The 72,089-nt window shown below is 42.7% G+C and overlaps 2 protein-coding genes across 5 annotated transcripts in view; both read right to left on the reverse strand.

Annotated features, from left to right (window-relative positions):
- Nucleotides 1–5,056, reverse strand: part of LOC18425583 (histone-lysine N-methyltransferase) — a 13,798-nt gene extending 8,742 nt beyond the window's left edge. For 2 of the 4 annotated variants that reach the window (XM_088865076.1, XM_011631055.3), the window contains exons 1-2: nt 4,839–5,056; nt 3,836–4,016 (exon numbers count right to left, since the gene is read on the reverse strand). In XM_088865076.1, coding sequence (XP_088721202.1) covers nt 3,836–4,009 — 174 coding nt within the window. In that variant the 5' untranslated portion in view covers nt 4,010–4,016; nt 4,839–5,056. Of the gene's footprint in view, nt 1–3,835; nt 4,622–4,838 lie in introns of those variants that run through there. The other 2 variants (XM_088865075.1, XM_006830129.4) reach the window with 1 other exon arrangement.
- Nucleotides 5,057–17,572: 12,516 nt separating this feature from the next.
- Nucleotides 17,573–25,210, reverse strand: LOC18425597 (serine carboxypeptidase 1). The gene is made up of 8 exons (XM_006830128.4): nt 24,730–25,210; nt 22,276–22,383; nt 21,925–22,187; nt 21,569–21,826; nt 21,381–21,487; nt 21,142–21,237; nt 18,995–19,100; nt 17,573–17,935 (listed from the first exon to the last, which is right to left on the reverse strand). Exons 1-8 carry the CDS (start codon nt 25,115–25,117, stop codon nt 17,792–17,794), a joined length of 1,470 nt encoding a protein of 489 aa, XP_006830191.1. The 5' UTR covers nt 25,118–25,210; the 3' UTR covers nt 17,573–17,791.
- Nucleotides 25,211–72,089: the final 46,879 nt, after the last annotated feature.

The following is a 72,089-nucleotide window of genomic DNA, read 5'->3' on the forward strand; positions in this document are numbered from 1 at the left end:
TGGAGATCACACCACACATATTGTCAAGGGTCAAATTGCTCTTCGGCGTACTAACAAGATCTATCTGGACAATAATGACTGAGGTTCTCATCTACCTCCCTAAGACCCCCGAGACTGTTCCTTGGAGTTGGACTAGTCCAGCACTAGTGAAGTCATAGAAGAGGGAGAGGCAGGAAGTCATTCTATACCAAAAGGTCTTATCTTACAGTCATTCTATACTTCTTGCCAGAAGGGTGCAGCAAGAATACACTTCCATATGACTAACCTTTTGCAGTGAGGTGGAAGTGAAACCATACCAAATAGGAACTTACCAACAGATTGCAGCATGACCCATACTATCCCAAACAACCCTAAAAGGATCCAACCTCAGTGCCAAATCAACAATGGAGCAAGAGATGACCCACTATTTCACCATGATCCTGACACAAGATTCAAACAAGATTCACCAGTAAGAGGGTTACCTAAGAAAGTGAATATTCAAGTGCTAGGACATTATGTGGAGCAAGATTCTAGAATCAACTGAGATAGATGGGAACCAAATGAGGCTCTAAATTACCCTTTGTTATGCAATTGATAAGTTCATCTCAGAAATGAGAAAATGAAAGCCTTTGTTTTTCTCCCTTTCTTTTTTTTCTTTTTTTTTTTTTCCTTTTTTTTTTTTTCTTTTTTTTTTTCTTTTTTTTTTTTCTTTTTTTTTTTTTCTTTTTTTTTTTTCTTTTTTTTTTTTTTTTTTTGTTGGGGAGGGGGGGAACACGTGAGGGGATGGGTGGCTTTTGTCACCATGGGAGTCTACATGGACAAGTGCAAGAGTCAAAATATGTGAATAAAAAAACGAGGGCTTTCTTGCTAGATTATTTTGAAATTTCACAACTTTTATCCAGTGTAACTATGTTCAAATGGACTTGACTGTGAGATGATGTCACTAGCCTTCATAAAACTCTTTCCTTTTGCAACTAGGACCACTCAGGTCTTGCCAGACCAGTTGGGTCAACACAATCTGAAGGCAAATCAGCTAATGCTACACCCCATAGTACAAATTCTTCAAACTGGATCAACATCTCGATATAGAAAATCAAGCGGGTTGTATCAAGTCTTTACGTAGATGAGATCGAGTGACAATACTAGATCACATCCATTAATATTCTTTTCTCAGAGGTTGAAAACTATGTTTTTAAGTTCCAATTGGAGAACCAAAAACCAACTCAGGGTTTTCCACTTTCTTTAAGAAAACTCAAAACAGATAAGCAGCTAAGTTTAATCAGTTCAGCCTTATCTAAGGGAGATAGAGCCCCCATTCCTTTACCCAAACATCATGGGAAAATTTGCCTTTCCATTTTACTTGGATAGAAAAGGAAAAGTTGTGTTACTTATGCTTTGTTATTCCCCAGGGTGTATTGTCGTAGATCAATCAATGTTGAAGTGCACCATTTGCATATCTTTTATAAGATTACTATGAGCAACCCCAACTCTTTCTGGCTGCACCCTTATGTCGCCCCACTCGACCCCCTCCCACCCCGCCCCAAAAATCGTCAATGATTTGGGGATTTTGTCAATGACCCTAACATCTCCCTCCCTCCCTCCTAAACAATCCCTGGCTCCTACCTTCACAAAATTTCTCCATTCCAAGTGCCTTTGATGCATATGTATTAGCACCATTACGCCCTGCGCTCAATAGTATATTGGGGAGAAGAGATCTTAGGAGGAGTAATTCTCTCCAAAGAGAATGATTGGAAGAAGGGTCTCTTGGGGCTGTTTATTCTTATGCACCAGTCCCTAGGAATGTGAATGTGGAGGAGAGGGCTGAGAAGTAAGTAAAGGATTTGAAGAGACACAGGACTTTCAAGAATTTGCATAATTTCATACTGAAGAAGGTAAGATATCTTGTAAGAATCGTTGGGAAACGAAAGAAAAGTTGCATGAAAAATTCTTTTCTAAATGCCAGGAAGTTAGCCTGAGACTTATTTTCTGAAAACTTTTCCAGTGGGAGAATCTGGTTTGTGAAAAGAGAGGGAGGAGGGAGGTCCTGAGAGAGGATGGAGAATTGGCACTTATTTGGCATTTCTCTAAAGCTAAATAACATTTTAGTAAATAATAGGTTAGGAAAGGTGGCGAGGAGGTTATCTATCATTTTCATTCCCTTTTTTTTTTTTTGTCTTTTTCTTTTTCTGGTAGTAGACGGAGGGGTTTGGTCCATGGAGTTTTACATAGGCCCAAGGGTCTATGTGGACAATAATTTCCAGGGAGGGGGGCTGTAAACTCAACATAGCACAGTTTTACATAGGCTCAAGAGTTTTACATATTAACTCACAATGTTGATTCAAGAATTGTCACAGATATTAAACTCAACATAGCACAGTTCTTGGAAATGTCCCATGTTAAGGTACTTTATGCTCTGTGTTACAGTGGGTTGTAATTCCGTATTGATGATGAAATATTGAATCTCTAAGTTCCCCATTGTCTAAAGAAGCCAAAAAAAATTAGTCGTCATAAAACACATAAGGAGCCAGGACCTGATTGTTGAGGAATTATAATGAAGACTGATGCATCATCTCATCAAATCTTACGGTATAATTAACTTTTTGGTTCTCATATGTGTTCAAGCATTTCAACTTTGGATCTTATCTGATTCATGGATTGTACTTTCTCAATCATAACAATAAAGACACATCCTAAATTTGTAACTGTCAAGATTAAATCGTAAAGCATAAACATAAAAATAATGTACTTACTACAAAATCCTAGAGAAACATAACATGAGCTGAACAACACAGACAACAGTGTTAACCAAAAGAGAAATGAAAGGGAGCAAATGGAGCTTTAGTTTGCTCACTACGTTTTATGATTTTGAAATTGAAAATAAACAGCAAAAGATCACAAGTCAAAAGTCCATTACAGGACAAATTATTATCATGGAATGTGACATTTCAGCCATGAACATAACTTTATATTGCAATGACCTAATTCATGCATTATATGATAACATTAATTAAATACACTGGTTGGAAGTAGCCAACCCCAAATAATTGGAAAAAGGTTCTGATGATGATATTAGTTGGAAGTAGTGAAAAAATGTATGGGGATTTATGGCTTCATTGAAGGTGTGGCCCTTGATATTGCAGAATGGCGAACCAGGATTCGCGTAGCCGACCCAAATAGTTGGGAAAATGCTATGACGATCATGATGATGATATTGGTTAATCTTGTTTATTTGAGGCTCCATCTATGAATATCTTCAATCCAGAATTTGATTTACGACAAGCTAAGGGATGTAAATCATTAATATTTGTAAAATTTGTGGTAAATACTTCAGTATTTCGGGTCTTAGATATTCATACTAGAGAAGAACTTAATGGCATCAGGAGACAACTTTAGCCATGATTTTCACGAATGTAATTCAAAAATCTGTCATGTAATTCAAGTCCTGGCCAACGTTGTCGATTATGGACAACAAAAGAAGGACCATTTTCAACCAAAATGATTCATCTGAGAACCTCCTTACACAAATGAAACACATTTGACAACAATTACAAAGAACCCAACACATTTGAAAGCCTCAGAATTCTCAAGAAACAAGGTGAGCAAACATCTTGGACAAGAAATGGGATAGCCACTTTAAGGCATACAGAACCTTTCAAATACCAGCTACTGAAACATCAGAGAAATGCAATAACCTAGAGGATTTGATTGACACTATTTCGAATTTTCGACTTTAAATTACCTAAAGATCATACGCCCATTAAGCTAAAAGAAAAACCAAACCGAACGCTTCGAGGTTAGATAAACTGTCTAAATCACAGGTATACATACATGGAATTAATTATAAAGAAAAACAAACCTCAAATAGGGATTGAAGGTGAAGGGGGCGATGATGATGATGGTCTACTACTTGTGGTTGTTGTTTAGAGGAGAGATCAGGATGAGCGGTGGCGTCCTGATGGTGTTGAGAGAGATCACTCAGCAAGTCCCCTATGGAAAGTAGAGGACCTCCCACACGTCCTCCTGACGTCATCCCTGCTCTGCTTCCCAACAACAAAAAATCTCTCTCATAGTCTTCCCCAGTGTTTCTCTCTCTAAATATCTCCATGTTTTTCACGGCTCTGAACCCCAATAGGGTTGGGTTCATAGATAGCAAATCGCCGTTTAATCGGCGATTCTTTCATAAAATCGGATTTTTTCATAAAATCGGAGTTTTTTCATAAAATCTGCGTTTTTATGGAAACAGTTTTAAATGGCGACTTTTTTACAAGGCCGGCAAAACATCGCGTAGTTTTCATAAAATCGTTTAAAAAGCGCTTTTTTATAATACAATTTAAATCACGCCAAAAAATCGTATCTTTTTTTACCTATAAATTTTTTGAAAGATTTTTTTTTTCTTCTTCATGTTTTGTGTATTGCAGCCTTGCTACTTTCATGTTTTTGAAAAAAAATATTATTTCAATAAAAAACAACCTAAAATAGAAATTTTTATCTCAGTTGTTCTTCAAAGCCACAGTTACAAATTGAGAGGTATGAAAAAAATTTTCCCTTTTTTTAAAAACTTAAAACAAATAGATGCAGATTTCAATTGTTATTATGAAAAATCATTGTGTAAATAAAATATTGTTTATAGCAAATCATTTTGTAAAGTATCATTGTGTAAATAAAATCATATATATGCGGATTTTTGTGATAATTGTTTTTATAAAAATACTGTTTATGGTACAAATTAGAGATCAAAACGTAGTCTTTTACTGATGAATGAGAAACAGAGAGTGTGATTACATGATCAAGTAATCAATATTTTGTTTTTTATTATGTGATAACAAAGATAAACAATATAGTGTAAACTGTAATCTTACTGGAGCAAGCAATTGTATAATCCTTTAGCTCTGCTTGCTGCTTCACCAAAAACAATGAAAAATCCTCTTGCATTTCTCTCTCCAAAAATTAGTTAGGGCCTCTTCACAAATCAGTATAGTTAGGGCCTCTTCACAAATCAGTATAGTTATGGCTTTCCCTCAAACAACATCTCAAATTAGAGAGAAAAACCGCCTTCAAACTATCCCAAATCATCATCCCATCTTCCTTTCCTCTCTCTAAAAAAAAGTTATGGCCTTCCTTCTTCCTCTTCTTCTTCTCTATGTAAACCCTAATCGCTATGAGCCCAACCCTATTTTCTTCTCTTCCTTCTTCCTTCTTCCTTCTTTGAATCGTAAACAACAAATATTAAAAACACCAATTTTCTACGAGCTTCGTTTCAATTAAAGAACTTTAACCATAGTTATGAGTGACCATAGTCACCATACCATAGTTAAATCATTGTCATGAAAAAAACAAAAATCGTATATTTTTTTAGGTACCTGGTGTGATGTTTAAGTGTTCAATCAATAAATTTATAGAGTATATTTGTCACCATACCATAGTTAAAATATTTAATGAATAAATTTATAGTATATTTGTTTTTGGTATGTAATAAGTAGACGTGATGTTTCTTAAAGCATGAAATGGGTTGATTTATATGGTACATTTTTTTTTTTGGGTATATACAAGTTAATTATACATTAATATTGGATGATTGGATAAAAGTTACGAAGCATCTAAATTAATTGACTTAATTATATGGGAAAAGTTTATATAGAGCCAAGGCTCTAAACAATCAAATTTTAACCTACTTCAAAAATTTTATTAGAAAAAATTGTTTTGATGCCCAAAAATCATCAAATTGATCATCTCGACATCAAGATGCATAAACATGAAAAGAAAATGGATTTCAAGTTTTGAAATAGTGCATTTTGTAATGCATTTTTGGACCGTCAATTTTCAAGATTTTCAAATTTTCATTGATTTATCAATCTAAACTATTTTTGAAGCTTTAAACTTTATAAATAAAGATGAAAATATATTTTAAGTCTATCACAAAGATTTTCAGTATTGAAACCGCATTTCTCGACACTACTTGAAGGTAGGCTCTAATTTGATTGTTTAGAGCCCAGGCTCTATACAAACCGCACCCTAATTATATTAGTCTGGTAAAGTTTTTATGGATGAATTAATTATTGATGGCAATGACATAATTTTTATTTCTTAGAATTTCAAAATTTTTAATATTAAAAATTTATCCGATTTTTTTACTCTGATTTTTTGAGCTTAATTCGATATATTAGGGATATCTTTATATGAAGTATTTTTCCTGATCCGTATTTTTTACCTCAATTCCCCCAATCTAAATATTCTAACTGTAAGATTCTTTATCCCTTGTCTTTTCCCTCAATTCCCCCTGTTACTTTCATTTTTTTAAAAAAAAGTTTCTGCTTTTTCATTTGAGTTGGCCCCTAAGAATTTCACTTTTGCATTGTAATCAACTAGAACTTGCTCCTTTGAAATGTACAAGAACTTTCCTTTTTTGTCTTAGATGGTGAGATGTGTGCATACCTATGATGGCAAATGCATCCATATCTCAGAGAATCAGGTGATTGGATCGATTCGTATCAAGTCTGAGAATGTTGCATTACTGTCAATCTGTAATTTGTTTGCGCATTGTTGTCAATCTCAAGTAGTTATGCACCACTTCCAATATATTTTGATTTCCTCTTGGTCTTCTCTTTAGAAGTCCCTCTATGTAGTAACCATAGAGTAATTAATCATTCTTACAGTTGGGAAAATTGTCAGAAATTTCTCCCCTTTCATTAACAAAACTAGGAGAGTGGAATGTCCATTAGGTCATCGAATTTGTTTGAGGAGCATCTCATTGTCAGCTCATAGAACTTCCTTTCTTGTTTTGAGGGTGAGTTATTAAGGTGGCTTTGAAGCTTAGAAGAACTTGCGCCATGGTGGGAACTTTCTCAGGAGTTCAATTCGTCTAAGAGGGGCCATTGTTTAGCAACGTGTTTCTTGACCATTGCCCAGATTGGATACATTTACAGTGATCTTACTTGCCTAAACTCACCCACAATCTTTCAGTCATTGTAGTGTCAATGTTTTGGGAAAATCTTATACTCTCCACGAGTTGGGGTTCAATACTCAGACTGGCCATCCACTGTTAGTACCTATCAATGGACGGTGGAGATGAGCCACTGTCCTAAGTCAAGGTTCCTGTTTACAGCAAAACACAAGTCATCCATGCCATCTATAGATAGTACAAATGGGGTATGCCCAATCTAGGTACCCAAAATTTTGCTCTCAGAGGGTATATAGTTTAGCCTCCCCTTGGTGTGCCCTCTAGCGAAAAGAGCACATTGAAAACAAAGCAAAGTGTGGCTTTTCAGCTTAGTGTTTCAAATTCCTAGAATGGATACAGTTCTACAAATTATAAACTGGACTAATCCATGCTTCTGAACCTCTGTTTTACAGATTGTAAAGGGGTCCACCAAAACCTCTATGTTAGTTTTTTTTCATTTAATCTTTTTGTTGATGATGTTTGTTGTTACATTAGACCTTTTAGGGGATTGGATGTGTTCCTTATATGACTGGCGAACTCATGTTTATTAGATTGTGCATTGACATTTGCTGTGTATGATCGGTTTCATGCACACTTTTAGTTTGGTTTTGCTATGGCATGCAAGCTTCACCAGTACCACAACCATTCTTTTCTAGTACTGTATCAACTGTATGTGTATTTTTACTTCTATAGTCTTTTTCTGCTCTGCACTTCTGGATATTTTGGTGGAACACTGATTTCTACAACCTTGTGGGTACTTCCCTATCCTATCATATAGATCTTGCAGATAAAGATATACCTTTCGATTGGATGGTCCATATTATTCCTTAGGAGAACAAGCACACCCCCTCTTGACCGTTCATTGTGTGATATAGGCCATTGCAAAGTAACACACAACAAAGAAAATGTTTTAGTTTATGAGATGTACTAATAAATTTCTCTTGTACTAATTTTTTATATGATTTGTTTTCTAAGTACTGCTAACCCACTGAACCTTCATCAATTTTAACTCTATGCCTAAGTATCTTGGGTTTTTCCAACTCAACAGGCCTAACACGTCAAGCCTAGTCTGAGTATCGACAAATAATATTTGCCTAGTATGGTCTACAATACTACAATAGGATCACACTCCCATTAAGTTTATGTTTCACTATATAGAATGCTTATACAAGCTCTCATAAAGCCTTTAATGACTATATAAACCCAACAGTATATGTTGAAGATTGATATAAAAATATAGGAATGGGTCACATGTACTTCTCATAGACCTTACAAATGAATACAAATGAAAAATTGAGACTTGAAGATGGGACTCAAGGGGTTGATGCAAAATATTGTAGAAGCCTTGTTGAAGGACTAATATCCTTAACTCACACAATATCTGACATAATGTTTGTTGTATGTCATATGTCAAGGTTTATGCACAATCTCACTGAGTATCATATGGGGGTAGCTAAAAGGATATTGCATTATATTTGTAGAACATCAAGTTATAGACTTTGGATGCTCATGTTAATAATTTTAAATTAAATGAAAATTTAAACAGTAATTGGGCATGGAAAAAGCATTTCTGGATTTGTTTTCATTCTTGGCTCTGGAGTTATTTCATATCAATCTCACTGAGTATCATATAGGGACAGCTAAAGGAATATTCCATTATATTTGTAGAACATCAAGTTACAGACTTTTATATACTCATGTTTATCATTTTGAATAAAATTTCTTGTTAAACAGTGATTGGGAAGGTTCTTTAGATGACAGGAAAAACACTTCTAGCTTTGTTTTCAATCTTTAGCGATTTCATGGTCATCAAAGAAACAAGTAACTACAACATGGTCATCACCAGAGGGTGAATATACAGTTGCCACATCAGCTACATGTCAAGTTATACAAATATATAGTTGATCACTATGGGGGGTGAAAAAAGCGACTAAATGTTTTTGCAACAAAGCAACAATCACCATGAATAAGAATTTAATATTCCATAGGCGAACAAAGCACATCGACACCAAACATTATTCATAAGAGAAATGGTGTTAGACGGCTTGATTGAGATGAAGTATTGTCCACGAAAGAACAAGTGGCTGATGGCTACACAAAGAAATTTTCATTTGAAATTTTTTCATATTTCAGAAAATTACTTGCTGGAAAGGATTTTCCTATCAAGGGGAGTGTCAAAGATCGATGCAAAAATGCAGGAGTAGGTCACATGTAGTTATCTCTCTATCTCTCTCTCTCTCTCTCCATGTATGAGATAGTGGTAGTAGTTATCCACAATTCTCTCTCTTTACATTTTATATAGGTGGTTATCATAAGTGGGGAGTTGCATTCGCAATGGGAGAATAGCTAATCCCAAAGGGGCGGTTATTCCAAAGAAGAGTTATTTAGGGGTGGTTTGTAAATGATTTATAATAGTTTAAGAAAAATTGAGCTGACATGATTAACCAGATATGGGGCTGAAAGTTGTTCAACTGGCCTAACCGGGCAAGTTGTAGGAGGTAAAAAAAATATTAAAAAATACAAAAAAATTTAATAAAATATGAAAAATACTTTTAAGCATGATTAAACAAAAATTATCCAAATAAAATTTAATATTAATGAAAAATGGATTTTAAAGAGTCAATTTGTGCTTAGGAGTATTTTTGAAAATTTCCAAATAAGATTGGAAAAATGTAAAAATAAGTATTCAGAGCCAAAACAATTTTCAATATTTTTCAAAATGATAAAAACATTAAAAAAACATTACAAACAAATTTATTTATTTTTTAGGATTTTATATAATTTTAATATATTTTCGGTTCACCAAAACCGGCCGAAACTGGAATCGGCCAATGGCTGATTCCGATCTAACTGGGCAGTTAGAATATGAACCACCCGATTTTTCTTACATTGGTTATAAAACCTATAAATAGGCACAAGCTAATGCAATAAAAGGGTGTGCATTTAAGTTTGCGTTTATCCCTCCTTAAACTTGTGTTTTGTTAGAGTTTGTTCAAAATGTTATTCAAAAGAGTATTATTACGTTATAGCATAATATTTTCAGAAACTCAACATTATATTCATTGGTGGCCCCTTTGTCAAAGAAATTATGACAAAACACCCATAGCGCCAATATAATTAGCTAGTTATTTCTTTTTTTATCAAATATGACCATGCTTATGGTATACTTGTTGGGATATCCAAACTAAGCCTTGAGTCACTTCTCACAGTGTACATGGCTTTTCTAAGGCATGGACCAATTCATGGATACGGGAAAAGAGGTTTTATACTTCTTTTGAAAAATAAAAATAATTAATGTAAAGATTCCCCTTTTGGAATTTAAAAACAAATTCTTTTTATGTTATACGCATTTGTTTTGTTTTTTTTATTATCTATTATATATCTTTATCCAAAGGAAAAAGTTTATATAAGGTTGCAACTTTAAAATGTAGAATTAAAGGTGCACTTAAAAATTCCATCATAAAATGTTATTTGGATGTTGGAAAACCCTCTAATTGATCATCTAGACATTGAGATGTATGAATATGAAAAGGAAAAAATATTTTGAGAATGTGAAATAGTGTGTCTTGCAACATGTTATCTGAATTGTCAATTTTCAAGATTTTCACATGTTTATAAATCTACTTAATTTGAACTTTTTTTAGAGTTTAAAATTTTATAATTAGAGATGAAAATAGATTGTTAAGTCACCCTAAGAATTTTCTATATTAAAATTACATTTATGATAAAATTTAGAGGTTTGTTTAATGTTGCAACCTTATGCAAACCAGAAGAAAAATTCTTTCACAATAGATCATGCACCATTGGACGTCGTTCACCTTTGGAAACACCTCGTGAAAGAGAGAGAGAGAGAGAGAGAGAGAGAGAGAGCACGCTCATCTCTCCCAAAAATCCTAGGGTTTTTTTAATGGCGATTTTAGATGGTGAATCAATTAGCCATTATTTGAAGGTCAAATTGACGAAAGGAGAATGGTTGAGACTCACTGTGATTGTTCTTGATTTTCTTATGGCATATGCGGGCAACCCTCGCCATGATGATGCCCTCCCCATGGAAACAAATCGTCTGATCCGAGAAAGGCATTGAAACCTTGACATGGTGGGGATATCTTTACTGGTTTGTTAAATGCTATTGGAACTGAATCTAGTGGGGATCGTGATGAAGTTGTTTCGAATAATGATGGTGATGAAGGTTCTCGACAAAATATTTTTATTGATCGTGGCTCTTTTACGGATGGGGTTGGTCTTTCAATGGAGGATACTGCTAGGTATTATGGTAATCCCCTTGATAGTAGTACTATACCTATGTTGCAGAGATGTAGCAGTGATGAATCTGTTACGGTACTCAAATTGCTATTGTGGCTGATCAGGATGAGTATGGCAGTCATCATGGTTGTAAGGGTCATAACGGTGATCATGTTTTTCATGGAGGTGATCATGATGGTAAGGATCATGGCGGTGTTTTTTAGCATGGTTCTAGTATGAATAACGAAGCTCTCATTGTTCGTGCTGCTGGTAAAAGTATTATTCAAGACAAGGATCATTGGATTGATCCTTCAAAAATTTTTATTACTGGTTCTCGGGATCTATTCAATGATTAAGGTGATGCATGTTATGAGGGTTCTTCTAATCACGAATCAGATGTGGAGGCTGATGGAAGTGATGCTTATGCTGCTGATACACGTTATACTGTAGTCATGATTAATGCTGCTGAACGTGATGGGGGTGGTAATGGTGGTCACGGTGTTGCTAAAAGGGTCCCTACTGTTAATGACGAGTCTGATGGTACTGTTTATGATTTACCTAATAAGGGTGCTGTTGAAAAACTTAACAGAGTGAATAATGGGAGACACTATGTATTGGATTTATTTCTGGATCTAAAGTTGTTGTAGAGGGACTGAATGGGAATCACATGGAAGAATTTTCTCCATTATTACCATATTAAAAAATGAAAGATTTGAATATTATTGCTGCTAGTAATGTTTGGGGCTTTGCGAAATTGATGGATCTATTATTAAAAAACAAAGTCATTCAGAATGGGGTCTTTTACTTTGAAGATCTTGAGTTGACCCAACTGAAATCATTAATGGTAGATGCTATGTGAAGATGGAGAAAGAACTGGTGGACTCATGCTTGAGTAGATGGGATAATTGCTTATTGGGATATTTTATGGGGCACATACCTGAATGAACATGCATGAAAAGTATATTGCCGAAGATGTGAAGATTGAAACATGATCTCAAAATTTTTATTGATGACAATTTTCTTGTTTTTCGATTCCATACTAGTGAAGAGATGGAAATAGCCCAGACTGAGGGCCCTTGGTTCATGAGTAAAAAATGCTTAGTCCTTCAGGAGTGGGATCCATCTATTCCACCCTCTTGAAGTAACCGTTAAATAGTCCATGTATGGATCAAGCTCCTGAACTTACCTTTGGTATTCTGGGAGCCTGAAATACTTTTTCGAATTTCATCAAGCGTTGGTAAGCAATCTTTATTGACAAGTCAATGAGATTGAGATCACGAGTTGAACCCGGAGTATGTGTTGCAATGCCTTTGGATAGGTCTTATTTAAATGAATTATGGTTTGAGATAAAAGGTACGGAATATCGTCAAGTATTATTTATGAATTCATTCATTCAACATACTCTAAATGCCATAGGGTAGGCCACAAGGTTGAATTATGCCAATCTAACATTATTCCTAAAGTATCTACAAAGCTTGACGTGTAGTTAGCAACAATAATGACCCCAGTGCTATGTTGCCTTCAAGAGAGAAGGGTTGGAAAGTTGTTAAAGGTGAAAGGAAGTTTGTGTACAAGAAGAAAGATGTGAAACATAGCTCCAATGTTTTTGAAGCTTTAAATGGCATTAACGATGACCAAGTTGTAGCCTAGGTAAAACTATTGCTAAGGAAGTTGTTGTAATTGTTGCACAAGATATTATTGTATTTGATAGTACCTGTGGTGATGGTGAAGATGTGACAAAATCAGTGTTGCCAATTAGTTACGCATTCTCGATTGTTGAATATTTTAATCTTTATCGTAAGATGAATGCTTTGGCTGACACACCACAGATGATCTCTAAACTTGATACACCGGAGATGATCTCCATGGATCTTGAGTCCGATGGGGGTTTGCCAATGATTGACGTTGCTGTGGGTTTACTTCCAATAGTAGCCTCATTTGACGATGTTGTGGGTCTCTTGTGCCTCCAATAGTAGCCCCAAACACTACTGGTCTCTCGTTGCTTCCAACAACAGCTTATAATGGTACTGCTATGAATCTTTCGTTGCTACCAATAGTAGGTTGCAATGACGATGGTGATGGAAGTTTTCTCTCACAGCATTGGTAGTGCCTGATTTTCCTTCTCATAGGAATGTTGATGAGGGTCCATTGTCCTTTACAACAATTCCTATCGATGGTGATGAGGCTGATGGCATTGAGAAAGAGCGCACTTCTAGTCATATGCAAGTACATGTTGTTATTATTGGAATGCATATAGACAAGTTACGTTCTAAAAAGATAGCACATCAGTATCTCTTGGAGAAGGAAAAGTGGCACCCCGTAAGGCACAACGTTTTTCTCAAGATACTCCATTCGCTAACAAATGTACGCTTTCTTCTAGCAAGGCCTCTAATTCCTAGTTTATATATGTCAATGGTAGCATGGATTGTTCACGGCCTCCAAGGGCATCGCAGAGTATCTGATATTGGAGTTCTTAAATATCATGTTGGGCTATTATGTCTTCTAGAGACTAAATTGCCCGTGGATAGGACTAATGTATGGTCCAGGAAATTGGGTTTCTATAATAATGTTGTCGCTAACAATGTAGATGGTAGATCGAGAATTATGTTTCTTTGGAATTCATCCATCTATTCAATCAACATTCTTATTGTTAATGATCAAATGATTACTATTGAGGGCACCTGTTTATGTAATGGTTCGGTTTCGATTATTTCTGGGGTATATGCTTTTAATCTTGTATCTCAGAGGGCTTTACTTTGGGATCATATGAGAAGTATTGGGGATGATAATATATTATCTTGGTTGGTGCTTGGTGACTTTAATACTTTATTGGGTAGTTCAGAACGGATGGGAGGTAGTGGCTACTTACCTCTGGATTCAGGGAATTTTGCACAAGTTATGTCAAACTGTGGATTAACTGATCTTGGTATTGCAAGGGGTTGGTTTTCTTGGTTTAACAATCAGCTTAGTAGGAGATGTATAAGAAGGAGATTGGATCACGCTATGGCAACTGTAGATTGGGTACTGGCTTAGCTAGAGTCCAAAATAGAGTTGCTTCCAAAGGGGAATTTTGACAACTGTCCTTTGCTAGTATTTATGTCAGATTTGGATCTGATTGGGCCAAAACCCTTTAAGTAATTCTTTAGTTGGGAAAAAAACTTTGGATTTTATTGATGTAATTTCAGCGTCTTGGCAAGGCAGAATGGGTGAGGGTACACTTATGTTTCGATTTGTTACAAAGATGAAAAGACTGATAGGGGATTTGCGTGCTTGGAACAAGGAAGTGTTTGGTTATGTGAGTGATTCTATTTTAGTGGTTGGGTAGAAATTATCATCGATACATGATAATCTGTGTAGTAATCCTTCCAATGAAAATTTGATGATTGAGGAGAAGTATACTATGAAATTGCAATAATTGCTAAGACATGAAGATAATATTCAAAGGTAAAAGTCTAGGCATAACTGGTTAAAAGATCGGGATTCTAATACAAGGTTTTTTCAGCTATTTACTGTAATCAGGAGGAGAAGTGATCGCATTATGTTTCTCAAGGATTAGAATGTGATTTCTTTGGTTTTTGAAGCAGATATTGATAATCACATGATATGGTTCTTTGATTATCTCCTTGCCTAGGAAAGTAATGATGATACTCGTATGGTTGAACAATTTTTGCTACCATCTCTGCTAAGCATTCCTCAGCAAGAGAAGTTGATTGAGGATATTACTATGGAGAAGATAAATGATTGTATTTGGGGGATGAAATGCGAGAGTGCTCGTGGCCAGATGGCTTCATGGTGGAATTATATATATGTGGGTGGGAGGTAATTAAGAAGAATATATTTTTGGCTCTTAATAACTTCTTTAAGGAAGGTAATTTTTTTAAGCAAATCAATTCTACCTTTATTTATCTAATTCCTAAAGTAGCTACTTCGACTGTTATGAACGATTTTGGCCCAATTGGTTTATGCAAGGTTTTGTATAAAATCATTAGCAAAATCATCTCTAATCAATTATGGGTAGTGCTCAATGATTTGATTGATTCTAGACAAGTTGTCTTCCTGAAAAGTAGATTGATTACATATAGCATTCTCAGGGCAAATAAATTCATATCTATATGCAATAAAAATTCCAATAGGCCAAAAATATATTTGCAGCTAGATTTGAGTGGTGTTTATGATAGAGTGTCTTGGTCATTTATTATTGCACATATGAATGCTTTGGAATTTCTGGATATTTTTTTTTCTAAGTTCGTCTATGTATATCTTGGCATTTTTTCTCTGTGTTGCGCAATGGATCTTCTGGGTTCTTCTATATATATCTTGTCCTTGTTTCTCTGTGTTTTACAATGAATCCCCCAAAGGTTATTTTAGGCGGAAAATAGGTATTAGATAAGGGGACGTCTTATCTCCTATCTTTTCTTACTAGTGATAGATTTTCTGAGTAGGCAGTTGGATTATACTAATGAGCAGGGGATGATCCCTAGGGATTTTCCTTCGGGTTGTGATTATGGAGTGTCACATCTGTTTTATGCTGATGAAGATGTTATTTTCTGTGATGCTTCTATTATTACTATTGTTGTTATTAAATCAATTTTCTCTATTTTTTAGTGAACTATAGGTTAGAAACTTAATATGGCAAAGAGCAAAGCCTTTTTTTTTGGCATTTCATAGGGTAAGAAGTCATTGATTCTAAGGGAGCTTAGCTTATGTGAGGGATCCCACCCTACTATCTGGGGTTGCCTCTATTCCATGACCATTTGAAGTATAGTCATTGTCACAACTTGGTTGGCAAAGTTACTGGAAAGATAGGATCTTGGCAAGCTTTAACTTTATCCTATGCAGGGCATCTTCATCTATTGAAATCAGTTCCCTGTGCTGCGTCTATTTTTTGGATTCTTATATTTATTCTATCAAAATGAACTTGTAAGATGATTGAATGGTTGCAGAGGAATTTCTTATGGGTAGGCGTGGTTGAGAAAAAGGGAGTGCATCTTGTTACATGGAAAACAATATGTTTACCTCATGCCGAAGGAGGATTAGGCGTCCATGACATAGTGGATTTCAATATTGCAAGGATGATGAAATTAGCCTGGAGAATTTTGGTTGATCCTTCATCACTATTTGCTTAGTTATTTAAGTATCATTATATCGAGAAATCTTCCATATGGGAGACCAAATACAAAAGGTATTTATCTTATGCTTGGAAGGGTATTCGGCTTAGAAATTTACAGTTCAATTGTCTTCAATAGAGGGATCAATTGGCTATCCCGGTGGCGTGGTCATTTCCTAGCTCTAATCCTTACAAGCTTAATATTGATGGGGCCTTCTTGCATAACCCAAGTCACGCAGGCGAGGTTGGTGTTATTAGAAACTGTGATGGTGCCTTTGTTGCAGTATTTTGAAAACCTGATATTCTTGCAAAGAGAGTTGCATCTCATTTACAAACCACGGTTTCGCGTTCACGTCGGTCGGACTATATTTCCCTTGCTTTAACTTCATGATTTGTCACATGTGCCATATTCCAAGGTTTTAAGCAACTGAGCTGTAACATACTTTATTTCTAAAGTATTAATAAAAAACGGGTAGGAGCCTTCTCCTCTACTGACTTACCCAAAATACAAAAAAACCTTATGCAAACCACACCCTTATCCAAAATACCCCAGCCAAGTACTTGAAGTGTTGGAGAGTATAGATTTATGCTTTTTTTTAAGAAGTTAGTTGAACCCTTGAAGTAAAGACCAGCTTTTCCATTATAGTGTTGAGACGGTACTCCTAGTGTTGGACATATCTTTAGCAACCTTTTTGGCAAAAGTTAGCTTTCTTTTCAATCCGGCACTTGAAGTGACGCCTGACTTAAAATAAAAACTACAAAAATGAAGAAGCAAAGGAACAATAAAAGAGAGGGTGGGGGTTTATATCCCCTTAACCCCACCTTACACCTCTCTCTTTTTCTCTCTCTAAAATCCCCTTAACCCCACCTTACACCTCTCTCTCTCACTCTCTCTCTTCTCATTTCGATTTTTTTTTTTAGTTTTAGTCTTGGTCCAACACTAGAATGTGGGATTGAGAAGAAGGCAAGACTGACTTCTAGCAAAAAAATTGCCATAGGTCGGTCAGGCACTTCAAGTGTCAGGAGAAGATGGTCTGCAACTTATAAGTGTTGGATCAAGTTCTCGAAGGAAATTTTACAAATGCAAGTACTAACTCGACCAAGGATAATTTGGGAGAAAATAAATCCAAGGTAAATTACTGAAAATGTGGTTCATTTTAAATTTTGCCAAACTGACTTTTTATTTTAATTACCCAAATAGGAAGAAGAGCCTATTTCCAGCATGTACTAGATAAATGGGGGAGATGAAGGGAGCTGCTACTGCTACTGTATAACTGAAGCAAACCAAACGATGCCTTTATTATTCATGAATGGGTGGGGAGAGCCATGGATTAATTCAAATGAAAATCATACATCAAAATGCGTAAGAAGATAACATGCCTGAGACCCTCGGGTCCACAAGATAAAACAAAACATCTCCAAATAAAGAAATACAACTAAATTTTATTTTTGAGGAAAAAGTTGACTAAAATTGAACAACTATTATTCATTATAATCGAACTGGTCATGAGAATAGAGAAGAGGTGCTAAGGTGAAGTTGGAAGCTTGTTTTGAAGGAAGAAGGAAAGCATGGCAAGGGCTCTAGCCGGCTGATAGCTGGGCACCGTATGGCCGGCGCCTCTTACGGTTACCAAAGCCAACCCTTTGTAACCCTCAACATATCCAGCTACCTGCAATCAAATCAAATGCCTTAATTTTGTTTTGGCTTTCTACAAAGAAGAACATGCTCTAGTTCAACTGCCTTCTTTTTGTGTACTTAGTTGCAATTCTATCGACTCAATAATTATATGAAAATCTGAAGGATTGGACTCTGTTTTCAAAGAGGGAATTCAAAGCAAAACTAATAATAAAGATTTTTCAATTAATGTAAGAAGATCAAAGGGCCTTATATTAATGTGAAAAGCACTGTGCCGTGTTTCGCTTAAGGGGACTTGGGTGAGTAATTCGGCCTTGTCCGATGGGCTGCAAGCTTCCTTGAGCTCGGTGCAGGATATAAATTTTTTAAAAAAAATATAATTTTTTTTTTAAATATTAGATTGTTTTATAATCTTTTTATATATGATTTAGATGAATTTGACAAAGTTTGGTGAATGTTTAGGTTTTAACTTGCTTTTACTATACATTTTACTGTATATTTTTTATTTTTTCAAAAAAATCTTAAATTTATTGGGATATGATATCATGGCACCATGCCATTTTAATATAATGAAACCACACTTCTAAAAAATCATGTCTATGATATTTGTCTGACCCAAAATTTTGTACATACACACTCTTCATCTCAATAATCAATCATAAAAAAAAATAAAATAATAGTTTGCCCTGTAGATATGGTCAAAATGAGTCCCCTTCAACAATTCATCTAGATTGCCCATTTGGTGAATTTCAAATTCTAGGCCTTTATGAATTCAAAATCAATTTTTTCTTTTTTAATGTTGTTAATCTAATGATAATAAAGTTTTCTAAAAATTTTGCGAAGGAAACAGATCTTTCTAAAGCCTAGATCTAAATATCTCAAAAATAGAGGGTCGATGTTAATTGGGCTAGAAAATACTTTCTTGATAGCCTTTTCAATTTTTTTCATATACAACAATTGCATAAAATCACTCCCCAAAGTTTTTTAAGTAAAAAAGAACATGTGGGTCAAGTCCTGAGCTCGCTTCTACCAGGGAGCGAGTCCCGGTACTAGTGAAAAGATTTGCAGAAACATGTTGTCTTCCAATGCTTACCTCTTCGTTGAGATACCAGGAATGCCATGGAGTCACTTTGGTGAGGTTCAAGCTGTTTACAGAGTACCTGCTCGATGTTACCGGCACCCTTCCATCAATATCTCCGCTGCACGCATCAATATGCTGTGTTACTATTCCATATTCATATTTCCTCTTTTTCTCACTCTTTCTCCTTTTCTGATTTGATAAGAAGGTTGGTGATTATCTCCAAGCCACAAGACTAACCCAAGGCTTAGCTATGAATAACATAAATAAATAATGACAGGCAGGGAAAATATGGAAAAAATTGGGATTAGCCCACTAGCGCATATGAATATATGAGCTCAACGGTCTAGATTAAATCTGGGCCGATATGACGATCACGGATATCCAGTAATATTTGCATTTTATTTTATTTTATATGAATTCAAATCACTAAATATTTTAGGTTTCTATTATTCTCATCAAGGTATACCTAATAAAAATATATACATATAAAATTATTCAAAAAAATAAAATGACCAAAATACCCCCCAAAACTTTTTAGGGGTATTTATGTCAATTTATTTCATGTAAAATATTTTTTTGATATTTTTCAAATATTCACCTATTTTTTATAAACACACGCTTAAAATTTCAAGTAATTTGGATTTGTAGAAATAAAATAAAATTCAAACACTACCGGACATCCGTGATCGTCAGATCAGCCTAGATTGAATCGGGGCTGTTGGGTTCATATGTTCATATGAGCTAGTGAGTTAATCCCAGCTTTTTTCTTGAAATATAACACTATAATACATGTAAGTTGAGCATCTCTTATCTTCAGAGAAGAGGATCCTAAAGAGTAGAGGAGCCCATTCGACTCACGAAAGACAACCAACACACTTTGTCAATTGGTATTCAAAAACCCAAAAAATTAAGAGTGATTTATGTCCATACACTAAAATTTTAGATAAAATACAAAACGCTTTGTTCATAGGCGGAAAATATAAAAGAGGTCAGTCAACCCACCTGTTTTGTTTTTGTTTCTTTCCAAATTGTCCTTTGGTCAACCTGAATTTTGATTTATTTTTAGTTTTTTCGTTAGTAGGTCTGTGCCCCATACTAAGGAAAAAACAAAAAAACAAAAATAAAATTTATGGTTGACCAAGGGGTATTTTGAAAAAAATAAAAAAAGGTGGGTTGACCGATCTTCTTCGTAATTTCCACCTATAAGTGAAGCAATTCATATTTTACCAAAAATTTTATGCTCCGTACATGAATCACTCAAAAAAAACAAAAAAGAAAAAAAAAACAAGAAAGAAAAGTTTATGGTAAACACACACATATGATATAATACAATGTAATATGATATAATGTAATACATATAATGTAATGTATAATATAATGTGTATGGTTTCCATAAGGTTGCAACCTTAAGCAGTCCAATTAAGGTGCACTTCCAAATATTATCATAACATATAATTTTGGTGTAAAAATTTCTTAGGATTATCTAAAAATATATTTTCATATCTAATTATAAAATTTCATACTGCAAAAATGGTTAAAATCAAGTAGATCTATAAACATATGAAAATCTTGAAAATGGGCGGTCTAAAAAATGTGTTGCAAGATGCACTATTTCTGGGACTCAAAATCTTTTTTCTTTTTCATATTCATATATCTTGATGTTGAGATGATTAATTAGAGGGTTTTTAACCCTAACGCAACCTTTTCAGATGTATTTTTGAGGTGCATCTTGAATTCTATATTTCAGGTTGTGACCTTATATAAATTTTTTCCTAATACAATATAATTAATATAATATACTAGGATATAATATGATAGTTACATAGGTAAAGAAAGTGGTTTCTATAAGGCCTAGGCCTCAAGAAGAAAGGTAAAGCCTCACCTTAAACCTAGTCCGCAAAACACTTCGAGCATGGGAAAACCCTATGATGTCTCTAAAATTTATTTCTAAGACTGATTATGAAATTTGTAAATCAGTATAATCTCCTGGATATGTGAACTCTAGAAAATGGATGGTCTAGATAATCTACTACAATATGAACTATTTTTAAGATTTTATATCCTAATTTTTTTTGACTACTATAATGGTTAAATCGAGATGATCGATATGAATGTTTTCAACCCCATAACTGAAATTTTTGGTGCTGTAAAAAGCTTACCTGTATATCCACACACTTATTCCGCTATCCAAGAGGCGTCTTATGGTCGGCAACAAAGTTGCGGGGCTGTCATTCCAGTACGCACCCACGATACCGCTGCATTAATCTCATGTTAGATGCCCCTCAACTAAAAAAATCCCTTCCCTTCTTTCATTGGGACAACTCAACACAATACTCAAAACAACAAAGATAATGATAAAGAAAGGAAAAAAAGGGGATGATGATGTCTAATTTTGTACCTGCAAGCGGTCCAGGAGGTGGGCTTGGCATGAAGGGCCGCTTGCACCTCTTTGAGATTCAAGTAGTTTTCAACATATGTACTCGAGCAGGGATCGAAGTAGTCAATCTGTTAAAGAGGGGCCATAATAAGTGAGCATGAATTCAAATAAGTTCGAAGGAAGAGAGAAAAGGGGTCATAGGCACTTACTGAGCCAGTTGGGGGAAGGGTGGTGTTGGCTGTGTGACACAATGGAGCATAGATGTTGTATATGTCTATTTGATCATAAAACACGCTGTTGGCCGCATTCACGGCAGCGTCGCAGTGGTCAGAGTTGGTGGCGTTTGGCGAGAAATCACAATATGTGTGGATGGCCCCGATTGTATCATCCGAAATGAGGGCGTGGGTCCAAAAATAATCATACATTCCCAAGGTATTCGTCTCATCATCAATCCATGCATTTCCAATCTGCACCACCACCATGAGTTGAGCTCGGTGTATAAATGCATTTTATGTCTCTGAGTTATAAGAGCTGAAAGAGCAAAAAGAAGTTTCGAGAAATTTACCGCTATTCCTTTGAATTTGATATTGCTGTTGTTGCTGGTTAGGATAGTGTAGGCAAGCTGAGGTACATAGTGTCCGGCATAGCTCTCACCGGTGATGAAGAAATCTCTGGTCTTGTACTCGGGGAACCTCTCGAGCCAGTTCACCAGAAATGTGTAGGCGTCCCGGGCCGTTCTCTTATCCCCACTCAGTTTATAGTCGGAGGAAGTGTTCGAGTAGGAGAAACCCACTCCTGCTGGTGACTCCAAGAATAGCATATTTGCCACTGTAAATCAGATAAACAGCTCTCCTGCTTAGTTAGATTGATTGATTGTAAGTTGTTACTTCTGCAAGGCCAAATGAAAGATGCTCACCCTGGTTCCATGCATACGGGTTTCTAAAGAGTGTTTTGCCATCACTCATGACCCTAAAAGGCCCCAACTCCTCCATTGCCCCGTACCCAAGTGAAGAGCACCCAGGTCCTGCCATTCATAGACATATCACATCAACGACCAAGATCTCTTCTCCAAGACCTTAATTGTATGTTATGCTACATTTGTTGAAAATGATGCAAAATAATAGGAGTTGTGGGGTTCGTATCTTTCTTATCTCTCTCTTAGTAGGTGTGAGAGCAGTTATCATCATGGGTAGTTATCTCTCTCTTTATGGGTGGGTAGGGGAGTTATCTCATCACGTAGGATTTGTAGGTAGTTATCTAATCAAGTTAGGCTCTGTAGGTAGTTATATAATCAGGTTTGTAAGTCGTGGGTAGTTGCATAACTGCTCTAGATGCCTATATATAAGCATCATGCAATGAGATATGGGCAACTAATGGATGTAACTTGTGTGTAACTTGTGGATAAATATGTGAAGATATATGTAAAAAACCTCGAGTGTTTGTGTTTATCTCTCCAAGAAAAAAAGAGTGTGTACTTTCCCTTTAAAGTAACCAATTCCTCTTTTAAGAATACCGACGTATCTTTCCAAACGATACCACCAGTGGTATCAGCCCTTATCCAAAAATTCTTACATGGTATCAAAGATTTTAAAAAAATTTAGCATGGTATCAGAGCCTAGGTTGTGAAAAACGAGAGATAGGTATTGACGGGGAGAGCCTAGGTTGAGGAAAGGCATTGGAAAGCCCAGGTTGCCAAAAAAAGAGACAATGAGATCACAGGTTGCTAAAGAGATACTTGTTGGTGTGAAAATTTAACACTAGCATGTTGTGGACAATATTCAAGGGAAAGGTGATAGATATTTAAATCTCTTTATTTAATTTCCTGCTTTATTCAATATGACACACCCTAGTAGTCAAAATATTTTTCAACCATTGATTGCAATTTTCAAAGTTGAATTTTATGATTATTGGAAAATTAAAATGAAAACAATGTTTGAGTCTTGATAACAAAAAAAAAAAAGGTGATTTTGAAAAATAAAAAACAAAAAAAATATTTTGATTAAAATGTTAGTTGATTTTCAATGAAAAAAAAAAGACAAAAAAAAAAATCTTAATGTGATGTTCTTGGAAAAAGAGATGGAGATTTAAAAAAAAAAAAAGGGGAAAAAAATTTGGAGAGCTCTTGATTTCGCATTTTGGCAAAACTTTTCAAAAAATGAGTTTAAAAAAAAAAAATACTGAAAGGGGGACATGAGTAGTCTCCTCATAGGAAATCCATGCTTATGTAGGTTTATGAAAATAAAAATGATTTTTGGGAAAGAAAAGAAAAACAAGACACTGCAGTCCTGATATGTCATGCCATAGAAAGGCATGATGGGAAATCCAAGCCTAGTGTAGGCATAGAAAAAATGATTTTTAAAAAAAGAAAATAGGACACCGCAGTCTTCGTTGGTCATGCCATGGAAAAGCATGATGATGCCATGAAAAGGCATGAGGGTACATAATGAGAAGGCATCAAAAAAAATTGTGTTTAAAAAAATAGGACATCACAGTCCTAGTTTGTCATGTCATGCCTATATATGGGCATCATGTAATGAGATATGGGCAACTAGTAGATGTAACTTGTATGTAACCTTTGGATGAATATGTGAAACTCTAGAGTGTTTTTGCTTCTCTCCAAGAAAGATAGAGTGTGTACTTCTTCTTTAAAGTAGCCAAAGATTTTTAAAATGCCTCCACGCATCTTTCCAAAAGACACCAACAATGGTATCAGCCCTTATCCAAAAATTCACATGGTATCAGAGCGTCCATAAAATTTCAACAACATTATGGTGAATGAAAAAAATAAAAATAAAAAGTAAGCAGTAACTATGGCTCATTGTTTGTAAAAATGCCCAATCTAACAGCTAACCGCCTGATTAGATCGGAATCGGCAAGTGGTCAGTTCCGGTTTTGGGCAGTTAGGGTGATCAACCGGTATTTTAAAAAAAAAGTTAAAAAAAATGTATATAAATTCTCAAAATTAAGGTATTTGATTTGTAATGCATTTTTAAATATTCTTTACAATATGGTAAAGATTAAAAAGTTGTTTTGATCATTAATACTCACTTTTATATTTTCTCATTTTTTTGACAATTTTAGAAATAGCTATTGGAAAATATAAAATGGGTTAAAATCCATTATTTTTTTATTAATTGTCAACTTCATTTGAATCTGGTTTGTTTTAATCATCATTTATATGATTTTCATATTTTAATAGATTTTTTTTGTATTTTTTTTCAACACTTTTTTGATCGCCCGAGATTTTGCCGGTTAGATGGTTGAATCGATTGGTTTACCGGTTAGGTCGGTTAAACCGCTTCCAGGCCCATGTCCGGTTAACCATTCCGGTTTGATTTTGTAAACACTGATATGGCTAGCTACTGCTTACCTCCATTTAGCCATATTACGAGAGGTTTTGTTGCAGAATCAGCTGGAGACTCGACAAAATAGTAGAAGAGGGCTCTCCCAGCTGTCGGGTCTACGGTTACGTAGCCGCTGTATTGCTCGAAATCGACTCCCTGAGGTTGGCCAGGTAACTTCTCAATCTTATCAATGGCTTTCAAGCCATCTTGGGGAGCAACATACACGGGCGAATAATTCTCTCGTCTGCTGCGGCTCACATAGGGCTCCGAAGTGAACACTTTGCCCCCTCGTTTCTCCTTGATTAGCTTATACAGGAGCTCTCCTTGGCTTTCCTTTCCTTGGCTCACATTGAGAGTAGAAGACAGTACAAAGAGGAGGGAAAGCCAGGGAAAAAGAGAGGCTGCCCTTCTCATTGTGTACGTGTGTTAATGAAGAGAGATTTGAGAGAGGAATATCCAAATAGCTAAGATAAGGCTCCGATAATGATGATGATGACGACGATGATTATGATTGAGAGAGGAATATAAAGTGTGTGTAATGTATATTTTATAGAGCAAGCAGGCAGTAAAGCATAGTGCAAATGAGGGCGATTCTACCCATGCCATTGTTTTGTAGCAAATGTCTTTGTTGCTTCCCTGTTTCTTCATTTTTCTTTTTCTATCATTGGGGTTGTTGGTTTCTCAGCAAAGAGGGTTTTTTTAGTTGATATCAATGCAATAATTCCCTCTCCTTGGCCTGTTTTCTTGTTTGACAACTCATTCTTTGAGATTGACTCCAATCAAATGAATCATAGTTCCCACACACATGTGATGACTTGCTTGTCTCTTTTGATGAGTCCTGTTATAAAATCCACTTCACGAACATTAATATATGGGTGTGGTTTTTATAAGGTTGCAATCTTAAACAATTCAATTAAGGGACCTCCAAATTTTATCATAACATCTAATTTTGGTGAAAGAAATTATTAGGATTATCTGAAAATATATTTTTATACCTAATTATAAAATTATAAAGCTCCAATAATAGTGAAAATCAAGTAGATCTACAAACATATAAAAATCTTGAAATGGACGGTCTAGATAATGTGTTGTAAAATGCACTATTTCTAGGATTCAAAATCTTTTTTGTTTTATCATAGTCATACATCTCTATGTCGAGATGATCAACTAGGGGCTTTTTAACCTTAAAACAATTTTCTTTGATGGATTTTTGAGGTGCATCCGTATTTCTACATTTTAAGGATGCAGCCTTTTATAAACTTTTTCCTACCCAGTCACATTTTGTAAAAAATAATTATTTTGTATATTCCTTCAAAGCATTCCGTATTTTCTAGGAGAGTAACATATCATTATGAAATTCCCTCAAAAAGAAAAGACTGAAGTCATGATTGGTCATAAAACTAAAACTCGGTTGTATAGATTTTTCCCCCAAGAATATAATGTTGTACATGCTTTATTTTGTTTTGATATTAGTTGATTGATGTGCGACTGTATTATCTATAACATTAAGTTTATTACTAGATTTATGGCAGCCCATCCTTGTGGTAATTTCAATTCCCTATGATTTTTGGCGTTTTCTGTTTCTGTCTTCTGTAAATTCAAGAAAAATAGAAAAGTAAGAAAAAAAAAACTAAGGACTTTCTTTCTCTTATCACTTTAGATTTTTTTTTATTTGTTGTTAGCTATATCTGCATAATTTATTATTTTTATTTTATCTACTTAAAAAAAATATCTTTATCTTTCTGTGATAAGAAAATAAAAATAAATGATAATAAAAAAGTGAAAAAGGTAGATCTAGATTTTCTCCTCTCTATTACCATCGATGAGACCCGAGTCCCTCCAAACTCACTTGACCCATGTGGTAACTAGACCTAGGTCGATCTACCCAAGGTAGGAGCCAGGCCCAACAGGTTTAGGGCCCCTCAAAAACCCATTCTAGAGGCTCCAACACTCAGAACTCAAGCCATCATGGCTCATCCAACGAGGCATGCACCCCGAGTTTCCTATGACCAATCTAGAACCTAGTCCTAAGTTTTATGAGTCTTTCTCAAGCGAGCATCTTAGGAGCTTACCCTCAGTTAGAGCCTTCTTGAGGAGTGCTGGCCAGCTTGAGGCACACAACACACATCGAGTCCCAAGCCACCGCTCAGATCAAGATTAGGGGACCTCTTTGCCCCTGACCAACACATTTACGTTAGTTCTACCCCGTCAGCAAGCCGGAACAGCCAAATCTCTAATCTCAAACCTTCCATAGAGTGGGCACGACCACGAGACCATCTGTCTCATAATCCTCAACCCAAGTCTGACCCTCCTAAGGTCACACACAAACACCCACTAGTGCGGTTTTACCAAGCTACCTTGGTCCCTTACCATCACTTGCATTTGGCTTGTTCAGCCCCTGCACCAACCCATTATCCCCCTAGTAAGTCGTACCACTCTGCTCCACCACTCCCACTTGCACCACCCGCCTCTAGTTATCCTTATCCGGGGCATCCTGCACACCAAACCCCATTAGTCATCGCCGGTCCCAGCTCATCAACCCCTAGCTCATCAACCCCCAACTCCACTAGTTCAGGTTGCCCCTCAAGCCTACCAATATTACCCTTCAGCTCAGGCACCTGTGCCTGTGCCAACTCCCTATCCAACTCCAACCATCTTGATCAAAGCCTTGTCCCCCGTATCACCTCCTAACCCAGCTTTAGCCACTTCACAGGCTTAGCCTGCCCTTGCTTCTAGTCTTGTTCAGCCCACATCTGCAGTCTCTCCTACACCTCAAACTATGCCTTCAATTTCAGGCAACCAGCAGATCACTGAGGCTAAGAGCCCCAAGTCAGCAGAGCTCACCCAATTGAAAGGAAAATTATCAACATTCAAGGAAACTTTAATTATGATTAGAGTCCCTTATATACTCCCACCAAGTTCATATGCTAAATCTGTTATTATGGATGTTGAACCCCTTCCCCTAGGTTTCGTATTGCCCAAATTTGAAAATAAAAGTTCAATGGGAAAGGTGACCCCGAAAACCATGTCATCGCCTATTTGTTGACTATCCCTTCCATTGAAGGGAAACCGCGTTGTCTCATAGCCATGTTTCAGTACACTCTCTCAGGACAACCCTTAACTTGGTTCCGAGAGGTAGTAACTAAATACCCAGACCAAACCCTGATGAATTGTTTCCACGTATTGTCTTACAATGTCGCAAGATGAAATAATAACCAATGACCGACAGTGAGTTGGTTTCAACAAAGAAAAATGCAGGCAAGTCATTCCCCAACTTTGCTAACTGATTCAGGGAGGCCACATCAAAAGTTATTGATTGTGCACTTCTTGAATTCTGGCAAATGAGCATGTGCCTAGAGAATCCTCTACCAAAGTACATGAACCTCTTTAACCACGTGTTATGATCTTTCTCCTTTCAACAAATGATTGACCAAGTCACTTTATATGAAAGGTTAAAGGTCGTTACTACCAGTGCGAAACTTGAAATCCCTACATAGGTCGCACCATCTCAAGTAAAACCTAAAGGCAACAATAACAACAAGAAAATAAATAATATTGCTGCCCAGGTAGGCTAACTTGTCGTAGCACCAGCAGCACCTCAAGCACAAAATAAAACTAATAAGCCTAGGGGTACTGGTAGAAATAACAACAATTTTACGAATAATCCAAATATCGAAGGAAAGAGGCCCTTTCTGGAAGTTAAGCTTCTCTCATTAAAAGAACCCCTCTCCACTACCCTGACTAAAACCCTACAAGCATGACTTATTGTTCTCCCATACCTAGTCCAACCCAAGTATGAGGCTACCATCAAAACCATACCGATAGCATTGATGAGTGCTATAATTTAAAACACCTTATCAATGAACTCCTAGGTAAAGGCACCATCAACCATGCCCCCACCAATACACCGATAGAGCCATCTAACCAAAATATGGCATATTCGTCAATCTATTATAGGATAATGGCAAGGGACCTGAAGAAGAGACCCCTAAGGAGGTTCTCCCTAGAAAAGTCATCATTTTTATAGGACTTTTTTATGTACTTGTATTTCTGAATTGCATAAGCAGAGAACTAGTAACAACTTGGTCCTGTCGGTACCGAAGACACTGCTAGACCATGAAAACACTGCAAAATATGCTTAAGATTGGGCAACCTTGGAAAAAGTGCTAGAACATCTTTGAAAGATATGAAAATGGTAGTTTTGGGATGCCCTAACACTCACAAGTTTTTGTCACATTTCGATACGTTTTGATATGATCAGGACGGAATTCGGTTCTTAAGACTAGTTCAGATCATGCAAAAAAGAGACCTTATAACTACATCCCTATGCTAGAGGCTTCAAAACAATACCAAAAGACCTCCATTGTACTCAGGATGTCAAAATATCCCCAAGGACCAAATTTAATCTCAATCGGACCTCTCAGGAACATCGTGCGCTTAAATTACCACAAAAGGGTAGGTTGTACACTATTGCGTTGTGGCCTCACCAAACCAATTTCCAATCTTGGGACTATATTTTTACAACTCAAGATGATCTTCAAGCATCCACAGGTCACTTGTTTAGAATCGAAACAAGCTCAAATTCGGACACAAGCTAGGTCTCGACGACTTGATCATTTTGACATATGGCACGCATCGTGACGTGAACCAGAACCAAATATTTTCTAGAGAGAAGATGAGCCCAAAACCATGAAAATCAAATCTTTGAAATAAATACATCATGAGCTTCATGAATTGATAACTCGAGATCCGTGCATTAGATCATCGCAAAATCGGGCCTGATGTGACAGTGTCACGAACAGCTACAAACTGGTGCAACTTTTGCACTCAGTTGAAGGTCGGATAGTGCAAATTCAAAGGTTGAAGTTGGCAATGTTTTTCCGGTCACTGAAATCCCTTTTTCTGGTGACCTCCCGAATTCAGAAATACTTTAAGCAAAACCCAAATCGGACAAAACTTGGTTCACAGCAATTGTGACGGTCTCCTCTTTAATTTGTTATCAAAATGAAGACTCAGAGCACTATGAATCGCATTGCATTGATGGCCAAATATCACAATTTAGTCGGATTTTACCCTACGGGAAAATTTTGTCTCAAGATGATCAAATGACATCAAAATGCTCAGAATCAAGCAACATCAAGTCTACGATGATGGATCATCCTTATCACTACCACAAGTACTCGAAAAAGCTTTCAAAATCTGGCAATGATGAGAGGCCCCTTAGAGAGGGATGGTTTCGTCATTAGGAAAAAATGTTTAAGGGGCATTTTGATCATTATTCCTAAATTCAATATTTTATTGTAATTTATTCTAATTATAATTAGGCTTAGTTTTGAGCATCCACCCATGTTTGGTGGAACCTCTATATAAACAAGCCTAGATCAATTGTAAAAGGGTTGGATTGTTCGTTAATGAAACTGATGCATTAGCTTGAATCTACTTATGAATCTTGGATCCAGTGGAGAGGAGAAAGAAAACTTTTAGAGAGAGAGAGCTACCCTTAGCCTAGGCACCCTAGCCTACCCTGTGGTCAACAACGGTGACCCACAACAGACTCGCGATCTTGTCCTTCTCTCTGCACTCTTTCTCTCTCTCTTCACATGATAGGTTTCGGAGCTGCAACATCTGCGACCCCTTCTCTCTTTCCACGTCACCTTCTCTACCGCCTCGCATAATAACTTGGCACCGTAGCAACCCTATGGTCCTGTCTTTCTCTCAAGCCCCTTTTTCTCTTTACGTAACAAGTTTTGGAGCCGCAGCACCTGCGACCCGTCTCTCTGCTCATGTCTCTCTCTCTCTTGCCTTGTGTGGTAACTCAGAACCGTAGTAGCCCTGCGGTCTCGCTTTTCTCTCTACACCTCTCTCCTTCTTTGCCTAATAAGTTTTGGTGCCACAGCAACTGCGACCCCATTTCTCTTTCCATGCCTCTTTCTCTGCCACCCCGCATAGTAACTTGAAATCGCAGTAGTCATGTGGTCCCGTCTTTCTCTCTACGCCTCTTTTTTCTTCTTTGTGTAACAAGTTTTGGAGCCGCAACACCTACGACCCTGCCTCTCCTCTCGCGTCTCTCTCACCAAGAAATCCAGGCCCTGATTAACTAGCGACTCCACCGGGGATACACACCCTATAGTTGGTTATGACTGTCCTCAAAATAAAGTCTCTCTTCTCTTTCCCTCCAAATTTTCAATGGAACCCCAGCACGCCTCTTTTATCCAAATTGGGGACTTCATCATTCCCCTGTTTGAGACCATACCCTTGAGGAGTAAGTCGGTGCCTTCCTCCTCTCTCAAGCGTCCCTCGAGCGGCCTGACTGGTCTAGCATCCTAGTTCAGGCTAGGAAAATGTAAGCAAAAGGGATTTGAACATGTTCTCCCCTCTCCTTGAACATCAAGAAAAAGTCTCTTGATGTTAGCTGCATTGGTTATTTCAAAACCACCTCCCCTCATATGCACCATGTTACTGGCCAACTTACCATGTCTTCTCACTTGCTTTGGGTCTTTCGGGACTCGAGCCCTTCATAACTGGTCTTCGAGCCATCAATGCATCGCACGTTGATCTCTCAACTCAGGACAGCCCAAAGGCTGGAACCAAACGAGCACATGGCTTTCGAGGCAATCGAAAGTCTCTCAAGAAAATGCACATGTATGCTGAAAACCCTACGACTGCTTCAATTAGAAGGGCGGGTATTTCAAATACCCAACCTTTCACTTCACCAGGGGTTGTCACAAATCACCCCAAACACTGATGTGGGCCATGCACACACCTGTAGGTTCGATGATGCTACTAGCAGTAAAGGGAAAGGAGCGTCAAATAATGCCCCTCACTACCCCGAAGCACCTCACTACGTGGTACTCGAAGAAGTTTCCTTCGAGTACCATCATGTCTATTACTTCTCTTCATAGGAGCGAAATGGCCCTAGAGGTTGGACTCGGGGCAAGATGGGGTGTCCGAAGATGTCCAAATAGCATACCTCTCCTCAAGGCCGACCCAAGCAGCCAAGATTGACTCCATGCTCCCTCCTCCCAGGGTACCACACATTGCCCGAATTGTTTAACTTTGCCCTCATCTCTGTGAGGTGAACAAGTCAAGAAGGACATCAAAATGGGTTTCAATTGTGAGAGAAGATCTACTGGAGCCTGTGAATTAAACCAACAAAGGGGATGGAAGTGCTGCTCTGGAAGCAAAAAATAGAGCCTTCAATCTCTGAAGATCTACTAAAACAGAATCGGTTCTACCCTTTGCAAGACACGGAAGAACCTGAGACGAGTGACACTGCTCATTATTGCATCATGGAGATACAAGAAGACGAACCCAGTTTGTCCGATCCATGGCTCAAAGGCCATCACGAGCGGATAGAATAGATATGGCCCCAAGACCGTCTTGAGCCCATTCGGGTCGAATGATGGCCCCAAGGCTGTCACGAGCAAATAAAAGAGAAGAAGCCCCAGTGGCCTGAAGAAACCAATGTGGAGAAATCATTGGAGAGCTCAAGAGGAGGAACTCTTCAAATTATGAGGCGTGTCATATGCTGGTATTTCATAAAGGATGTACAACAACTTCGGTTGACCGAATATGGTTGCGATCAAGGAGGAGATTAAAATCAATCCAGAGACCAGCCCCATCTAAACTCCTGAAATATCCTAGACCACCACTGATTCCCTATTCGGACCCATCTACTTTCATTCATGAACCACCCTCTCCCTTGAAATATCCTGGACCTCCACTTGTCCCTTACTCAGACACTTCACCTTCCCATACCAAAATCCCTACACCATCGCAACCTTCACCCCTTCCTACCTCACTTGCACCCGCCCCAGCCGCACAATCTAACTAGCCTCCTCTGCCTAATCCCATGGCTACAACTGACTCTTCCCTGACGGCTGTAGGAAACCCTTCTGGTTCAAAAAATGCCCCTCCACTGCATGCCCTTTAAAACTAGTGGAAAGCCAAGGAACCACTCTTCTTGAGGCCTACAAAATCAAATACGATGTGATTGAGCACTTGAGGAAACTACCAGCTCTCTTGAGTATCTATGACACTCTCATGTTATCCAAAAACTTTCGTATGGCTCTAATACAGGCCCTCTTCTGTCCAGAAGTATATGAAACGGAAGTCGAACGAGTCGAGGTAGACCCTGCAATACTCAGCAATTGCATGGCTATCACGTTCTTAGACGATAACCAAAAGTTGGGAGAGAAGTTCCACAATCGACCTCTCTTTATTACTAGTGAGGTGCATGCTTGTCAGGTCAACTGAATCATGGTAGACAGGAGATCAGTGGTGAACCTTATGCCTCGAAGGATTCTTACTCGGATTAGGTTAAGTGTGAAGCAACTTGAACCTACAAGCCTAACGGTTCAAGGATTTAATCAATCTAGAGAGAAACCGACGAGTACCATCTGTCTTAAGCTAAAAATCAGAGATTTGAACACTTCCACGTTGTTCCATGTTATTCACTCAGACACCTCTTACAACATCCTACTGAGTCGTCCTTGGCTACATGACCAGGGTGTGGTTCCATCCACACTCCACCAGTGTTTCAAATATAGTCGGGATGGAAGGCAACACACGGTCTACATTGATAAAAGACTGTTTCCCGTCACAGAGTCACACTATGTCTATGCAAAATACTATTTTGCAAATCCAATATGCTCTCAAGAGCCGGCATTGTCTGTAAAAACCAGTACATACCCGAAATTGAGAAAGACTCCGACCTCTCATGAGGACGTGGAAGACATGACAAGGTCACTTAATCACATGTTCCAAGAAGAAATGAGAGCGGAAAAGTGATCCCTCTGATGCCTATCAACGAAAATCTCCCCACATCCGTGAAGAGTACGTCATGTCAAGAGCACGAAGGATAAGCTTCACCCTCTATTCCCCTTTCTCAAGAGCACCTTCTGGTGGTAGCTCAAATTGAGCATGACGGAAGGGAAGTCACAAACCAGCCAATGCCTGCAGTCACCTATGCTCATGATGGCATGAAAATGTTACATATTCTTACTTCATTCCTTGAGGAAGAGACAACACGCCTAACTGAAGAAAAACAAAAAGTTGATCAAAAGGTCTTGCACATTCCAAACTCTATCAGAGAGGATAACCATGCTTCCTTTGCTTCCCAGGTTAACCATCTCAAAAAGCAGCCCAAGGTATTACAAATACCCAAAGTCCAGCATATCGAAGAGGACGATGTTCGTCTACCACTCCCTCCCTCTATATCGGCAAGATCCCCCAAAGTCTTGCAAATCCCCGAAGTCTTGTGTTTCTCAATCCCCATGTTGGAAACCCAGGCCACCCATCGGAGGCAATAAGTGGTCCTTCCTCCCCCGCTCACCACTTCATTGACACTCCTAATCAGCAACATGAATCCCAAAGACAAGCTTCTATTACCGAGCTGAAAAAACATGTACAAGACTTGCTTGATCAAGTGGAGGCCTCAAGGAAAGGGAAAGCTAAGATGGAAGAAGTGGCTCCCCCAAAGCTTGTTCACGCTCCTTTGCTGGGTTTCACCTCAGAAACTCAGGAAGTAGCTATTCAAGCGAATCCTCAGCACAACCCTTTGCTAGATGCTACCTCCATGCCCAAATGGGATCTATATAGTCCCATGGCTCACCAAATTATGAGGAAAATGGATTACGAGCCATCCAACAACCTTGAATGATGGTCAAGGGCTACTAGCACCCTTCACCGTGATCGAGACTACATCATCTCATCATATTCCGAAAGAAGGCATTAGTTACTCGAGGCACCCAAGCGTACCCCCGTGGCCATTTTTTATCGATCAAAGCACTCATGTGATGGTATCGCAAGAACTGTCACCACCTCCTTTGGAGATTTTTTCTAAAGAGGTAACTTCCCATGAATCTCAAGAAATGATAGAAGATACCCTGGTAGAAAGTAGAAAAAGAACCATCCTTTGTAAAGCAAACCGCTGAGGTCCTTGAAATGCACGAACAAACTGATGACTCTATACCATTCAATGAGGAAGAGATTGAAGAGGCTCCAGAAGTCTTGGAAGATGGTGGTCAAGCCACGGTCGATGATTTAGAAGAAGTGACCTTGGGTGATGAAACTAACCCAATACCCACTTTTGTCTCAGCCATTATGTCCCTTGAAGAAAAAAAGGAGTATAAAGAATTTCTGCGAGCTAATCAAGATGTATTTGCTTGGCAATATGAAGAAATTTCGGGCCTTGATCCTCGTATTACATTTCACAGGTTGGGGATTAACCCATCTTCTAAGTCTGTTAAGCAAAAGTCAAGGAGGTTCAGGCCTGATTTGGAAATTCAAATCGAAGCAGAAGTGGAAAAGATTAAAACATAATGTTTATTCGGGAAGTCAAAAACCCAAAATGGCTGGCTAATGTTGTGCCGGTCAAGAAGAACGGATAGATTAGGGTTTGTATTGACTTCCGTGCTTTAAATACAACTTGTCCTGAGGAGGATTGCTCACTACCCTTCACAGAGTTGCTGATTGACTCAACTGCCAATTGTCGAGCATTCTCTTTCTTGGATGGTTATTCAAGGTATAACCGTATAAGGATGGCTCTAGAAAACGAAGAGTCAACTGCTTTCCTAACTCTTAAGGGGGTCTTTTGTTGCACGATGATACCTTTCAGCCTTAAAAATATCGGAGCCATATATCAAAGGGCTATGACCACCGTCTTCGAAGACATGCTCCACGAAGAGGTGGACTGCTACATAGATGATATCGTAGTAAAATTCGATCAAAGAAGCAATCACATAAAAAACCTAGGAAAAGTCATTGAGATACTTCGTCTCTAGCAGCTCAAAATGAATCCGTTGAAGTGTGCCTTCGGCGTACAATCTGGAAAATTCTTGGGATTTATTGTCAGGTATCGAGGGATGGAGATCGAACCTGTCAAGATTAATGTTATTCAAGAGATGCCACCACCAGGAAACCTATGAGAACTCAGATCTCTCCAAGGTCAGCTCGCCTATATACCCAGGTTCATCTCTAACGCTATGCGACGAAGCCAACCCTTCTCCCATCTCTTGAAGAAGGACGTACCTTTCGAATGCGACGAGGTGTGTCTATTGGCTATCGAAGACATCAAAATCTATTTGTTAAAACCCCCAGATCTTTCTGCACCGATTCCAAGATGACCCCTTATTTTGTATGTGACTACGCTGAATGAGTCACTCGGAGCTCTGCTTGCTCAAAGCAATGACGAAGGGAAAGAAATTGCCATGTATTACTTGATTCGAAAGATGTAAGGGGCTGAAGGGAATTACTCTGTGATAGAAAAGATGTATATGTCCCTCATCTTCGCAGTGCAGAAACTTTGACACTATTTACTCGCACATCTGGTTCAACTCATCTTTTGAGTATAATATGGTACGAAGGTCAGCTTCACGAGCCCTTGCCTGTCAGGTCGACTTGCGAAATAGTCACTACTTCTCATGGAGTTTGACATCATGTATGTGCCACAAAAGGCCATCAAGGGTTAAGCCCTAGCCGCACACCCTCTACCAGTTAGTTCCCCCTTAATCGACGATTTACCAGATGAAGAAGTATTTCACATCGAAATCTCGTATGATTGGAAGATGCATTTCGACGGGGCATTCTAGTACGACAAAGGTGGCTCCGGGGTGGTGTTCTCAACCCCTTGTGATGGCCTTATCCCTCTATCTTTCTCTCTCCTAGGGATAGAACCACATAATGAAGCAAAGTATCAACCCTCATCATAGGTTTGGAGATTGCTTCCCATATGAACCTAAAATGCTTAATCATCTATGGAGATTCAGAGTTGATCATCAGGTAACTCAAAGGGGGTATATGATGTAAGGAAAGAAAGTCTCAAGCCTTCAATACTGTTAAGTCACTGATAGCCAAATTTGAGAAGGTTACTCTCGAGCATGTCCCCTAAAGGCTTAATGCACAAGCTGAGCTCGCCAATTTGGGGTCAACAATTCAAACTCCTCTAAAAAGACCCACGCCAGTATGGGTAGCAGAATGGAGATGCGTCAAGTTCATTGAGAAATTCGACGAGGAAGGCGAGGAACAACTGTTGAAGGAATACTCTCCCTAACCGCTTGGGGCAGAAACCGTAGACGAAAAAAATGCACAATCATCATCCAGCTTAAGAATTTCCATAATCGAAGGAAAATACGATCAATAATTGGGATTGCTAGACATATGTGCACGGAAGTAGAGACATCAACAAACTAGCACATCCCTATCAAAGAATATCTGCAACATAATCAGCTCCTTAAAGACCCTATCAAGCATAATATGGTACGAAGGTCAGCTTCACGATATGTGTGTCATGATGAAATATTATTTCGGACCTCCTATAATGATATGCTGCTTAGATGCATCGATCTGATAATGGTCCCCAATTTTGAAATAATCAAATTGGTTGGCTGGTCAACTAGTTCAAGTTTAAGTTGAGGTACTCGACCATGTACCATCTAAGAGCCAATGGACTTGCCAAAGCTTGCAAAAAATCCCTTTGCGACGCCCTAAGGAAGTCTGTATCCGACACTAAGAGAAATTGGCATGAACGACTAACTGAAACTCTATGGGCTTATCGCATCACAGCCCGAGATCCGACCCAGTCAACCCCTGCTCTCTGGTATATGGGGGCGAAGCTATGTGAAATCCAAATGCCTTCTCTCAGAGTAGCCCTCCACTACGGAATGACGGAGGAAGAACGAGCTACCCTCGTTATAAAGAACTTGATACACTTGATGAAAAGAGACTTCAGGCACAGCAAAGCCTCTAGAGTCACAAAAATCGTATGCAGTGGGCCTTTGACAAATCGATCAAAATAAGATCATTTGTCAAAGGGGAACTCGTTCTAGCAGTGAGAAGGCCTATCGTCACTCATGATCGGGCTAAGGGAAATTTTGAACCAAAATGGGAAGGCCCGTTCGTGGTAAAGAAGGCTTTTCCTAATGGAGCCTATGTACTAGTCAATGTTGAAGGTGAAGAAGTCATGCCCCTATTCAATGGAAGATATTTGAAGAAGTATTATTCCTTGACTACGTCCTAACTGCACGACGTTAAATTGCTTCGCACAACGGCTCTAACTGCATGACCACAATGTTAAATTGTTTCACACAATAGTCCAGGTTATCCAACTTTAAACTATACACCCACGTCCTTGTGGCACGATGTTCAATTGCATCACAAAAGGTCTCGAAGGCACGACCTTAAATATGCCTCCCCATGGTCATGGCTGCATGACCTTTAAACCGCCTCCTTTTGTGTCAATAATAATAATAATAATAATAATAATAATAATAATAATAATAATAATAATAATAATAATAATAATAATAATAATAATAATAATAATAATAATAATAATAATAATAATAATAATAATAATAATAATAATAATAATAATAATAATAATAATAATAATAATAATAATAATAATAATAATAATAATAATAATAATAATAATAATAATAATACATGCCCCAAAGGCTTGAGTGAAAACCAGAATGGGCATTCAGGTCACGCGTGTAAGCAGGCCTCCAACACTCACCTCTTAGAAACGAGGGTTAGTCACAAACAAACGATGAAGAAAGGGAAAAGCATACATGCTAGGGATGAAAAGAAAGAAATTTCATTCCATAGCAAAATGAAGGCTACAAGTCCCAGGCTTACCGCCTCGAAATACAAAAGAGGACAGAGGTATTCCTCCCGACTAAACTGGACATAGTAGAGCAAGTAGAAGTTTCTAAAGGGTTTTTCAAGGGTCTTGCGAAGGATGAGAAGTTGTTCTGCTACAACCAATGATATCGGTCACCACTGGGTCCAAACGCTCAATAAGCCCTCTTACCTCAGCCATACGACCTTAAGGCGCATCAAGGTTGCAAGATTGGCTAAGTATTCTTGGCGCCACTCATCTTGCTCGGTACACTTCCCACTGTAGTCAAGAGATAAGGCATCAATTGTTGCCAATAGATTCATCAACTCAGATATATGAACTCCACTGGGGGATGCAAGGGGGGAATTTCGCTTAGACACCTCACCCTTCAAATGAGCATAGTTGGTTTCCAAAGTCTTTAGTTGTGCAAATTTATTCTCAAAAAAAAGCCACACGATGCTTTCTTGCTCTCGTGACTCTAAATGGAATGAATAGAGAAGTGAGGAATTAACATAAACTCGAATTAATGCAAAAATAAGCATGCGATGGAATGTGCACACGCAGAGTGGGGTGTGTTGCGGCTGTGTGTGTGTGGCCATCGCACGGCTTTTCCTTCTTGGGTTTGAACATTTTCTTTTGTAATGGAAATCCTAGATGTGGATATTTCGTGTTGTGAGGAGGGACCAGGGAATGTCTCCTTAGAAGGGCAAGGGGAGAGAGCAGCAGGAGGAGGAGGCGAAGGGTCGCAGGACCCTCAGTCGTCCGCCTCCATTTTAAAGAAGAGCGTAGGCTCGAAGCGAAGGGGCTCTTTCGCCGTGGGGGTGTCGCTAGGGAGCACTTCTGAGAAGCGTGTGAAGTTCGTAGCAAGCGCGATCTCGACGTCAGCTCCCATGACGTCAATCAATGTTGAGGCCGAAAGCAGGGCTGTGGAGCCTTTGCCTGGATCTCATACCATCCCCCCCCACGTCCTTGGCTGTTGTGGTCAGGGGTTCAATTCCTGATGTTGCACCGCTTGCTTTCATAAGCTCCTCGACTCCCAGCTCGTCGACGCTAAACCCCAGAGCGCGAACTGTGAGGCGCATGCTTTGGATAGGTCTGCAAGGGCTCAAGGATTGTCCCCTTATTGATCTCAAGGAAGGGATCGAGGATGTTAAGGCCTGTGCGACAGGTTTAAAGTCCGTAGACCCGGATGTAGAGACTTTCAACCTGCTGCAGGAGCTGCCGCAGGACCTTGTGGATTGGGGGGTTGAGGCCCTTCTGGGTGAGACTTCAGTGCGTGTGGCTCATGAGGCACATCTGACCTCCTTGACGGAGGAGTTGGCTACTCAGTTGGCTCTTGTGGAGGGCCACGAGGAAAAGAAGCACAAGTCACGTCTCACCAGTCTCAACTCATTAGGGAAGAGGCAGAAATGTCAAGAAATCTGGAGCACGGAGGACAAGATCACTTGGTTACAAGCTTGAGTCACTGACTCGAAAGAGTGTCGACAGTGCTACTGGGAGGTAATAGCCATGAATTCCCACAGTCTAGAGCAATTGAGCTCGGAGATAAGGGCAGCCACTGCTTTTTCTGAGTTAGTTGCTCAGGACATTACTCTTGGCGAGGAGCAAGTACGGGCTGTGCTGGAGAGGGTGCAGGAGCTAAAGACGAAGATGCGTGAAGTGCTCGACCACTTCCAATGGTCTTTTTTTTTTTATTCAAACGGGTTTTAGCAGCCAGCCAAAATTTTGTAACCTCTTTGGATATGAATAAGATGGTTATTTTTCCTTATTCTTGAAGCTCAATTTGCTGAGGTTTTGCTTCCGCGCTCTTGCCTTGATTTTTGTCGCAATGAGGGGATGAACCCGAAAGCCTAGGGGGAAGGCATTTGAGTACCCCCGTGTTTGTCGTGAATGCCTGCTAGGGTTCGTTCAAGAGGTTTTTTTTTTTTTTTTTTGAGGAGGTAGTTTTAGAGTCATACCATTGTGAATACAGGGAGGCGAGTTTAGAGTCTTTCCTTCGAGACCGCGAGTAGAGCACGTTTTTAGAACCTCTTGACCACGTGGGGTATACCCCGAGCAGTCCTTGTAGCAATGTTCTGACTTTCCTCGGCGAAGAGAATTTTTCTTAGGATGAAGTCACGCAACGTAGGAGAAGGATGAGAGGACGATGCCTCAACAAGGCGTCGAGGAGGCTCAAAGTTGTAGGTTTGGGCCGCTAGGCTTTTTTGGTTTTCTCGCTTTTCTCTAGGCAGTCGGGGTTCTTAAGTTCAGGGCACAAGCGCCACATCTGCCTAGCGAGCTGCGTCTCTTTCAATGTTCCTCACCCTTACGCAGTGATGGTATACTTTCCATGGTGTAGGCACCTCTACTGGGGTGTAGGAGGTGGAGGTCTCAGGATTGCTTGGTGTGGGGCTTCGAACCCGTTCTATCCTCTGATGAGGTTGGGGACCCTCGTCAAGCGTTCTGCCCACAAGCGGAGGCTGTCCGTCAGTTAAGGCTATCCAGCCGCCTTGGAGGTATCCTTAGAGGATGGTTCTGAACCCATGGCAGTGGCCTAAGTCGTGACCGCTCTGCTGATGGTAGCAGCACCACAAGCTTCAGTCTTTATTGGTAGTTTGCCCCTATTTCTTTAAAGCGTAGGACACTATCATCTCTTGCTGCACCCATATGTCGAAGAGGGCAGGAAGCCATGCAATTCGATCGCGGGGATCTCGTCATCTGACTCCTCTTGAAGGGTGACCATATGGGAGGGTTCGGGGGTTTCAAAAGCCTTCTTGAGGTCCTTGAGGTTGATTTTCCCCTTCTGGATTAAAACCTCGATGTAGTCCTTGAGCTGGAAGCAGTCTTGCACTAGATGGCCTAACATCTGATGGTAGGCGCAGTAGTTGGTGTGATTGATGCATTCTTCCTGATCCAGCGGTTTGCTAAGGGCAAGGACCACCATGTCTTGCTCAATCAGCATCCTCAGGACGGTTGGTACCCATGCCTTGTTGAAGTTGTACTGTCGATCGAGGTTTCGCCCACTCCTTGACCTTGTGGTACCTTTGCAGTGGAGGCACCCGACTATAAGCCTATTTTTGGGGTGGTTGCTATTGCACCACCTCTTGAATCCTCGGCTGTAGCCCTCAAGAGGTATCTAACGTCAGCAGGGGAGCCACATTGGGCCTAGTCTAGGAGGTGGTTGTGACCGCCATGCTGATCATGTTCCTTGGTTGACCAGGCTGGGGGGTGGTTTTGGATCTCCGAGCCTGTCCTCCCCCTGGGATTTGGGCTTGATCTCCTCCATGATGTTTTAGCTGCTTTAGTAATCATTTCGGAGAAAGAGATGGGGTTGGAGGCTTCAACATGTAAGGAGATTTCTTTCTTCATGTTCCATATACATGTTTGGACGACCTCGATCTCGCCCATGGGGTTGCTTTGGTACATCTCGAGATCTCTCCATCTCTGAATGTATTGGCCCACAGGCTCGTCCGAGTTTTGGGCCATAGTGAGGATCTCTATAGCCTAAACATCCAGCTTTGCTTCGTAGAAGCATTTATAGAATAGATGTTCCATCTCTCGCCAGGAGTGGACTGAGTTAGGCTGCAGGCGGGCATACCATTTGAAGGCAAGCCCAACTAGAGTCTCTACAAACAGTCGGAGCAGCAGTCTAGGGTCTGAGGCTAACTTTGGGCACACAGACATGAAGTGGACCACATGGTGTTGAGGTGAACGCGTGCCTTCAAAGATTGACAACCTCCCTTTTTTGTACCCAATAGGAAAGGGGACCTAATTAGTGGAAGGCAGGTAGGGCTTCTGGTACGAAACACTTTCTTGTGTTTTCGACACTTGCAAGTCTTGGATGCTTTCGTTGATCATCTGCTGCACGTCCTCTTACGTAAACATCGACAGTGCCCTTGAGGGGCTATGTCAGGCTGGACCTCAAAGGAGGTAAGAGGGAGTGGATGCCTCGGTGTTTGAGCCGGAGGGGGAGGTCGAGGTCTTTCCTCCTCTCGGAGTGGTGGCTTGAGGGGAGAGTTTGTCTCTTGATAGGAAGAGACCATGGCTAGAGCGACTCGAGCCCTTTAAGCCTGTCCAAGATGATGTTTAAGACATTCTAGAAACTAGCCATCGGGTTTTCAAGTTCTTCCCCATCATGGCTCACTGCCATTGCCTCTATGGGCTGGTCCACGTCGAGTAATTCGGTGGAAGGAGAGACCTTGGTCCTTTTCGCTCTCCAGTTCGGCACTCCAAGTAGCAAGGGCTGGGCTTGCCCCATCTAAGCCTGAGATTGTTTCAGGGCCCGTGTAAGTATGGATTTCAGACGGCCTCGGGGTCGGGCTGCTATCGAGCATGACGCTTGAAGGCCTTGGGGCCCTGGCTCTACCTGGATGAGATAGTGATGATCTAGGGGCCGTGTCTCGTCAACTGACTCTTGATAGCCTTGGGGCCACGGGTCGGGCGAAGCTGGTTCGCTTTCGTGTGTCTCAACAACACTGTAGTGGGCCATGTCGTTGGTTTCAGGTTCCTCTGTGTCTTGTAACAGGTGGAACCAGTTTTTCTTTGGTGTGTCTTATGTGACAGAAGACTCTTCTTTCTGTGGGAGGAGTGGGACTTCCATCCCCCTTACCTGCTTGAGACGCAGGTCCCGGTAGATCCTCCCCCAGAATTGGAAGCGATCCCCCTTACCTACTTGCGCCCGCTTAACTGACGCATGAGCGAACTTAATCAGCTTGAGCAAGGTGTAATTCCTGGGAAGGGGGGAACTTGAAGGCAATGACGGTGGCTAGAGATCGCCAAACAAAGGGGTAGGATGACCGGTCATTACTGACGATGTCCTCCTACTTGGCACCCAACGACAAGGGCTGGCCCGCGGGTACAAGGAGGGAGGAATAGAGAGGATGGCGCTCGAAGGGAACTTCTTTGAGTACCACACAATAGGTGGCTTGGAAGGAGTTGGTGGAGTGTCGGGCGCTCGTCCTCCTTCACGAATGGCAGCCTCTTTGGACCTGCATGTGTGTGCACCATCCGTGGTGGTGTTTGGGGCAGCCGCGGGAACAACCCTTTGTGAGGTGAGGGGCAGAGTACTCGTGGTACCCACCCGTTTAGTTGGAAAGGCCACAAGGCCTCGAACATGCATGTGCACCTATTTAGGGGACTTTCGATTGTCTCGAAAGAATTGTGCTCATCGGGCCTAAGCCTTTGGGCTGCCCCAAAATAGAAGGTTAACATGCGAGATATGGGCAATCTTAGGATCACTGATGCTGCATCTGTGTCAGAGGAGACCCAAAACTGTTGAAGAGAGTGGGGTGGGCTGTCACCTGCCCCGATTCGTTATTGTGTCGATTGGACTGTCAGTAATAACATATGTGTATGAGAGCGTGGCGGTTGGGTGGCCATGCGAACTAGCATGGAAGTCTTCAACTTATGGTGTGTGCATGGGGGTGCCAGTGCTAGAAATGACCTTATGAGACATGGGTGGGGCCACCTTTTGGTTACCCGCAGAGGCGGTGGTCCAGCTGGGACCCACCAGGCAAGGAGAACTAGTGGTGCGAAGACCACATTGGGGCATGTGACTGGCGGAGTGTCTGTCAGTGACATGGTGCTTGCGTGAGGGGGCGACTGTAGCATTGTCCATGCAGTTGACATCAGGGGATGTTCCCTTGATGCTAGAAGAAGAGGGGCAGGGAGCTTGAGCTCCCATGCCCCGAGTTTTCCTAGACAGGACTAAGATAGCAGGGCCAGCCCGACCACTTGAGTAGGACGCAGGGGAGACATAACCAGATGGTCTGCTCACCAGAGTTGAGGTCGCAGAAATGGGGATGTAGAAATCCCCAATTCGGACAAAGGAGGGACAATGTGATCCCATAGAAACTTTAGAGAGAGGAGAAAGAGAGGTTGATACCTGAAAACAGCCCAAGCCAACGATAGGGTGACGTGTCTGGTTAGGTGCCTCAATCTTGCCCTCCCGATCAGGATGACATAGTGGCATGGCTCCGGGTTCGCGTCGAGTCTGGGACTTAAGATCGCTCTCTCGGGCACCGCATAAAGAGGACACGAGCAGGAATACCAACCTGTGAGAGAGGAATTTGGTCATGAGGCGGGACTTACCTCACGTGGGTCCGTGACACACTCAGGCTACTCACATGGGCACCCTCTTAGATCATGTGGAATGCCCCTTAGCCTTAAGCCGGTTCGGAATTGCCTCCCTTGACCTATTTCTCCTTTCCTGCAAACACACATATACATTAAAAGTATAGACAAGTGGGTTAGGGGACCCCACCTTGTCATAGGGTGAGTGCACTTGTGCGTGTGTACTCAAAGGAAAATGGAAAAATACCATAATAAAGTCCATGTCAATTTGACAACCTCATTGCATCTCCTTGACAAGGGACTCTTAGTGCATATTTTACAGTAAAGAGAAAGGGAAATGGGGTTAGATGGAAAAATGACATTAGAGATAAGAGAACTTTAGAGAGAAGAAAAAGAAAAAGAAGGGGATAGAGAGAGAAAAAGAGACGAAGGCTGGTTTGAGTTTCACCCAGTCCTTTAGAGAGAGAGAAGAGAAAGTAGAGAGAGAAAAGAGAGACGAAGGCTGATTTGACTTTCACCCAGTCCTTCAGAAAGAGAGAAGAGAAAGTAGAGAGAGAAATGAGAGACGAAGGCTGGTTTGACTTTTACCCAATTCTTCAAAGATATAAAAAGAAAAATATTTTAAAAGAGAGAGAAAAGAGAAAGGAATGCTCGTTTGGCTTTCACCTAGCCCTTCAGAGGTAAAATGTATTTTGAAAAAGAGAGAAAAGAAGAACGAAGGCTAGTTTGGCTTTCACCTAGCTCTTCAGAGTGAGAATAGAGAAATGAAGAAATGAATACCAGTTTGGCTTTTACTTGGCTCTTCAGAGAAAGAGAATACAGAAAGAAAATGGAAATGAAGCCTAGTTTGGCTTTCACCTAGCTCTTCAGAGGGTAAAGAAAGAAAATATTTTAGTAGAGAGGGAAAAGGGAAATGAAGGCTAGTCTAGCTTTCACCTAGCTCTTCAGAGAGAGGAAGAAGAAAAGGAATGAGAAAGAGGGTGAAGGTTAGCTTGATTCTCGCTAAACCTTCCAAAAGATAGAAGAGACGAGAATGAAGTAAGAGAGAAATGAGAAGAAAGAAGAGAGAAAGAAGGGAGAAGAAACAAGTAGAGAGAAGAAAAGGAATGAGAAAAAGAGGGTGAAGGTTAACTTGGCTCTCGCTAAACCTTCCAAAAAGGAGAAGAGAAAAACAGAAGGAGAGAAGAAAAGAAGAGAAGAGAAGTGAGAAAAGAAAGACAAGAGAAGAAAAAGAGAAGAGAGAAGAAAAGAGGAGAAAGAGAGAAGAGGAGAAGAAAGAGAGGAGAGAAGAAAGCAGGCACGATAGGTTGAATGTTGTGCCAGGGTGAAGAGAGAAGGAGAAGAGAAGAGAGAGAAGAAATGTCGTACACGGTAGTTGACCCTACTATGCCAGACAAAGAAGAGAGAAGAGGGAGGAGAGAGAAGAGATGTCATGCACGGTGGGTTGACCTTGCCGTGCCAAACAGAGAAGAGAGAAGAAGGATGAGAGAGAAAGAGGGGCAATGAGAAAAGTCAGGCATGGAAGGTTGACCCTACCGTGCCAGACAAAAGAGAGAGAAGATATGTCATACATGGCAGGGTGACCTTGCCATGCCAGATAGAGAAGAGAGAGGAGATGGATGAGAGAAAAGAAAGAAGAGATGTCGTGCATGGGAGGTTGACCCTGCCGTACCAGACAGAGAAGAGAGAGAAAGAGGATGATAGAGAAGGGGAGAAGAGATGTTGTGCATGATTGGGTGACCTTGTCATGCCAGACAGAGAAGAGAGAAATATAAGCAGTGAGAAAAGTCAGACACGACGGGTTGACCCTACTGTGTCATGCAGAAGAGAGAGAAGAGATGTCGTACACGGTGGAGTGACCCTATCGTGCCAGACAGAGGAGAGAGAGAAAGAGAAGCAGTGAGAAAATTCAAGCATGGTGGGTTGACCTTGTCGTGCCAGATGTAAGAGAGAGAAGAGATGTCGTGCACGACCCCTATCTTGTCAAACAGAGAAGAGAGAGAAAGAGAAGCAGTGAGAAAAGTCAGGCACGATGGGTGACCCTTCCGTGCCAGAAAAAAGAGAGAGAAAAGAGAACAAAGATAAGAGTCAGGCACGACGGTGTTGGAAGATATTTTTCATCATCATGGGACCCCCGCTCAATAAAAGCCTAGCAAACAATGGAATTTCGAGAGTCTCAAAATAGCCTCAGAACTGCTCAAGATCTTCATGATGACTCTCAAATGTTTATTACCAAGTTTTGTCACATTCCAACAATTTTAAGGCAGTGCAGACTGAGAAACAGTTCTGGTAAAATTAACCTTTAGCACCCTGAAATGGACTCCTATAACTAGAGCTACATTTTCACCATCTCAAATTATTATGGGACCACCGCCATTGGATCTGGTATGGTTGAAAACTTGTAAGGGTTAAATTTCAGCTTAAACGGACACTCCAGGAAGACGTTAAAGGCAAAAGAGTGAAACAGGAGGAGCCGCACGCTATTCCCATGCGGTCACCGTGCAACTCCACACCATTAAAGGGACAATCACGAACAGTGTCTTTCGACTGTCATATCTCTCTCTTCTCAAGTTGGATCGTGCTCAAGTCTTGTAAAGACGAGTGTTTCGATATATGGCACGCCCCGCAATGATGCCTGAACGTGAAGAAACACTAGAGAGAAGTTGTTAATCTATGAGGAAAGTGCAAAAAATTCAGTAGCGTCGTGCTCCACTTTAGTGGCTAAATCACGACATTCAATCGACCTGAAACTAATTCCATCGCTTGCGTAAGGTCTCGGGCTATATCTGACCCGAACCCCGTACATGATGAACGGTCGGATTCTGCACACGAACCCGATGAAGTGACTCTAAATTCTGTCGTTGGAATTCTAGATTTCGGCCAAAATTTCAAAGTTGTAAAATCTTTGTCCAGGCACGGAATCGAGCTGCGTTTGTTGCCCCATGATCGTGACGGCATGCTCGGTGTGATCTAGTGAAGAAATCACAGAAAACCATCAAGGAACGAGCACACTATCGATCCAAAGTTTCAAAGTTCATTCAAATTTCAAGTCACATGATCGTGCCTTAAAAACACGATCCATGGCTCAAAGTTAGTGTCAAATCGATCGTCATGCCGAGTCCTATAAGAAAACAATTAGTATCATAACATCCCCGAATCATCCATGAAAAATTATGCACGTTCTAGGGCAACACAAGGACTGTTTTGAAATTCCACAAATTGTCAGGAAGGGGTAAATTGATCATTTTGCACCCATTTCTTTTAATTCAATTAAATCTTAATTTCTGCAATTAGGTTTATTTTTTATCAATCCACTTATGTTTGGGGCAAATTCTATATATACCATGTATCATCATTGTACGCAGAAGGACTCTACCCTTTGCAAAAGAGAGTTTTTACTAAATAAAGTTTATCTTTCTTCTCATTGTTGGGTCACGTTTAAAGAGAGAGAGTAAGGTGAGAGAAACTTTGGATCGGTGCCCCTAAGCTCAAGGTAAATTTTCTCTCTCTTCTTTTTTCTTTTCTTCTTCTCTCTCTTCCTCTCTTTCTTCTTCCTCTTCTCCGTCTGAGTTCCTCTCAGAGGCCATGCACAACATTGGTAGTGTCGTGCATGCCTCTCCTGTGGTTTCATAGGTCGCGCATGTTTCTTTCTCCTTCTGTTCGTCCATCTCTATCTCCCAGTGATGCTTGCAGATGGCGCTGCTCATCACCGTCAATAGACGAATCCTCGACATCTCGGTGAAGAGCACAGATATGGAAACTTGTGGCCACCGTAGGGGTCTCCCCCTATTGTGCGCCTATCGCAAACGGCGATGCCTATCGCAGACGGCGATGCTTATCGCAGACGGCGATGCCTATCGCCGCCCGTGAGAGGTCTTGGCAACATCTATCGCCGTCTGCAAGCTTCCATCGTGCGCGCGGTGCCTATCACCTTCCGCGAGCTTCCTTCGTGTGCTCGGTGCCCATCGCCGTCCATGAGCCTGCTTCATGCATTTGGTGCTCAGTATCATTCCCCCTGCATCCCACGCCTATCATCGTGCGCTTCATGAGAACTATTGGCATGCACTTCGTGAATGGCTATCGCTGTGCACTTCACGAGAGGCCATCGCTACCCTCGCAGGGGCACGCCGCCTTCTTGTGTTGCAAACGGCGACGCCTAGCACCGTCCGTAGTTAATTGCTCACCCTCTGGTTGTGAGCAGTAGTGTCTAGCGCCGTCCGAGGGCTGTGAAACTACTACTCCACGGTCGTGGGTGGCAACGCCTAGCACCATCGGGACCCTATCTCTTCACTGTCTCATGCTTTCTTTGCACTTTCTTTTCTTCTCACTTGACTGAGGGTTGACTCAGTCTAGCACTACCATAGCGGCCTCGGTTTGAAGTAATATTACCGTCATGCTAGTCTTGAGTATCATGCCCGTCTTGCTATCACTCTGAGTCGGTCATTGTCCGGCTATCATGCTAATCTCGTCCCTTCATCAAGTGTTCTTCTCTTTTTGACCTTCGTTCGAACCTTCCACTTTATCCCGCTAACTTCTCACATTCTTAGCCACACGAATGTGCATTGCCCTAAGACAAGGGTGGACCCTTCGGCTCACTTGTCTTGCAACTTAACCATAGTAGTGTTGTGCAGAAAAACAAGAAGATTACAGGTCAAGGGAGGCGATTACGAATCAGCTAAAGCAGCTGGGGGGCTTTCTGTCATGATCTAAGAGGGCACCCAAGCGAGTCAGCCCGAGTAAGTCACGGACACAGGTGAGGTTTCCCCACCTCACATCCAAAATTCATCTCTCACTAGTTGAATACCTACCCTTTTTCTTTAGTAAGGTTCTCGAGAGAGCGATCTAAAGTCCCGGCTTTTTAGAACCCGAGACATTGTCACCCGATTACCTAGATCCAGTGAGGCGAGATCGAGGCACCTAACCAGCTTGACAACTCCACTGGGGACTTACTACCCTTTCCTCGGTTCGCTCTTGTGTTATCAGTATCATCTTTTACTTTCTGCATTACCTTTTATGGCACCTGGGTTATTCAACCCATTTGTCCGATTCGCGGACTTTTTTATCCCCGCACTTGTGACTGTCTCAGGGAAATGAATAACTCAAGTCTCCTTCCCTACACTCCTCCTGAGTCAGGACTAGCAGTCCGGCTCTCAGGTTCTTTCTTGGGTTGGTGCGAGAAGGGACTTAATGGTCCCTGACTCCATGCTTCCTCGCCCTCGTGGACCCTGCCCCTTGCATTAGTAGCACATCTGCTACCGCACACAGCACGCACCCTGCTACTGGCAAGTCCCTTGTCAGTCATATTGCTGAGGTACGCTGGAAGGCAGCCCCAACAGTTTCGCGAGGCAAGTAGGTTCCCGTCTCTCCTGAGGTTCGCTGTAAGGCAACCCCCCATACTCCTTCCCCACTTTGAACCTCTATACCTAGAGGCTCGGCACACCGAGGCAGAGACCCTACGGCCTCCACCTCTCACAAATACATACAAGCTCATTGTCCACCCACTCGAGCCACACCTCGGGGCAACTTCCATGCCGCCTTGAACTCATGTCCAGGACTAGAACTTCTCGGGACGAACCCTGCATGTGCCATACACCTGCATCCAACAGCTTGGGGCAGCGCTAGCTCTATTCCACCTTGAGCACATGAGGGTCGACCACTTCGTCCTCCCTCCCAACACACAGCTTCACCCTATGAGGGATGGGCTCCTGCCCGATCCTTCACTGACACAAGCTCGCATGTCTCGACCTCCTCAGGTTGAACCTGTTGATCGAGCTTGGGCTGACTCCCAAGTCACCCAGACGACTAACCCGAAAGGTGCACACGCACTGACTTTGCAGGTTCAGTCCCGACCCTGACTCAAGCGGAGTCACGAACCAGCTCCTTCTTCTGCCACTCTTCCTACACCAAGCAAGCACCTTGAGACCTGGTACTCAAAGATCTTCCTTAAGAGTACCATCTTGAACCAGCCTCAGGTCAGCCGTGCACTCGAGCCTCACAAAGGGATTCGGGGTAGTGACCTAATGTTAGACAAAGGCCATCAGGCTCCAAGGCAAAAACCCAAATTGCCTTCTGTCCTTGGACCCCACTCCCTACTACAGCTCATAGGCAAGGCCCTTACATGCTCAAAGAATGCTTGGCAGTCCAGACCTCAGGCTCGGTTCTGGAGTGTAGTCCACAATAGCCTCAGAATTAAGCAGAAGAGAGGCCTTCAAATCCTGACCACAGAACGCCCCAAGGCAGTTGAGGTTACCACCTTTGGCAACCTCCTACCTCATAACCCCTTCTTCCCTTTGTGGGTCCCAGAGCCCGAGCCAATCTAAGAACACTGCTCGGTGATCACTGCCCAGAAGCCACGGTCCCAAGACCATCGATAACCGGTACTCACAAGGTCAGCATACAACGCTCGAGTCTAGTTGGGGCATGCTGAACTCCTACAAACTGACATGCCATGCGTGACTTGCCAACCCCGGCCAGCCATTACTCCACCCAGCTCTGACCTTCCAAAAGAAACGGTCAGTGTCATGGTGATTAACAAGCCGGACGAAGCCTAAGCAGAACGGATGACCACGTTTGAGGTAATGATGCAGTCCATCCTCGAAAAGATGGAACGTCGAGAAGCCTCCAGGTCCCCTTCTTCTCACTATGAGACCGATTCTCTAGCTGGTGAAGACACCGTTCTCAGGCAAACTCCCCCACCGGTCTCTCAGAATAGCTCTGCTTCCTGCAAGGTTTACCAAACCGACATTGATGCCATGGTGGCCCATAGCCTTAAGAACAAGGTCCCGGGCATGTAAGAGGCGCCGCTCTATCAAAAGTCGTACCCTTCGTACATTAACCAGGTGTCGTTTTCCCCAAATCATCAAAAAGGGAAGCCCCCCTTTTCAATGGTACAACGTCTCCTCACCAGCATATTGCCCACTTCCAAGCAGCTTGTAGGGAAACGACAACTGACTGACGAATTCTCCTCTGTCAGTTCATCGAGACACTCAAAGGGTCAACCTTCCAGTGGTATGCTAGGCTTCCCCCAAACTCGGTGCACATGTGGCAAGAAATAGATCAGTTCTTTTACCAATGCTTCTACGAAGTCCAAAGGAACATGGAAACCATCGAGATCCTCACATTGACTCAAGACCCTGTTGAGCTGGTTGACAAATTCATCGCCTGATGGAGGGAGCTGGCAACCTTTCATGCCACTCTCATGACTAAAAGGAAGCCATCCAGACTTGCATACTAAACATGGTTCCCGAGATCACGTTGAATGTCGAGGCCTTCAATCCACCCTCCATGTCAGAGCTCATCTCTAAGGCGGTTTGTATCGAGGGATTGTCCAAGCACCATGGTGCCCTCAGGTTCAAATTCTCGCTCCAACAGTCAGGGAAACCAGAAAAAAGTGGTGATCAATGTGGCTGCCACCGTGACTGACACCAACAAAGCTTCCCCTCAAACCTTGGACCTCTCCAAGGCATAGACGCCTCAAGTCGGGGGCAAACAACAGTTCTACAATAAGATCCCGCCTCCTAAAAACATTAATCGAAGAGACTTCTTGGTCTAGCATCAGAGTAAGGTGTACCCTTTCGACAAGGAGTGGACTCCTGCACTGCTTCGAGTGTTGCTATAATAGAACATGATCCAGTTGCCGGAGGTCAACACCGCAGAGCCAGTCGGGCAGGAGACAGACGAGAAGTATTGCGCCTATCAAAGGAAGGTAGGCCACCCCACTCATGACTACTACAAGCTCAACGATACTATCGAAGCCCTTATTAACAAGGGTCAATAAAGCTCGAGGAGTTAAAGAAAGCATTCGGGGCAACTGAGGCTTCTCACATAGTGACAATCCAAGAGTGTGATGAGGCACCAGCTATCCTTCTTGATTTTTTCTCCATAATGCTCAAAGAAGGAATCATCACTCCAAAGCTGACAAGACAACCCAAGTTCCTGCCTCTAGAAACCGAGAACCTCTGGTGAGCATATCGCCAGATACAAGGCCATGATGTCAGCAAATGCACTGGCTTCCACAAGCTCTTGGCAAAGAAGATGCAGTAATGTCAAGAAGTTCAGGGTAACCCGAAAAGACACCCTCAAGTCCTTGCTCCACCGGTGCCAGAGGACCTCCCGTCACAAGCTCAGGGAAACACTGAACAAGACCCTCTGCAGGCCCTCTTCGAGGCAATGCTCCAACAGGGCCTCATCACTCCCAAGCTCGGTAAGAAGCCGAAGCGTCTTGCCCAAGGAATGGAAAACCTCTGGTGCTCATATCACCAAGTATGGGGCCATAAGCTAAAGGAATGCTCCGGGTTCGAAGCTATAGTCACTCAGAAGGTACAAGAAGGCCACATCATTTGCGTCATTCTCCCAGAGCACTTCCAAGCCATCCCTCTCGTCCAAGAGAAAGCCCCACTATAGGTCCCCTATGAGCATACATTGGACCCTTCAGAGCCCTCCACCTCTCAGCGCTAGGAAGTCTACCATGGGCGAAGTAGGCTCAAATCCCTGAAGCGTGAGGCAGTTCACCAAGCTAGGACCACTCATCAGTTCGATAGGGTGAACCAAACCCCTCCTCAGGGATCCAAAAGGAGACGGGCACCCAGGTCTGCTCGTCAAAGGAATTGTCTTCCTCAACCACCAGCCGACGAAGAATTTCTCAACCATGTTCCCCCACTGCCGAACTTACGGGATTTCATCCCAGGCGCAGCTCGCCTTATTCTTTCATCCAATCAGACGGATGTCCCTGAGTCATCAATAGCTCGGGAGTCTGTCAATATGAGTGATGATGATAAAAGCACCCCATAATGGTCAAAGAGGAGGCAAGACCTAAAATAACCCTCGCACATGTCCAATTCCGGTGACGACGTAAAAAGCTGCCCAGAACATTCTAACTCTTCTTCTTCTTCCCCCTCTTCTATTTCCTCAACAGGTACAGCTCGACAGCGTCCAAACTTCGATGCTTTAAACAACGAGATAGGGGCACCAGCCTCTGCAGGTTACAACAAAAGCGCCTCAGAGAGATGCTAGCCTAGACGGCTGGATTCTTGACAGTCGTTGACACCCTGGTCGCCCGAGCTAGGACTGAGCCATCGTCAAGCTCCTCTTCCAAAGAGGCCTCCCACATGGTGCAGATCTTGTAGGTACCACCCAGCACGGGGCAAATGGACCTGAGATCAGGGAAGAAGCTACAACTCATGCCTCAAAAGCTCAAGGTCCTCAAATTTCCTTCACTTTTCCCTAAGCCTAAACCTCAAACCTCTACATCCTTTATACAAATCCCTATTACTTCCCCATCGACCTAGACCACACCAGTTGAACAACAAAGTCAGCACAAACCAAAACCCAATCAAAGCTTGTTCCTAAGCTTACCCTACCACATACACTATTGACTGGATCAGGAACATAAAAGACTAATGAGGATAAAGTAAAATACAATATAATTGGGCATTTGAGAAACCTTCCAGCCCTTATAAGTATCTATGATGCCTTCCTGTTGTCTATAGACTATCATATGGCCCTGGTTTAAGCCCTTTTTAACCTAGCAGTGTATGAAACTGAAGTGGAGCCTATTGAGGTTGACCCAGTCATTCTAAGTGGGTGCTTGGCAATCTCCTTTTCTGAAGACGACCTTCAGTTGGGAGGCGAATTCCACAACGGCCCCCTCTTTGTGAATGGCCTACTCTATGAACCGGATCATGCTGGATGGAGGGTCCGCAGTCAACTTGATCCCAAGAAGGATCCTCACCCGACTGAGATTAGGGTTTGGCGACCTCACTCCCACCCACATCACAGTACAAGGGTTCAATCAATCAAGCGAGAAGCCAGCTGACATGGTGCGCCTTTGTCTCAAGATTGGCGACCTCAACGATTATGCTCAGTTCCATGTAATCAACATCGATACCTCTTACAACATCCTACTTGGCTGCCCTTGGCTTTACGAATAGGGGGTGGTTCCCTCCACACTCCACCAATGCTTCAAGTACAGCCGAGATGAAAGACAACACATGGTCTATGTTGATAAAAGGCCATTTCCTGTAGTTGAGACTCACAATGCTGACGCCAAGTATTATTTCACAAACCTTCCAGCACCAGAAAAAGCAAAAGATGATGATTTGAAGCCTGTGAGAGAAACAGGGCCCTCGTCTCATGAGGATGTTGAAGTTATGGGGCAGATGATTACAAACATGTTCAAAGAGGAAGAAAGACAAGGCAAGATCCTCCCTTTGACTCCCATGTACCCAAGTATACCTTGCCACCTTTCCAAGGTCATGGTGTCTTCCACTGAAGATGAAGCCGCCCTCTCTACTTCTAGATCGCTAGAACAAAATGACAAGCTAGAAGCAACTTCTGAGCCCAAAGAAGCCCTAAAAGTGGACCTACCACCACCGAGGGTTACCTATACACCGGACCAACAAAAGGTCCAGCATATCCTTATTGCTCTTCTAGAAGCAAAAATGGCATACCAACCACCAAGGAAGGTACTCCAAATTCCATCCTCCTTGAACAAGGGGATCACCAGCAACCAAGATAAGGTCCTACACCTCTTAGAGGCTCCCAAAGAGGTACAGGTGGACAAGAGTCAGCCCTCCGACTCTCAGGAATAAGACCCCATGACAGAGCTGAGAAGTGAGGTTCGTAGCTTCCAGAATTAATTGAAGGTTTTGTGTGTCACTTCAAAGCACTTGAAGGAGTTTGTCCCTGAGACTAGGACTTATTGTTGGAAGGTATTTTTCATCAACTTGGGGTCCTCTCTCAATAAAGGCCTACAAGACAGTGGAAATTTTGAAAGTCTCAGGATAGCCCCAGAACTGGTCAAGATCTTTATGAGGTCTCTCAAAATCATCCTACCAAGTTTCGTCACATTTCGACATGTCTAAGGTAGTTCAGACTGAGAAACAATTGAAACAAAATCGACCTCTAACACCCTGAAATGGACCCTATAACTAGAGCTACATTTTTTGTATCTCAATCTTCTATAGGACCACCACCATTGGAACCGACACAGTTGCAAACCCCTAGGGGTCAAATTTCAGCTCGAATGGACACTCCAAGAAGAAGTTATAAACAAAGTAGTGAAATAAGAGGGGCCCCTTGTGTCCGTTCGGGCACGGAATCGAGTTGCATTTGTTGCTCCGCTATCGTAATGGTATGCTTAGTGTATTTCAGTGAAGAAATCATCGAAAAAAATCAAGGAACAAGTACACTATCGATCCGAAGTTTCAAGATCCACTCAAATTTCAAGTCACATGATCGTGCACTAAAAACACGATCCATGGCTCGAAGTTGGCATCAAATCAATTTCCATGCTGAGCCCTACAAGAAAAAAATCATCTTACGATCAAACGGACATCAAAATGACCCCGGATCATCCATGCAAGATCACGCAAATTCTAAGGCAACACAAGGACTGCTCTGAAATTCTATGAATTGTTAAGAAGGGGTAAATCTATCATTTTGCACCCTATTTTATAATTTCTTTTAATTCAATTTAAGCTTAATTTCTAGCAATTAGGGTTACTTTTGATCATCCAATCATGTTTGGGGGGCAAATTCTATATATAAACCAGCAATGTACATAGAAAGACACACACGCACAAGATCAATCTCCTTGCAAAAGAGAGTTTTTACTTAATATAGTTCATCTTTCTTCCCATTGTTGTGTCACGCTTGATAGAGAGAGTGACGTGAGAGAAACTTTTGATCGGTACACCTAGGTTCGAGGTAAACCTTCTTTCTCTTCTCTTTCTTTTCTTCTCACTCTCTTCTTTTTTCTCTTCTTCTCTTTCTTCTTATTCTTCCCCGTCTGAGCTCTCCTCAGAGGCCATGCACGGCACTGGCAGTGTCATGCATGCCTATCTGGTAGCCTCACAGGATGCGCATCGCGATGACAGTTCTATGCGCACGTCTCTTTCTCCCTTTGTTTTATCTCTTTCGCAAGGCCTACAGACAGCGCTGCTCATCACCGTCTACAGACGTATCCTAAGCGCCTCAGCAAAGGATGTAGGTAACGAAGCCTATCGCCGCTCACAGGGGCTTCACCCTGTCGCATGACCGGTGACGATGGCAATACCCATCGCTGTCTGCAAAGGGTCGAGGCAATACTCGTCGCCGCGCGCTGGCTTCTTCTGCGCTTCCTTGCGTCCATCGTCATGCACCCTACGAGAAGTAATCACCGCGAGACCTTGAGAAGTTATCGTCGTGCGCCTCGTTAGGAGCCATCACTATTCGATAGGGACATCTCGCCTCTTCGTGTTGCCAACGGCGATGCCCATTGCTATTTGGATTCTGCCTCCTTCTGCCGTCTCTCTCTCTTCTCTTCATCCTTTTCTCTTTTAACTTGACTAAGGGTAGATCTAGCTTAGCACTGCCATCTCGGTCTCGGTTTTGAGTAGTATTGCTGTCGTGCTGGTCCTGAGGACCATGCCTATCTTACTACCACTCCGAGTCAATAATTGTCTAGATGTCATGCTAGCATCTCCTTTTCGTCGAGTTTTTCTTCTCTTTTCGATCTTTATCTAAAACTTTATGTTTCATCATGCTCTCACATAAACAAACATTGCCCTAAGACAAGGGTGGGTCTCTTTCACCCACTTATTTTACAAATTAACCATATAAGTGTTGTGTAGAAAACAAAAGGATTACAAGTCAAGGGAGGTGATTCCAAACTAGCTGAAGTAGCTGGGGGGCTTTCTTAGTGATCTAAGAGGGAGCCCATGCGAGTAAGCCCGAGTAAGTCCCAAACCCACCTAAAATTTCTCTATCAACTGTTGGTATACCTGCCCTTGCTCTCGAGCAAGGTTCTAAGCGAGCGATCTCAAACCTCGGATCACCAGAAACTCAAGGTACTTACCGCCAGATCATCTAAATCTTGAAGGCGAGATCGAGGTACCTAACCAGCTTGGCGACTCCATTGAGGACTTATTACCCCTTAGTCGGTTCGCTCTTAATTGACCAGTATCCTCGTTTACTTTCTGCACTTATTTCTATGGCATCTAGGTTGTTCAACCCATTTATCCGGGTTGGGATTTCCTTATCCCCGCACTCGTGGTTGTTCCGGGGAAGCGAGCTGCTCAAGCCTCCTCCTCTTGAGTCGGGACTCACAGTCCGACTCCCAAGCTCTCACTAGGATCAGTACAAGAGGGGACTTAAAGGTCCTTGCATCCACGTTTTCTCGCCCTGGTGGACTCTCCACCAAGGCCCCTTGCATGGGTAGCACACCTACGTCGCGCACCCTGCTATTGGCAAGTCTACTACCAGTCATATTATTGAGGCATGCCGAAAGGCTACCCCCATCACTCTCGCAAAAGGCCGGCAAGTTGATATCGCTTCTGAGGTTCGCCGAAATGCCACCCTTATGCTCCTTCATCACCCCGAAACTCCACACCTGGAGAGTCGGCACATAGAGGCGAAGGTCTTGAGATCTCCACCCCTCGCACACACCCAAGCGCTCTTGATTCATCCACTCAAGCCTCACCTTGGGGCAACCCTCACGTTGCCTTGAGCTCTCATATAAGGCTAGGCATTCTTGCGTCAAACCCTGCATGCGCTAGGCATTCGCTTTCCACAACCCGGGGCAGCGCTAACTCTACGCCACCTTGAGCACATGAGGGTCGACCATTTGATCCTCCCTCCCAGCACACACAGCTTCACCCTGTGAGAGGCGGGCTTCTGCCTCACCCCTCACAGACATAAGCTCGTGGGTCTCGACCTCCTCAGGTCAGACTCATTGACTGAGCCTGGGTCGACCCCTAGGTCACCCGGACGGCTAACTCTAAAGGTTCACACACACCGTCTTGGCAGGTTCCTTCCCGACCTCAACTCAGATGGAGTCATGAACCAGCTCCTTCCTCTATCGCTCTCCCGACACCAGGCAAACACCTCAAGCCCTGATACTCAAAGGTCTTCCCTAAGAGTACCATCTTGAGCTAGCCTCGGGTTAGCCGTGCACGTGCGCTCCATAAAGGAATAAGGGGCAACGATATGATGTCAGACAGAGGCCTCCAGCCTCCAAGGCAAAAACCGAACCTGCCTTCCATCCTTGGACCCCACTCCCTATTTCAGCTCATAGATACGGCCCTTGCATGTTCGAAGAAGGTGGGGCAGTCTAGGTCTCAGCCTCAGTTCTGGAGTGAAGTCCACAGCCATCTCAGGGTTAAGAAGGAAAGAGGTCTTCAGATCCTGACCAAAGAAGCCTCCAAGACAGTCGAGGCCACCACCTTTGATGACCTCCTGCCTCATAACCCCTTCTTCCCTCTCCAAACTCCAAAGCCTGACCGAGTCCAAGAGTATTGCTGGGTCATCACTACTCAAAAGCCGCAGTCCCAAGACCGTAAAAAATCGGTCCTCACAAGATCGGCATGCAAGGCTCAGGTCCAGTTGGGGCAGGCTGAACCCCTCCAGACTGACTTGCCACCACTCGCCGACCTTGGCAGTCCGCTGTCCCTCCAGGTTCTGACCCTCTAGAAGAGACGGTCAGTGTTATGGTGATCAATGACCCGGACGACGCTCAAGAGGAGAGGATGAACAAGTTCGAGGAAATGATGCAAGCCATCATTAGAAAGATGGAACATCTAGAGGCCTCCAGGTCCCCTTCTTCGACTGATTCCCCTCCTGATGAGGGCAGAGTTCCCAAGCAAACTCCTTCATCAGCCTCCCAAGATAGTTCTATCTCCCACGGGGTCTCCAAACCGACATAGATGCCATGGTGGCCCATAGCCTCAAGAACAAGGTCTCAAGCATACATGAGACACCGCTCTATCAAAAGCCTTACCCTTCATACATAGACCAAGTACCCTTCCCTCCGAACTATCAAAAGGGGAAGCTCCACCTATTCAATGGTAATGCGTCTCCGCACCAGCATACTGCTCACTTTCAGGCAGCTTGTCGGGAAACGGCAACTGACGGACGACTCCTCCTCCACCAGTTCGTCGAAACTCTCGAAGGGCCAGCGTTCTAATGATATGCTCAGCTGCCTCCCAACTCGGTACACACATAGCAAGAGATGGAGCAGTTGTTCTAGCAATGCTTCTATGAAGTTCAAAGGAACATGGAGACCATTGAACTCCTCACTCTGATGTAAGACCATGGTGAGGAGGTTGACAAGTTCATCACTCATTGGAGAGAGTTGGCAACCTTCCATGCCACTCCCATGACCGAGAAGGAAGCAGTCCAGACCTGCATACAGAACATGCTTCCTGAGATCGCTCTACATGTCGAGGCATCCAATCCACTCGCCATGTTAGAGCTGATCTCCAGGCAGTTCGTATTGAGGGATTAATTAAGCATCAATGCAGCCCTCGTCAGTGACCTGCCAACTCTAACTCTCACTCCAACAGTCAAGGTAGTAATCAACGCAGTCGTCATCGTGGTTGACACCAAAGGTGCGGTTCCTCAAACCCTGGACCTTTCCAAGGCATAGGTGTCTCCGGCTCGGGGCAAGCAGCGGTCCTACAATAGCATCCCGCCTCCTAAAACTTCTAGGCAAAACGACTACTAGGTCCAACACCAGAATAAGGTTTACCCCTTCGACATAGAGTGGACACCTGCACTACTTCAACTGCTGCTAGAACAGAACACGATACAGTTGCTGGAGGTCAATACTGCGGAGTCGGCTGGGTAGGAGGCAAACGAGAAGTACTGCGTCTATCACAGGAGGGTAGGCCACCCCACTTATGACTGCTATAAGCTCAATGACATAATCGAAGCCCTTATCAACAAGGGTTAGATAAAGCTCGAAGAGTTGAAAAGAGCGATCGAGGCAACTGAGGTTTCTCGCATAGTCACGATCTAAGAGGACGATGGGCCACCCGCTATCCTTCGTATGTTTTTCTCCATAATGCTCGAAGAAGGGCTCGTCACTCCCAAGCCGATAAGGCAGCCCAAGTTCCTATCTCCAGGAACTGAGAACCTCTGGTGCGCCTATCACCAGATACGAGGCCATGACGTCATTGAATGCACTAACTTCCACAAGCTCTTGGAAAAAAAGATGCAGCAGTGTCAGATGGACACCCTCGAGTCCCTCTTCCGCATGAACAAGAAGACCTCCTGACGCCAACATAAGGAAGCACTAGGCTAGACCCTTTGCAGGCCCTCTTCAAGGCAATGCTCCAACAAGGCCTTGTCACTCCCAAGCCTGCCAGGCAACCGAGGCATCTTGTCCAGGGCACGGAAAAGCTCTGGTGCCCATACCAACAAGTATGGGGCCACAAACTCAGCGAATGCTCTAGGTTCGAAGCTATAGTCATAGAGAAAGTCCAGCAGGGCCACATCATTTGTGCGGTTTTCCCGGAACACGTCCAGGCCATCGCTCCCATTTCAAAGGAAGCCACACTACCGGGCCCTCCTGAGTATACCTCGAAACCTTAAAAGCCTTTGACCTCTCAGCATTTGGAAAGTCTACCATGGGCGGAGTAGAATCAAATCCTTGAAATGTGAGGTGGTCTACCTAGCAAGGGCTATTCACTAGCTTGATAGGGCGGTCCAGACACCCCCTCAAGGATCTCAAAGGAGACGACACTTAGGTCGGCCCGTCGAAGGAATCATCCTCCTCAGCCACCAGTCGAGGAAGAATTCCTCAAGCTCCTTCCTCCACTGTCGACCTTGCAGGACTTTATCCCAGGTGCAGCTCGCCTCGTCCTTTCGTCCAATCAGGAGGACATCCCTAAGTCACCAACAGCTCGAGATTCCCCCAACATTGGTGACAACACTAAAAGCACCCCAAGACGGTCAAATCCGGGGCAAGACCTAAAATATCCTCTGGGCACGTCCAACTTCGGCGATGACATAAAAAGCTGTCTAGAATGTTTTAACTCTTATTCTCCTCCCTCCTCTTATATTTTCTCCATAGGTGCAGCTCGACAATGCCCAGACTTTGACACTTTAAACAAAGAGTTCGGAGACACTAGCCTCACTCAGCCATAGAAAGTGCGCCTCAGTGAGATGCTGGCTCAGGCAACTGGATTCTTGACATCCACTGACACCCTGTCAACCTGAGCACAAACTGAGTCATCTTCAGGCTTCTGTTCCAAAGAGGCCTCCCACATGCTGCAAATCTTGGAAGTACCAGCCAACGCAGGGCAAATAGGTCTAAGATCGGGAAAGAAGCTACAGCTCATACCTCAAAAGCTCAAAGCCCTCAAGTTTCCTGATCCTCTGCTTTCCCCCAAACCTCAACCTCAAACATCTATATCCCTAATACAAGCTCTTGTTACTTCCTCATCAACCCAGACCACACCGGCTGAACAACAAAGTATGTCGGTGTCGCAAACTAAAACCCAACCAAAGCCTGTACCTAAGCCTACCCTACCACCCACACTAGTGACAAGATCGGGAACACAAAAGAGTAATGAGGATAAAGTGAAATACGATGGAATTGGGTGCTTGAAAAAGCTTCCAACCCTTCTAAGTATCTATGATACCCTCATGTTGTCTAGGGACTATCGTATGGCTCTGGTTCAAGCTCTTTCTAACCCAGAGGTTTACGAGACTGAAGTGGAACCTATCAAATTGACCCGGCCATCCTGAGTAGGTGCGTGGCTATTTCCTTTTTTGAAGATGACCTTCAGTTGGGAGAACTTTGTGCCTACCTCTTAATCGGATCATGCTGGACGGAGGGTCAGCAGTCAACCTGATCCCAAGAAGGATCCTCACCCGATTGGGATTAGGATACGACAACCTCACTCCTACCCACATCACTATGCAACGGTTTAACCAGTCAGGAGAAAAGCCAACCGGCATAGTGCTCCTTCTTCTGAAGATCGGTGATCTCAACGATTATGCCCAACTTCACATGATCGACACTGATACGTCTTATAACGTCCTCCTTGGTCGTCTGTGGTTTCATGACCAGGGAGTAGTTCCTTCCACACTCCACCAATGCTTCAAGTACAGCCAAGATGGACGGCAACACACGGTTTATGCTAATAAAAGACCGTTCCCTGTAGAAGAGCCTCACTATGTCGGCGTCAAGTATTATTTCACAAAACTTCCAATGTCAAAAAAGTCAAAGCATGACGACTGGAAGCCTGTGAGAGAGACAGGACCTTCGTCTCATGACGACGTTGAAGATCTGGGGCAAATGATCACGGAAATATTCAAAGAAGAGGAAAAACAGGGCAAGATCCTCCCTTGACCCCTATCCACCTATGCATACCTTGCCACCTCTCCTAGGTCACGGTATCCTCTCTTGAAGACAAAGCTTCCCCCTCGACTTCTACTTTGCCAGAACGAAATGGTGAGCTAGAAGCAGCCCCCGAGCTTGAGGAAGCCTCGGAGGTAGACCTTCCAACGCTAAGGGTAACCTATACATCGGACCAGCGAAAGGTCCTGCATGTCCCCATCGCTCTTCTAAAAGCAGAACTGGTATACCAACCACCAAGGAAAGTACTCCAGTTTCCGGCCTCCTTAAACAAGGGGACCATCAGCAGCTAAAATAGGATCCTATACTTCTCGGGGGTTGTTGAAGAAGTACAGGCAGACAAGAGTCATCCGCTAGCTCTCAGGAACTAGATCCCATGGCAGAGCTGAGAAGAGAGGTTCGCCATCTTCAAAGCCAATTGGAGATCACGCGCATCGCTTCAGAGCATTTAAAGGGGTTTGTCCCTGAGACTAAGACATATGACGAGCTCAAGACCAATGCACCTTAAATCGAAGCCAAAGCTCCCCCCAGACTGGAGCATTTACAACAAGCAGGCTCATCAAATCCTGAGAACCATGAATTATGATCCCTCTCCAATCAAACACTAAGGGGTGAGGAAGCAATTGCTCCCCCATTCGAAGTCATTGAAGCCACAGTACGTTGTCACAAGGCAAAGCAAGGGGTGGGATATTATTTTTCGTCTCACACTAACAAAGGATGAAAAGCAATAAAACAGAAGAGGACAGAAGAGGGACAGACACGTCGCACAACACTCTAAGCAAAAAGTGGCATTTCATTCATAAAACAAAAAATTCATACAATTGTCGACATTATCAATACCAAGAATTCGTGTACAAAGAGTTATGCACGAGAGCGTTCACTCAAGCCACAAGACTAAGCCTATAATGGTCATGTTGTGTCCACTTGATTGCCTGAAGGAGGGCAAACTTTCTGACCAAAGGAGGATATTCCCCATGTACCAACTGAGGAGAGAATGGGTCTTTTCCTACCTCACGGGCCACAACAAGGAAGCTTTCTAAATCATTGATGTTACATTCAAGAATCGGCATGTCATTCTCGTTCTCAAAACATGCGATTTCTTTAACAATCAAAGAAAACTCCGAAGGTAAAATCTCGAATCTGGGTGAATGAACTGACGCATGATCAAGTTGGTTCTAAGGTTACCCAAGTGTGCCACCACGGAATCGGTGACTGTCAAAGGCCCAGGAAAGAACTTAAGTAAATGTCTAATAGAGGGATATTTCTCAATAGAAGCTGATTCTTCTAAAGACAGAATTTCCCGAGCCTGTCAAGCCATTTCAATCACCTTCGTTTTGAACAAGTTTACGTAAGGAACCTCGAAGTCTAAAAGGTTGTATCAGCTTCTTCACCAAAGAGGGGAACATGATCAGCTCAAAGAGAGAAGCACAGCTGAAAAGTTGATAAGAGGCTCTAAGAAGATCACGTCCATTGTCTACAGAAACATTACGGCGATTGAGCCTGATGAGTTGTGCAAGGAAAGACATCATGGCCTGCAAAACCACAAAGCCTCCCCGAATCCGCCAGACAAGAGGATGAATAACTTGTCCTGAAAAGGAAGTGACTACAAAAGTTGAGCCTATGATAGGTTCCCTTCGAGCGAAAGATGCATGGCCCCTTCTCAAGGTGGCAAGGGGGATCGCCTTGTTGCCCATGATTGTTAGGTCATACTCACTCTCACCTCTAGAGACAGGAGGTTGAGGAGAGAGATGTGGTTCGTTCTCAGTAGTAAGAAGCTCCTCATCCTCAATAACCATAAGGGCCTTACTTGAAGACGCCTGCCTCCTAGCAGCTTTAGAAGCCTTGGCTGATCGACGAGAAGACATTTGTCGGAGGACACTAATTATCGCCAAGGTCAGAACTATTTCCGTCTGCCACTAGGAGGGAATCGCCACCTCGTAATCAACCGAGGGTTATCATTGTCCCACAACCAAGGCATATTAATGCCTCTCTCTAGCTGTCAGCATGCGTCACACGTGCGTCCCTTGAAATATGGGCACACCGCTTGACGCTTGCAACGTGGCCTGTACCGTTCGCCATCCCACGACCCTCCGTCTTTGCCATCGTTACGGTCCCACAACCCTTCGAGTTCCTACCAATGTTTCTCCTCTCCATCGGGAATCCACTCCAAACCACTGGAAGTCCTCAGAAGACTTCCCTGCAACCCTGCGGGTCTTCCCTTCCCCCTAGTTTCCCACTTTAGCAGTTCACCAAAGTTCACCGAAAGTCCAATGAGTTTTCGGTGAGCTCAATGCAGCCCCTTCTCTTTCTCCTCCAACAACCAGAGGACTGACAGAGCCCTCTGGACTCTCTGCAACCTCCTCAGCAGCAGAACGACTAGCGGAGCACTCAAACCCCGGTAAGGCACCTTTGTAAATTCTACTAAGGCCCTGGGAAGCCCACTTCCTTGCTCAGAAAGCTTCGGTGCTTGTCGAAAAGTGTTCGCAATCACCCTACGAAGCTTCGCACTTCCTGAAGCTTGCAAAAAAAACTCCTAAGGGCCTGTCTTTGCAATTTTTGGATTGAAAGTTTCTGCCAAAAAATCCCTTGCCAAAGGCTCTGGCTCTCTCTCTCTAAAAATTGTTTTACCCTTCGGTAAAACAATGAATGGGGGTTTCCCCCTTTTTATACCCAGTGATGCCATAAACTGCCCTTGATAAATATGCAATGACATTCTAGTCCCCAATTCTTGAGGGCAGTAAGACCAGGCCAGGTCGGGTCAAACCCGAGACCCGAAAAGGTCATCGCTGTGAGCTTCATTCAAAGGTCAGCGTTGCGCGCTCTGTCAGAGGACTATCGTCGTGCGCCTCGTCTAGAGGCTATCGCCACAAGCCTCGTCAAGGGTCATCGTTGCACGCCTCGTCAAGAGGTCATCGTCGCGGGTTTCATCATGAGCTACCATCGCGCGCTTCACTAAGGGGCCTAATGTCGCGTGCGCCATCCGACACTTAGTGCCACATGCATGCCGTGGCACTCTCAGCCGAACCATCGTCTTGTATTCTCAGGAAGTTCATTCCCTGCACCACAGCCTCACTCCTCAGGGAGTTCAGTCTCCGATGACGGCTCTACTCCACATGGAGTCACATTCCCTCACCACGCCACGATCCATGCTGCATGACCTTAAACTGTACAATCGAGGTCTAGTTGCACGACCTTAAACTACAAGGTCCAAACTATATGACCTTAAAACTGTAGCGGTGGTCTAGTTGCACGACCTTAAACAGCATAGTCCTTGTTTCATGACTCTAAACTGTAGCAGAGGTCTAGTTGCATGACCTTAAGCTGCAAGGTCCAAACTATATGACCTTAAACTGTAGCGGTGGTCTAATTGCACGACCTTGAACTACATAGTCCTCATTTCATGACTCTAAACTATAGCGAAGGTCTAGTTGCACGACCTTAAACTGCATGGTCCAAACTACATGACCTAAACTGTAGCGGAGGTCTAGTTGCATGACCTCAAACTTCATAGTCCCAACTGCATGACTCTAAACTGCATTGCCACGGTCCTAGCTACAAGACCCTAAAATATGTAATGCACGGTGCGACAAATGGTCCATGCACACAGCTCTAGCCGAGAGATAGACCACTCCTTCACTAAAAGCGTATCTCAGCAATATCCCTAGTGGAGTTAGATGCACGCAGGGGTCGTACCTTCCCCCTTAACCCCCAATGGGTATGTTCCGCACCAACATCCTAGTAAGGGTCACATCCTGCTGTGACCTGCTATACCAAGGGAGTTAGGGCCATCCTTATCCCTTCAACCCTCAATGAGGTTCATCTGTGCTCTAGCCTGTAGCAGAGGTCTTATTGCACGACCTTAAACTGTATGGTCCTAGTTGCATGAATTTAAACTGCATAACCACAGTCCAAGCTATATGACCTTAAACCATAGTGATCATCTTAGCCGCATGACATTAAACTGCTTTGTGCAGGTCTAGGAGGCATGACCTTAAAGATGCCCCCACATATGTGCACACACCTTTTATGTGCATCTTCGCACATGTCTTCCCTAACTGACCTATTCGTATGCGCACTCCACGTCCATTTCCTCCCTGGTGAGTCTACATACCTGCGCACACACCCTTTGCGTGCATCTTCATGCAGGCCTTCCCTAGCGAGCCCATTCGTGTGCGCACACCACCTTCACCATCCTCTCCCCAGTGAGTCTTACCCATGCACACCAAACGGTGAACCCTTCCACAAGCCATACTTGCTGTCAGCTAGTGGGTCACCATTGCTCACCCACCATCCAGCCATCATCAACTCTTCACAAGGCAACTTCATGCCATCTTGCCAAGTGAGCCAAAAGTGATCATCAAGCTCACTCTATGGCCTTCACAAACTGTCATTTATCACCACTACGGTCCAGCTATATGACCCTAAACTATAGTGCATGTCTTGACCGAATGACATTAAAAAGCGCACAGGTCTCAAAGGCACGACCCTAAACACGCCTTCTAAAAAAAAACGGGCATGGTGTACACCTAGACAAGGGAACGCCATGAGTAAAAATGACGGACGGGCATGGTCACAAAACCATGAGTAAAAACGTTATGTGGAAAACAAAATCCAGGCACGGTGAAAACCCCGAAAGCGCATCGTGAGTAAAAAAGGATGAAAAGGGTGGACATGACCGCAGGTCATGGGTAAAAGAGCTCAAAAATAACAGGAGCTAGCGAAAACTGTCTTCACCACGCCACTTCCCTATTCAAGTGAAAACCCGCAAAAGGGTGCTTGGACCGACAAGATAGGATGAAGCACGGCTGCCGCCTCAGCCGACGTCCAGTTTTCAAATAGTCAAGATCCTGGCTGATGAGATCTGCCTAAAATCCTCAAAAGTCAACATCTAATCACAACACCAGATGGCTTGTCAGGGTGTGAGAGCCGCATAAGATTTCCTAAGAACATGGCTCATCAAGGAGTTAGAGCCGCATAAGATCTCCCAAGAACATGGCTCATCGAAGGGTGAGAGTCGCATAAGATCCCCCATGTTTCAACATGGCTCATCAGGGAGTGAGAGCCACATAGGATCTCCCAGCAATCATGGCTCATCAGGAGGTGAGAGCCGCATAAGATCCCCTATATTTCAACATGGCTCATCAAGGGGTGAGAGCCGCATAAGATCCCCCACGTTTCAACATGGCTCATCAGGGAGTGAGAGCCGCATAGGATCTCCCCAATTCAACAACAACAAGAGTCCTTGAGGGTGAGGATGATGACTAAAAGATCCCTCTGGAAATGCTAAGGACCATCATGAAGCCAAGAAACTGATGAAGCCAGGGTCTAACCTGCCACAGGCTTCAAGGTATGTCTTGTCAAAACCCCTTAGCTTACATGGGACTAGACTTTCGGGACAGGTCATAAGCCCCCGACTGGACCCTGCTAGATGGGACCTACAGAGATACATTGATAATCAAAAGCAAACCTGGTATAGTAGCAAACAATGTCGACCAAAGTTTCGTAGCATTTGGCCTTCAAACAAAGGCCTGATAGTCCCTTGACGGTGAGGACTTCGACAAGATCCCTCAAAATTCCTGAATGATTACACTTCTCAATTTTCTCAAAGCACAACATTCAGTGGGGCATGCTGTTAGAAGGTATTTTTAATCAACATGGGGCCCCGGCTCAATAAAGGCCTAGCAAACAATGGAAATTTTGACAGTCTCATAATAGCCCCATAATTGGCCAAAATCTTCATGAGGTCTCTTAAAAGTCTCCTGTCAAGTTTCGTCATATTCTGACATGTCTAAGGTAGCGCAAACTGAGAAACAATTCCAGCAAAATCGGCCTCTAGCACCCTGAAATGAACCCTATAACCAAAGCTACATTTTTGGTGTCTCAATTTTCTATGGGACTGCTACCATTAGAACCGGCACAGTTGAAAACCTCCAGAGGTCAAATTTCTGCTCGAACGGACACTCTAGAAAGAAGTTATAGGCAAAAGAGTGAAACATGAGGGGTCGCACGCTATTCCCGTGCGGCCATCTTGCAACTCCACGTCATAGAAGGGACAGTCATGACCAGTGACTTTCGACGCTTGTATCTCACCCATCCCAAGTCGGATTGTGCTCAAATTCGATGAGCATGGTCTTCTAGTCAATACGAGCAATTCGTTATGTGGCACACGCCGTGACAACAACGGAGCATGAAGAAATGCTAGAGAGAAGTTGTTGATCCATGAAGAAAGTGCGAGAAATTCAGTATCATTGTATCTCGCTCAAGCGGCCGGATCATGCCGCTCGTGAGCCCGATCAACGCGAGACCAATTCCATTGTGGGCGTAAGGCCTCTAGCTATCACTAACCCGAACTTCGTACATGATGAACGGTCGGATTTTTCACATGAAGCCGACGAAGAAACAACAAATTTCGTAGCCGGAATTCTAGATTCTGGCCAAATTTTCAAAGTTGCAAAATCTTCGTTCGGGCACGAAATCGAGCTGCGTATGTTGCCGCACGTGACATGCTCATGTAGTTCAGCGAAGAAATCACCTAAAACATCAAGGAACGAGTATACTATCGATCCAAAGTTTCAAGATCCCCTCAAATTTCAAGTCACATGATCGTGTACTAAAAACACGATCCATGGCTCGAAGTTGGTATCAAATCGAATGCCATGCCTCTCCCTACAAGAAAACAATCATCTTATAATCAACCTGGCATCAGAATGACCTCGGATCATCCATGCAAGATCACGCAAATTCTAGGGCAACACAGTGATTGTTTTGAAATTTCAAGAATTGTTAGGAAGGGGCAAATCTATCATTTTGCACCCTACTTTCTAAGTTCTTTTAATTAAATTTAATCTTAATTTTTAGCAATTAATGTTACTTTTGATCATCCACCCATGTTTGGGGCAAATTATATATATACGTACCAGCATTGTAAGCAGAAAGACACACACAGGATCAATCTCCTTGCAAAAGAGAGTTTTTACTGAATATAGTTTCTCTTTCTTCCCATTGTTGTGTCACGCTTGAGAGAGAGAGATAGTGAGGTGAGAGAAACTTTTGACCGATACCCTTAAGTTCGAGATAAACCTTCTCTCTCTTCTTTTTATTTTCTTCTCTCTTTCCTCTTTTCTCTCGTCTTCTCTTTCTTCTTCTTCTTCCCCGTCTGAGCTCTCCTCAGAGGCCATACACGGCAGTGGCAATGTCATGCATGCCTCTCTAGTAGCCTCACAGGTCATGCATGGCGATGGCAGTTCCATGTGCGCATCTCTTTCTCCCTCTATTTTATCTCTTTTGCGAGGCCTACAGAAGGCTTTGCTCGTCGCCGTATGTAGACGTATCCTAAGTGCCTCAGCGAAGGACGTGGGTAACAAAGCCTATTGTCTCCCGCAAGGGCTTTACCCTGTCGCGTGACCATTGCAGACGGCAATACCATCTCCGTCCACAAAGGGTCAAGGCAATACTCTTCACCGTGCACTGGCTTCTTCCGCGCTTCCCTGCTCCCATCGTCGTGCGCTCTACGAGAAGTAATTGCCGTGAGACTTATGAGAAGTTATCAATGTGTGCCTCATTAGGAGCCATCACTGTTCGCTAGGGATATGACGCCTCCTCGAGTTGCCAACGGCGATGCCCATTATCGTCTGGATTCTTCTTACCTCTGTCGTCTCTCTCTCTACTCTTCATCCTTTTCTCTTCTAACTTGACTGAGGGTAGATCTAGCTTAGCACCGTCATCTCGGTCTCGGTGTTGAGTAGTATTGTCGCAGTGCTAGTCCTGAGGACCATGCCCGTCTTGCTACCACTCCGAGTCGATAATTGTCCAGATGTCATGCTAGCTTCTCCTCTCCATCCAATTTTTCTTCTCTTTTCTATCTTTATCTAAAAATTTATGTTTCATCATGCTCTTACATGAATGTACATTGCCCTAAGACAAGGGTGGGTCTCCTTCACCCACTTGTCTTACAAATTATCCATAAAAGTGTTGTGCAGAAAACAAGAGGATTGCAGGTCAAGGGAGGCAATTTTGAACCAACTAAAGTAGCTAGGGGGCATTTTTCGTGATCTAAGAGGGCTCCCATGCGAGAGCCAGCCCTAGTAAGTCTCGAACCCACCTAAAATTCCTCTCTCATCGGTTGGTATACCTGCCCTTGCTCTCGAGCAAGGTTCTAAGATAGCAATCTCAAACCCCTGGTTCACCAAAAACCCGATGTATGATAGAGGAGGATTTATTCAATCACATAGTTTGGGCTCCTAGAATATGGCGCCCTTGTGGCAATCTATTGGATTGTATCGAAAGGCCTAATGAATCGAGATTTCTCTGTCGATCTTGGTCATTTTGGGGCAAGCAGATGTGCCGCCAAATCATCTAGATCCGAAAAGCGTGATCGAGGCTCCTAACCACTTATGAAGAGCTCAAAAGTAATACACCTCGAATCGAATCCAAGGCTCCCCCAGACTGGAGTATTTACAGCGAATAGGCTCACCAAATCATGATAACCATGAATTATGAGCCCCAGTCCAATCAAACACTTAGGGGTGAGGATGCAACTGCTCCCCCATTCGAGGTCATTGAAGCTACGGCAAGCTGTCAAAAGACAAAGCAAGGAATGAGATATCCTTTTTTGTCTCACATGGTGAAAGGGCATTATCAATAAAAAGAGAAGGAAGAATAAGAGACATGCATTACATAGAAAGAGAAAAGAACTATTTCATTCATTAAAGAGAATATCACAAATGTATTTTCTTTACAAAAGAAAGAAAATGCCGTAAAAAAAGATCAATGATCTCATTGACCTTCCCTTTGCACTCTTCGGTTGAGGCTCTCGCTCGCTCGATGCCCACTCTGAATTCAGCCACCAGCCCAGCCTCATGCTCCACTAGGGCTAGCTGCTCGCCTAGGGAGTACTCAAAGTAAGGAAGGACTTCGGGCGTACTCCCCAAGGCGATCCCCCACAATTGTGAGATTGTTGTTCCAAGCTCTTCGAGAGACAGCTCCTTCAGCTTTTGGAGGCCCGTTTGAAGCATCTCAAAAATGATGCATGGCAGCTCGATGAAAGTGGGCCTGGGCAGTACAATAGGGGTGACCATAGCAAGAGGGGCCCCAGCCTCAGCCAAGGCCTCAGGCTCCCCAGATTTAGGAGCAACCTCAGGCTGCTCTGGTACCTCTGCAACGGCTCTCTAGCTCTGATTCCATGTCATGACCGCATTGGGCTCGACCCTTTCAGGCTCATATGCCATAGCTTCACCCTCTACAAGCTCCACAGCCTCAGCCGAGGCAAGGTTGACCTCCTCGCCTGAAGCTACTACCTTAGTCTCAGGCTGCACCATGGTAGCCTCCTCTCCCGAGACAATAGTCCCTCCCTGTGTCCCCTCTTCTCGAACCACCATCTCCACCTTGGTAGGTTAAACACTTTCTCCCTCTCCTTCTTCCCCCTTGTCTTCGACAGCGACCACTTCAGCTACAGGCTCTCCCACGGGGCCTGCCTCCTCTACAGTTACGGGTGTCGCCTCTAAGCCCTCCAAGCCTGATCCCTGAGGGTGTTTTCTTCCTCTGGTTCCCTGCATCTACATCACCCAAGGGAGCAACTTCCTGCTGCTCAG

This window comes from Amborella trichopoda, chromosome 4 (assembly GCF_054954075.1).
Source record: "Amborella trichopoda isolate Santa Cruz 75 chromosome 4, AtrichopodaSantaCruz75HAP2 v2.0, whole genome shotgun sequence".
Classification (NCBI taxonomy): Eukaryota; Viridiplantae; Streptophyta; class Magnoliopsida; order Amborellales; family Amborellaceae; genus Amborella; species Amborella trichopoda.

What these genes read in the sequence shown, in the direction of transcription:
- LOC18425597 (XM_006830128.4), bottom strand. Translation starts at nt 25,117, where the DNA reads ATGAGAAGGGCAGCCTCTCTTTTTCCCTGGCTTTCCCTCCTCTTTGTA. An exon ending in CGTAATATGGCTAAATGGAG is followed by an intron (nt 22,384 to 24,729) that starts GTAAGCAGTAGC and finishes TATGAATGGCAG; the next exon opens with GACCTGGGTGCTCTTCACTT. An exon ending in ATAAGTGTGTGGATATACAG is followed by an intron (nt 19,101 to 21,141) that starts GTAAGCTTTTTA and finishes TGATGCGTGCAG; the next exon opens with CGGAGATATTGATGGAAGGG.